The 72,089-nt window shown below is 38.9% G+C and overlaps 4 protein-coding genes and 1 long non-coding RNA gene across 9 annotated transcripts; 2 read left to right on the plus strand and 3 right to left on the minus strand.

Moving 5' to 3' along the window:
* Positions 1 to 4,916: 4,916 nt before the first annotated feature.
* LOC121752839 (phosphatidate cytidylyltransferase 3-like) lies at positions 4,917 to 8,164 on the plus strand. The gene is made up of 12 exons (XM_042147927.1): positions 4,917 to 4,941; positions 5,670 to 5,846; positions 5,916 to 6,172; positions 6,260 to 6,411; positions 6,495 to 6,636; positions 6,703 to 6,859; positions 6,934 to 6,981; positions 7,060 to 7,146; positions 7,466 to 7,594; positions 7,672 to 7,728; positions 7,904 to 7,987; positions 8,075 to 8,164. The coding sequence occupies exons 2-12, from the start codon at positions 5,760 to 5,762 to the stop codon at positions 8,162 to 8,164; spliced, it is 1,290 nt and encodes a 429-aa protein (XP_042003861.1). The 5' UTR covers positions 4,917 to 4,941; positions 5,670 to 5,759.
* Positions 8,165 to 12,357: 4,193 nt separating this feature from the next.
* LOC121751338 (ethylene-responsive transcription factor 3-like) lies at positions 12,358 to 14,001 on the minus strand. 3 transcript variants are annotated; one of them, XR_006040059.1, is made up of 3 exons: positions 13,242 to 14,001; positions 12,660 to 12,722; positions 12,358 to 12,535 (listed from the first exon to the last, which is right to left on the minus strand). XR_006040059.1 is itself a non-coding variant. In XM_042146056.1 (2 exons), exon 1 carries the CDS (start codon positions 13,840 to 13,842, stop codon positions 13,246 to 13,248), a length of 597 nt encoding a protein of 198 aa, XP_042001990.1. In that variant the 5' UTR covers positions 13,843 to 14,001; the 3' UTR covers positions 12,358 to 12,535; positions 13,242 to 13,245. The 3 variants fall into 3 exon arrangements, 1 of the variants encoding a protein (XP_042001990.1); XR_006040058.1 differs by having other exon boundaries at positions 12,660 to 12,835; XM_042146056.1 differs by lacking the exon at positions 12,660 to 12,722.
* A 5,610-nt stretch (positions 14,002 to 19,611) lies between these two features.
* On the plus strand, positions 19,612 to 21,493 carry LOC121752217 (probable purine permease 5). Its single transcript, XM_042147167.1, has 2 exons — positions 19,612 to 19,781; positions 20,364 to 21,493. The coding sequence occupies exons 1-2, from the start codon at positions 19,757 to 19,759 to the stop codon at positions 21,419 to 21,421; spliced, it is 1,083 nt and encodes a 360-aa protein (XP_042003101.1). The 5' UTR covers positions 19,612 to 19,756; the 3' UTR covers positions 21,422 to 21,493.
* A 5,413-nt stretch (positions 21,494 to 26,906) lies between these two features.
* Positions 26,907 to 30,086, minus strand: LOC121750520 (probable LRR receptor-like serine/threonine-protein kinase At2g24230). Its single transcript, XM_042145072.1, has 2 exons — positions 29,949 to 30,086; positions 26,907 to 29,848 (listed from the first exon to the last, which is right to left on the minus strand). Exon 2 carries the CDS (start codon positions 29,753 to 29,755, stop codon positions 27,170 to 27,172), a length of 2,586 nt encoding a protein of 861 aa, XP_042001006.1. The 5' UTR covers positions 29,756 to 29,848; positions 29,949 to 30,086; the 3' UTR covers positions 26,907 to 27,169.
* Positions 30,087 to 43,439: 13,353 nt separating this feature from the next.
* LOC121750204 lies at positions 43,440 to 60,138 on the minus strand. 3 transcript variants are annotated; one of them, XR_006039832.1, is made up of 8 exons: positions 59,754 to 60,138; positions 59,551 to 59,653; positions 59,402 to 59,475; positions 58,999 to 59,148; positions 58,850 to 58,919; positions 58,348 to 58,413; positions 44,955 to 45,232; positions 43,440 to 44,758 (listed from the first exon to the last, which is right to left on the minus strand). It is a non-coding gene; the product is annotated as an uncharacterized LOC121750204 (long non-coding RNA). The 3 variants fall into 3 exon arrangements; XR_006039833.1 differs by lacking the exon at positions 44,955 to 45,232; XR_006039831.1 differs by having other exon boundaries at positions 43,440 to 45,232.
* Between the last annotated feature and the right edge of the window lie 11,951 nt (positions 60,139 to 72,089).

The raw sequence follows: 72,089 nt of genomic DNA on the forward strand, positions 1-72,089 counted from the left end.
CCTTCTCTGAGACATGCCCGAGCCTCCTATGCCATAAATCCAAGTCACAGCTAGTAGCAGCATTTACCTGTGAACTGACTTCAGTCTCACCAAGCAAATAATAGAGGGTGTTGATTCTTGTTGCCTTCAACAATTCCTTGCCTCCTTTGGACACTATCATCTCCCCAGCTTTTGACATGAACACACACCCCTTTGCTTCAAGAACACCAAGGGACACCAGATTTCTTTTAACCTCAGGTATATACCTTACCTGAGTAAGAATCAGAGAGGAGCCATCTTCATTTCGGATCTTGATGTCTCCTATTCCCTTCACTTGGCAGATTTGGTTGTTGCCTAGCAGAACGGTGCCATCACTCTTGGTTAGATTCAAGAACCACGACTTGTGGGGACTCATATGAAAACTGCATCCCGAGTCCATAATCCAAGAGTTGCCAATGTCTTGCTCAACTACATTCATTATCTGAGGCATTTCCAGATCTTCAGCAATATCTGCCTCGTTTGCACCATTCTGCTCCTCAGCAACCTTCTTCTTCCAGGAATGACAATTTTTCTTTAAGTGTCCCGGCTTTTTGCAGTAGAAACATTCCCTAGTTTCCCTTTTCTGAGGATCTTTACTCCCCTGATACTTAGCCTTTGCATTCTTGGTTTTCTGCATGGGCTTCTTGCCTTTGAATCTGACATTCAAGGCTTCTGCTGAATGATCAGTGGTGGATTTGATGGTGGATTTCTGCAATTGTTTGGCTCTCAAAACCGATTGCACTTCATCAAGAGTGATGGTTTTCTCCCGGCCATACAACATCGCATCCTTCAAATGATCAAAAGACTTTGGCAAAGCATTAAGAAGGAGAATAGCTTTATCTTCATCAACTAAACTCACATCAATATTTTCAAGGTCATCAATGGCCTTGTTGAATTCCTCCAGCTGCTCCTCTACGCCCCTTTCTTCAAGAAATCGATAGGAGTATAGTTTCTGCTTCATGAACAGCCGATTTGCCAAAGATTTCGTCATGTACAAGTTCTCCAATTTAGACCACACATCAGCGGCAGTCTTCTCCTTGGCCACCTCGCGCAAAACCTTATCCCCCAAGCAGAGAATAATTGCGCTATGCGCGCGATCAAGCATCTCCTGCCTTTTGATCGCAGCTTTCGGATCCTCTTCCACCACTGCAGCATCTTTATCGATAGGCTTCAGCGCCTCCGCCAGACCCTGCTGCACAAGGACGGCCTTCATCTTGATGCGCCATAACCCGAAGTCGTTGCGCCCGGTGAATTTCTCGGTTTCCAATTTCGTCGTCGCCATCGCTCCGCTTCCCACAGACGGCGCCAGTTGTTACGGTTTGAAGCTCGACAAACACAACAATAACGCGATGGACTAAAACACACCAAGGATTTACGTGGTTCGATCAAAGATGATCTACGTCCACGGACAACAAAATGGATCTTTATTCACTCCACTCTCAAGATTACAATCTCTCAATCTATCTGCTATCTCTTGATTATTCAATGAGCAAAACCGCAAGAAGCTCTTGATGAATACAACAAGAATGAGAAAAATGATTGAGCTAACTAACTTGTATGTGTGTGTGCGTCGACTGCTTTTATATGTGAATGGTTACAACAGAATCATAGAGAGGTTGGATTCTCTAGTAACAAACTCGTGCTGTTACTCCTGATCCTTACTTCAAACGGACTCCTTCCGAGCTGACGTGGATAACCGGACTCCTTCCGAGCTGCCGGACTCCTTCCGAGCTGCCGGACTCCTTCCGAGCTGCCGGACTCCTTCCGAGCTGACTATCCACATTTTTGAGTTGAACTTCACTTCGCATGCAGTCACAACTCCACCTCTTCTCTTATTCTCTTATGCCATCACATTCACACACTACACTTCTAATGGTGGATGATCGGGAGTTTTTCATATAGTAGTAGAATTTTGAAAGAATATTATTTTTGGTGACGGGTTCAGTGGTCAACTAGTTTATAATATAATTTTTTATAGCTTCATGATATTTAATTTAACCAAAAAATAGTTAAATTTATAAATTATGAAGATGCGTTTTCGATAAGAAAGTTCATAATTCATCTTTATCAATTCACATTAAAAATCAGAAATAAGGAAGATGATATCATTATATGGAACTAATCACGGGCTCTACAACTGATATCGCTTTCTTAATTAAATTCCAACTTAAAACTCTATGCATTTATCGTGGGAAATGACAGTTGTAAAGGACAACTAGGCTGATCTGCAATAATAAAGAGTAGGTCCACCAAATAAAAAATGGTGCAATAAATTACAAAGGCACAGATAAATCAATAGTGATAGATTCAGATAGGCATGCACAAACCGAATCGGACCGGCGGTTAACTGCCGGTTCGGAACCGCCGGTTCATAAACCGAACCGGAACTAGCGCGGCGGTTCCAAATCGCCGGACGGTTTGGCGGTTCAAACGGTCCGGTTCAGGTTCAACGAAATGTGGAACCGGAACTGCCGGTTCAACGGTTAAACCGTGGTTCAATTAAAATTAAAAAAAATATATTTAAAAAATAATTTTTACAAATAAATAAATACGAGAAAATCATAATAGCCCATATATATTTGATGGGCTTGTGAATTCTATGAAACCATTCTTGATTATTTCCCTTTTATAGAGACAACCTTGAATGTTTTATGTTTCACTTTCGATGTGAGAAAAAATATGTTGAAGTATTTTCTTTTATAAATGTTTAAATCATTCATTCTTCTTTTTTCAATGTGGGATTGACAAACACGGATTTTGCATGTTTTTAAGAACTAGCTTTGGTTCGTTTTAAATGTTAATCATGCAAATTATGTTCTTAAATTGCATATATTATACATTTGGTATTTTTGATGCGTTTGTTGATAAATGATAGAAAAAAAAAACAAAAAAAAATGTGCAAAAAGGCCAAGGTGCAGCAGCCTCAGTTCAAGCCAATTTTCACAGCGCTTTTGAAGTCCAATCAGTGATTAATTCATACCATTCTCTTCGTCTTCGAAAGAGCTTCGCGAATGACTTTGTTGTTGATATGTATTGGTAGTTCGGGTTGGAGTTTGATGAGCAATGATGAATTTGTGAGTATTGGACTTTTGGAATTGATTATTTTTGGTTGTGTTCGAGTGTGTTTGATTTTTGTGGATGAAAATTGAATATCACTTTGGCTTGATTGTTGATACACATAGTTCATGTTCATAGCATTGTGAGACTATTTTATCTTGTATGAATTGTGTACATTTTTAGAGCTTAAATTGTTTTGATTGATAGAGAAGATAATGGGGGACAGAATATTGATCATGTTAAAGGTAGATAATTTGATTTGAATATTTTATGCCTTGATATAATTAAAGTTTGGGGGATTGCCACATATTATGCATGGTACTTTACTACAATTTTTCTTTATTCTATACTCACATTGTGAAATTGTAGGTACAAAAGGTATCCCAAAGAAAGTCCTGAGAATGGGGGATAATTTATGAGCTTCAAAGAACGTCAAGCTAAAGACGTTAACCAAGAGCTTGTTGGGAGGCAACCAACTTTGGTATCATTTTTTTTTCACTTTTCATTTTTATTTTTTAGTTTAGATTGTTTTTTTTAGTTTACTCACGTCCCTACCGACTTTTCAAACTTATTCTTAACGTAGTTTTGAATAAGTTTGGGGGGATGAAGTAGTGGATCGTGAGTTTAGTTGTTTTTATTTTTTTTAATAAACCCGAGGTGAATCTTGTCATGAGCATAACATAGAAAACTTAGAAATACTCATGTTTAGGGACATAAGACCGAGTTGCCTATGATAAAATGTTCGTTTATGTGTTGGTTGAGTTGACTTGATGCATTGATTTGAAGGTTTAGTGAAAAGATGCATAAATAATGAATTGCTTGTTTGCCTTGAATCATGCTTATACCTTGTGAGACTTGAGCCATAAATTTATTTCTTGTGTGATTTATCTGCATTCATGTATTTGTTTCTAGAACTTGCTCCTAGTCTGCTTAAGTCTACATAGTGTTTAAATGATAAAAGAGGACGTTAGGCCATCCTTCTGTGCTACTTTATATATCCAAATTAATGACCTTATTCAAAATATTTTTCCCTAGCTAGCCACTTTGAGCCTTTAAAGCCCTTTTTCTTTGGAAGCTAAATAAAGAGGGAATAGTAATACACTCTTAGGGAATTTTTGTTTATATTTTGTGAAAAGAGTTGGAGAGATAGGGTAGAAAGAAAGTAGTGTGTTTAAATGTGAAAGTTGCATAGTCTATTGTGGTTTAAATTAGATATATTGTTGTGCATAAAAGAAAAGAGGATGCACAAAAGAAAAAAAATGATGAAAAGAAAAGAAAAGAAAAAGAAATCAAAGGAATTTGGGAAGTGAGAAGAAATTTAGACAAAGTTTAGAATTTAGTGAGATTTGAATTGTTGGTGGGGTGCTAAGTATGATGTAGTTGACAGAGGGAGTATTAGTTTTATTATAAAAATGTGAGTGAAATAAATTAATGGAATATGTGATCTATTTACCATTTATGATAAAAGTAAAATATTACTCTCAACGAAGGATAGACGAAAATGATAAAATTGAATTCTCATTGGAGGACAGATGAAGTAACTTTTTCGTCTGATTAAATTTGTTTGATGAAAAATAAGAATATGAATTTTCGTGTGATTTTGTAGGTTGAAATTTTGGTTACATACTAATATTAATTTAATATTGTAATGAAAATTATAGTATAACTTGTTGCATGGCTAAAAAAATAAAACTCGACGCGTGGCTGACATGTAGCCATCGAAGTAGCACCGATAATTGTTCATCCACACAATTAAACTTCATTTTTGTTAATCAGCGATGCTGTTTTTGCTCTGATTTCTTATTCCTCTCTTCATTCAGAAACCAGATTTTGCTGTCATCAATCACATATGAATTTGTCATACAGGTATGATGAAATGTGTTTATGCATCCCCCCTTTTTTTAAAAAAAAAATTATGTTCTTCTCAATCATTGATCGCTTTCATCAGATATTAACTTGGCATGTTAAAATTACATTAGGATTAAATCATGATGTTCAACTTTCTCTAACAGATAAATTTAATCCTTGAGATGTATTTACTGCTAATTGGAAATTTGAATTAGACGAGAAAAGGATTGTTTCATGTTGAAGTCGAACTAAATAATGATGTAACACCTTTAATTATATGTCTAAACAATTTTATTTGTATCCCTGCTACAACTAGTGCACAATATCTTAATTGCTTGGACAATCATTCAACAAATAGGGCTATACTTGTTGTACATGTATTTTTGTTTGTGATGTTTATCTTCCAATCTAAGAGCCTTGTTAATGTTACCTAGATTCCCCTCTCACTACAACAAACTTATCTTTAAGGGACAAAAAAAATTGAGACACAATTACTAGCATTTGGAAATTTTTAAAAAATAACTATAATTTAGGATGCAAAAGAAAGTGTCTCTAAGTTGAAGGCAAATTATCTTAATCTTTTGCTTTTTTAGGATGTTTTTATTTGTGTCTCCTAAGTTTAGTGGGGACACTAACAATAAGGATACTTTATGAAGCTTTGATGGTATACTTTGACACACAAATTAGCCTTAATTAGCGTTCTTAATAGCATTAAAAAATGTCCTTATCCGATTATTTTGTTGTAGTGTCTCCTCTGCAGGGGCTTTTCATTTACTATATATATGTTACTCATGAGCAAGCCTTGAGGCCGAAGGGGAGTGTAAATTAGTTTCAACATGAGGCAAAGAGAACATAGTCCACCACCTTCTCCTTCCACACCTTCCGCTCGACTTCGTCACCGCAAACATACCAAGTCACAAGAGGTGTTTTGCATATGTTTATTGTTACTCACAAGAAAGTCTTTACTTAGCTAGATTGGTTTTTGGTTGCAGGTATTCCCAGATGTAAGCAAATTGAATGGAGGCAGCAACTTACTTGTCGATGATCAAAATAAATATAGATCCATGTGGGTCCGGACGTTATCATCTTTATGGATGCTCGGGGGAGTTATACTGATTCTATATTTAGGCCATTTGTATATTTGTGCTATGGTGGTCGTTATACAAATATTAATGGCAGCCGAGCTATTCCATTTACGTAGAATAGTTCATGAAAGTAAGCGCCTTCCGGGATTCTGGCTTATCAATTGGTAAAGCATCACAACCGTTCTTTCTACTACATTCCCTTCGGCTTCTTGTGTTTAAAATTCAATCTCTACATTCCCTTCCTTGTGCAGGTATTTTTTCTTTACAGCGATGCTTTATGTGTATGGCAGAATTCTCCGTCCACATCTCGTCAACACTGTTACTTCCGATAAATTCTTCTATAAACTTGTGAACGGCCTTTTCAAGTATCACATGGTTATTTGTTATTTCCTCTACATTGCGGGTGAGTAGTTTTGAATTAATTCACCTACTCTACTCGTCAGTTTGTTTTGCTCGTATCGTTACAATTATTGTGTTCGATTGCAGGAGTGATGTGGTTCATTCTTACACTAAAGAAGAGAATGTACAAGTATCAATTTGGACAGTATGCATGGACACACATGATTCTTATAGTGGTCTTCACACAGTCTTCCTTCACCGTTGCTAATATATTCGAAGGAATTTTCTGGTACCGCAACAATTTACTAACTTGATGTCTCGTGGATACTAGTTTTAACGGTATTAATTTATGCAGGTTTATTCTTCCGGCTTCTCTTATAGCAATCAACGACGTAGCAGCTTACTTTTTCGGCTTCTTCTTTGGGAGGACACCTTTAATCAAGCTATCCCCGAAGAAAACATGGGAGGGCTTCATCGGAGGATCTTTTGCTACCGTACTGTTTGCTTTTATGGTAAACGTACATTCATCAACACACGACAGGATAGATAAAACCATGAAAATATGACTCATATTTTGCATTTGTAGCTTGCAAATATTTTGGGACAGTTCCGGTGGATGACATGCCCAAGAAAGGTAATCCCGTTAAGAGGATCTCTACAACGAAGCGTGTAATTGTGTGATGGATAGTTATTGTGTTGATAGTAAGTGCAGGATCTATCAACAGGTTGGCTTCATTGTGATCCAGGCCCACTTTTCAAACTCGAGTATTATCCGTTTCCTAATAATATTGCCGAATTGGTGAGTTTCTATCTCGGCTACAAATATGTGCATTAGCATACATTGAAATCATCCAGGCACGTTGTGTAGATTCTTTACCATTGAATTTCTAGTGGAAAAAAAATCAACGATATAAACTCGCGTATTGTAGCCTGAATTATTAATTAAGTATGCAACACAAATTCACCTATGTCAAATGTATCCTAGGAAGATATCAGAAATGACATTATCGACCGATGATATTTTTCGGCATAACATTATTCATTGCATCACTGTGTTTAATTCCTATTCAGATATAAATATTTTTATCCATTAAGTAGATTTTCTCATGTTATAACAGTTACCTTGGAAGGGAATGTGGATCTCGCCAGTGCAGTGGCACGCTTTATGGCTAGGTTTATTCGCATCAATTATAGCGCCATTTGGAGGCTTCTTTGCGAGTGGCTTAAAGAGAGCTTTTAAGATCAAGGTGTCTGCTTTTGTTTTTCTTATTTTCTCAACTAAGTTTTTATAGTAGTTACTAATTCGGCATCACAACCTTCCCAGGATTTTGGTGACAGTATACCCGGGCATGGCGGCTTTACAGATCGGATGGATTGCCAGGTTAGATCCCCACACTGCTGTTTTGGCAGGGATGTTTACTTTTTCATGATTTAATATTTTATCCTTTTTGACAGAAATTATCCCAAAATAAAATTCCATTTCAGTTTGTAGGCTTTTGACGTAACGTTTTAAGTTGTTTTTGTTTGCACCAACGACGTTCCATGTATTCGTGCAGATGGTGATGGCCATTTTTGCGTACATATATTTTCAATCATTTGTCCTCGCTCCAGGAAGCTCGGTAGAGATGATATTGGATCAGGTGGGTGAATCATACCTGACAATACTATGCATATTAGTATACTGAAAAACTAGTATGCCACGAATCATGAATTTATTCGATTTGTAGATAGAAAGAAGCTTGAGCCATGAAGAGCAACAAAAGCTATATGCAATGCTTGGTCAAATATTCCAAGACCAGAAATATGGCTATCTTTGAAGAAGGAAGATATAGCTATACCCTCTCAGGTTGTGATTCACTTCCTGTGGTAATGGAGTCGTCGTCGGTGCGATCATTTTTCGGAAAGGAGAAAGGGGGGCCAAACTGTTTGGTACCTTAATTCATTATGTTATGAGTAGGGACAAACTCAAAGCAAATGCAAAAAAATTCATTAGTTTAGCATACTGACCTGTTCTCTAACGCGTTCCTCGTTGTAGTTGTAGTTGTAGTCTTGGTTATGGCAATCAATCGGATTCGGATTCGAATTCTCAACTTGTTTCACAATCTAGTGTGTTAGAATCTGCATCACACCCAACCATTTGTATTTGTGCAGCTGCCATATATTTGTCACAATCAATAACATACAAAGTATGTGAAGGACAACAATATGGATGAGGAAAAGTGGAAACTAAGTGCATAAAAGAGGGTTAATAAAGAGGAAATTGTCATGAAATTCCACTTGGCTGGGTGATAATGTGATAAAATTGAGGGAAAAGAGTCTGTTTTGGTATTCAATACACCACTAAATTGAGAGAAATCATCAAGAACAAAGAGGTGAAGAGGAAGATCAGCCATCCATTAGTCCAAACTCCTTCGTCTCGGAGACGAACTACCACCGACATTCTGAGAACAACATGAACTCTACGATTTTCGTGATTTTTATATGTAATTTATATTAACATGTGTGGCTAGTTCTTCTTCATTGCTCCTACTATTAGCTTTAGCTAGTACGATAAATTGATGTGTTGAAATTATATATATGTAATTCGTTGAAATTATATTTAATCTGAATGGTGTTAGAGCATCCGCAGCGATGGCGGTTGGCGCCACCGCCGTCCGTGCCAGCGGCAAGGCGAAGGACCGCCACCGCTGCAACCGCGCCGCTGGCACGGCGCTGCTCGATGTATCGAGCACGTCCGTGCCAGCGGACGCACACGTGGCGGTCTCCCATTCGCCAACGGCATAGCCGTTGGTTTCAAACATTTTTTTATTTTTTTTTTTAAAAAATCGGATTTTTATTAAAAAAATCGATAAAAAATAAAAAAAAAAAAATTTCACTTCCCCAAAAAATTATATCCGTTTATAACCGTTTTTCCCCACTTTTTTAATTTTTTTTTATTTTTTTACCCCAAAAATACACACTTTCATCTATAAATACCCCCAATTTCACTCCAAAAAATTCACACTTTCACTACACAATTCTCATCATCAATCTCTCATATCCATTTTCATCTTCCTCTCACACCCTACAACACCACTATGTCCGGTAACGACGACAACCCAAGCGGCTCTCACGGTTGGAACCCCGAATGGTTCGGTTCGCAACCGTTTCATAGTCCGGAAACGGAATATTCGGCCCCTCCTCTCACCCAAGATTCGGGCGTTCCGAGTGGCTACCGGCCATACCCAATCGACGATCAAGGTGCCTCCGATGGGCGCTACGGGTGGACACCGGAGCCTAGGCCTCGCGCCCCTTCCCAAATGCCGAATCCTCCATCTCGCGCCGGTGTCCGCACACCGTACTCACCGGCGGAGATGGAAAGATTGTTCAAGGCGTACTTGGAAATCTCCGAAGATGCGGTGGTTGGAACGAACCAATCCGGCGATCACTTTTGGTGGCGCGTCTCTAGCCGGTACAATGCACACCGGCCGCCGGGAACGATCGAGCGCAACGAGAGTATGGTGCGCAACTGCATCGGCCGAGCCAACGAAGAAATTGGCAAGTTCAACGGCTATTTCATCCAGGAGTCCCGGAATGCCGGGAGCGGCCGAAGCGAGGTCGACATCATCACCGCCTCGCTGAGCACCTACCAATCCATGAACGGTAAGTCGTTCAAATATCTTAACGTTTGGCAGGAGACGCGGACGCACCCGAAGTATAAGGGAGGCATAACATCCTCCTCTAGCGGCTCCTCCAAACGCTCACGGTCGGCATCCCTATCCGACGCCGGTGAAGAAGTGGCTAGCCAACTCGCCGAAGCTAACTTGGGTAGCCCCGATGCCCAACCAAGCGGTTCCCGACGCCGACCGCAAGGTAGGAAGAAGGCGGCGGCCGAACGACGTCGCGCCGCGACTCCATCTGCCCCTGCTCCCGAACCCGCACCCTATGTTCCACCTCCACCCCCGAACAACTCGTTGTGGGCCCTTTTGGCCCAACTCAATATGGCCGATAGGTCAACTATGACCCCCACGCAACTTCAAACGCACGAGTCCATGATATTGGGTCTCCAAAAACAATTGGGGTTGGTGCCGCCGGATGCGTAGTCTTCCTCGGGTTATATTAGCCAATAATTATGTAATTTTTAATTTTTAGGAGTTTAATTATGTAATTTTTAATTTTTAGTATTTTAATTATGTAATTTTTAATTTTTAGGATTTTAATTATGTCTTTTTATTTTATTTGTAATTTGTTATTTTTATTGTGGTTTTTTTAATGAATTTTAGTATTATGAAAATGTTTTTGTGTAATTGAATTTTATATTAATTGTGCTCGTCCTTGCGGAAGAGCACAGTTGTGGGTGTTGTGCTCTTGCCAGAGAGCAGGCATGAATAGTACCGCCCGGGCCCACAACCGTGCCGCTGGCAAGAGCACGGTTGTGGATGCTCTTAGGACTTAGGAACAATGTTTGTTTCCCTGTGAATTGTTCAGATACATTAGCAAATTTTCACACGTGTTTGCTTTTTTAATTTATTTTGGTTGTTTTCTTTTCAAATTTCAATTTTTTGTGAATTAAACAATCATACGTTTATCTGTGAATTCGACCCCTAAATACTATATTCTTGCAGTGGTTGTATTAGTAGAGACAATAAAAAAACAACTGGTCTATATTAATTAAGTAAAATATAATGATATAATTTACACATCAATGATATGTGACGAAAATAGGAACCATTTTCCACTAATTTTTCTCTAGATTATCATTATACATATAAATCAATTATATAATGTATAAAAGTAGGAACCGTTTTCTACTAATTTTTCTCTAGATTTTTCTTAAAATCCAAGGCGAGACAACTTGTGATAACTAATTGCAGACAGAGGGAGTGAAAAAAAAAAATTTGAAGTATGAAACAGAGAAAGGTATTGGGGCAAATGTATCTCCATTTTCTTCTTACGATCAACATAAGTTTTTGCTTCCCTCCATTGAGGGCAAAACTACAAAATGCGCGTTCTTCTCTATATGAGAGAGCACTGACACCACATGCGCTCACAACGCCACTTCTTTCAGTTATTCCTTCACCGTCTCCGGCGAGAAGCAAGCAACGCTCCACTTCTACCGGCGAGAAGCAAGCAACGCTCCATTTCTACCGGCGATCGTTTAAATACATTATATATAGTTTACAGCACTTTTATAATGCATACAATAAGGTTTTAAATTGAAGTGATATTCACCCTTTCATTACATAAAAAGCAAGTGGAGTACAAATACTAAGACAACAAATTTACATAGTAAGGTGTCTAATTGATTGTATAACTATTTGATTGAAATTTGAATGAACTTAAATTCAACAATTTCTACCCATGTTGACAGTCGAACATCAACATACCATAAGTTAGACAGATAGCCAAATATTCGATTACTAATCACGAAAACTAAAGAAACAATAACCAGCAACCATAAAGACACAGGACATTACTACTCAAATCATCATCAAATGCCATATATGATTACCTCTAAAATCAATACTAACATACATACACATGGATAGCTAAAACTATAAAAAAAAAAAAAAAAAGTACTACTATATTTCAGAAATCCCTAGACCAATTTGTCAGAAAAGCATGGATAGCTCCAAAAACTGACAAAAATCACACATTCATTCAGCAATTACATGTACACTGACATAACCTGACTCTATATAAACACTACAATATTATTCTTACTCAACCGCTACAAGATAAGTCTAATACTCTGCATTATTATCTTATTTCAAGAGCTTAATGATCATCCTAATTGCACATAACCACAACACAAGTCTCGAGTTCAACTTCAGCTCAGCTCAATAAAAGCAACCTGAGCTCAACCTACTCGTTAATAAAACTCGATTCCACTTCAGCTAAACAAGAGTGAGTGACTGAAGCTCAACATACTCACTTCAGTCCACTCACATTAATTCTTCAAGATTCGTTTCTTCTGTTCTTTGCAGTTCTAAAAAGACAACCAAGAAAGACCAATAGAAACCAATCAGAATGGTAAGCAATTTGTTGTGGAATAGATTCAAAATTGTTATGGAATAGCTTCAAAATTGCTGCGGAATAGCTTCACAATCAGTTACAGTCAAAATTACCAAGTGACCAAACACAAATAAAAAAATCCCTCATCCCCACGCATTCTGGTGAAGCAACCATTTATACCATAGATGGAATACCTGTGTACATAAATTAGTGACATCATATTGATAAACAATCATGGAAAGAAGAATAATGGTGAGTTACATAAAACAAATAATAAGCTAAAGGAAGCAAGGAAGCACATGAAGGCATATAAATAACCTGATAAACTAGCAAGTCTAATAAAACCCCTTTTGTTGTCCATGATCAAGAGAACCAATCAATCTTCGTGCATAATCAAGAGAACCAATCAATCTTCGTGTAAGCCACTAAGAGACAAGATCGTGCGGCAAAGAGAGCTTAAATCCAAAAAACAAGTAGAAAACAATAGCCTGACACTGAAATTTCATCATATGTAGTATAACAAATTAGCAACACAACAAAATAAAACCAGAATGATTATCCATTTATCTTAACCTGAATCTCATATGAACAAACCCACAATAGCATAGCAAAATTGAGTGCTCAGGTTCTTTACTAAGAAAGACATCTTGCTATCACTATCTAATACACAATCAAATTAAGAGTGACATGACAACAAAGCTCACTATCATCTCAATAACACCACAAACACAACAACAAACACCACCTTGTACATTAGAAATCCTTCTATCGATCACATTGGAGTTTATAAATTGTATCAACGAGCATTCTCATCTCTCATTTTTCTGTTTTTTTTCTCTAGTAAAAAAGAAAAAAAATGAAGAAGAAAATATCGGTAATTTAACCAAACGGTTTCAATACCGCGTCAGAGGCGGAGCGCCGTGCAAGCTAGCTCTTCGAAATCAGCATCAATGGCGTCGAGAGGCAGCGGCGGCGGCATGTTAAGATCAAAAGGCAAGGGGTTTTTACTAGAGGAAGACGCGATGTCGTCATCAACCACGGAGGAGGAAGAATCACAATCGCTGCGACAATCATCCGGAGCCACACGCGGATTATAACTCCTCGGCGGTGGGAGGGGTAGCTGACGGGGCCCGCTGAAGGACTCAACGGTGCTGCTCATGCCGCTAGAGGTTGGTCTCTGTCGCGGGGGATTGAAATTAGGATCCAAATTAAGGTTTTGGGGATTGAAATTGGGGGAGAGGGGGAAATTCGTTTTGGCCTTGGAGCCGCGGAGGGAGCGAGCGGCGGCGTCGTAGGCGCGGGCGGCGTCCTCGGCCGAGTCGAAGGTGCCGAGCCACACGCGAGCCTTCTTCAACGGATCCCTGATCTCAGCTGCGAATCGGCCCCATGGCCTCTTCCGCACGCCGCGGAATCTCACATCCTTGTTAGAAACACCAGATCCGTTGAAATCGCCGCCGTGAATCGCCTCCGGCAGCTTCGCTGTCGCTCTGCCGCGCCGCATCGCACAATTCAAAATCTACCCGTTGATTTGAAAGTTAGGGAAAGTAAAAAAAAGAGGAGCGAGTCTGTGTTAGAAAAGAAACATATGTACAAGAGAAACAACGCCGCCACAGATACACACAGACAGAGAGGAGACTCAGATGGATGAGAATTGAGAATAATCTTTTTTTTTTCTTCTCTGCTGCAATGGTTCGGCGAGCGGATCTGTTAGCGCCGAGAATCGGCTAGCCGGTCCGCTCACCACCATTATGGATGCTCCCGTCATTGTGATTTAGAGCATCAGTAGTGGCGCGGAATTCCCGGTAGAATTCCAACAACATCTCCTGCCACTTCATACGGACTTCCCACTGCACTGTCAAGTCATAAGGACTTCCCACTGTACATTGACGGACATCCCCAAGGACTTCCCAAAGGACTTCCCACAATTAAAAAAACCACAAATTCACAAATTAAACAATTTCCGGAATTAAACAATTTACTGAATTAAAACTTCGACACAAATAAGGGAAAAAAAGTCCATTAAATAAAAAGAAAGAAAAGTACATTTCACTAAATTAAAAAAAATATTTCAATAATTAAAAACTACAACAACGACGACCCCTCCGCTGCCATACTTCTTCAATAATATTGTTCTGGAGCCGAACATGGGCTTGTCTTTGGCGCATGTCGGCACATGCACGAACTTGATCGACATCGTCATGTGGTATCCGTGAATGAAATGCAGTTCAACGAGTCGTATATATAGAAATTTAAAAAAAAAATAATGCAATAGACAGGAATTCCGCGCGGACGTCAGTTGGAGTCAACGCAATGGCGGACGTCCTCACGCCCGTCGCGGCGGAATTCCGCGTAACGCCGCTGAACTGCGGTGTCCTCGGCGGAATTCCGTATCCGTGCATACCATGCACAATGGCGGACGTCCGCCGCGGAATTCCGGCACGCCGGTCGGAATTCCGCAGGGACGGGCGCCATTGCTGATGCTCTTAGGGTTCGCATTATCAATTTCAATCGGACTAACTCGTTTAGATGTAGATTAAACTATTCTGATTGTCGGGCAATTCGAGTACTGACTCACTCTAGGTTATGATATTTTCGAGTTACAAATTTTCAACCATGATGCTAAACTTTCGAGTTTCGAGTCAGACTCAATACATTTATACTCCCCCCGTCCCATTAAATATATAACATTTGTTTTTCGCCACGGGATTTGTTGTAGTTTTGTTTTATGATATAATGAAGAGAAAATCAAGGAAACAGATCACCTGCTATGGAGAAATCACAATAGAGGTTGTTGTGCTAAAAACATAGCATTTCATTCTCCCGAAATGGCTCCATTTTGCAAATTTCTCAAATCAATTATAACGTTACTTATATGATTTATTTTGCCGCAATTTTCTCTCTTTCCCGAAATAACTTTCTTTCCATTTTTTCCTCTCATTTTACTGCTATTTTCTCTACTTTACTACGATTTTGTTACACCTAAACTTTTCTACTAAACTTTTCAACACAATGTCAACATAACATCAATTGTTGACACTGTGTTGACATTTTTTATTGCTATTATTTTGTCATCTGTTGATATTTTTTAACGGTGCAGATCATAATTTAGAGTTTGTACAATATTTAGAGTTTGCATTTGATTACATTCTTACCTTATAATTTGTTTATCTTTTTGTGGCTTTTATAAATATATGCATTAATCTCGTCATTGATGAATTTGAGTTCAAACGCTTAATCTAAGCCTAGAATTGGTATAAAAGTTGAGAGTTTAGATGATGCTTAGATGTTTTGGTTCAATATCGAGGGAAACTAAATTCAGAGATGGGAAACATTATTCTAACAAAAGCAAAAAACTAGTCGAACAACATCGTATATATACATTTGTTGCAAGGAAGGTGTGTGTCAAGAAGACAAAAGAGATTTTTTGACGTTGAGAATCGAAAAAAATTGTAATGTAAGATCGGGTTACCTATCTGAATGGTATGTATAAAGTAAATGAGTTTATCGAAGAGCATAATCATCCCCTTCACTTTCCTAAGACTATATATATGTTATCTTATATGCTATCTTCACAAAATATCGCATTACAGAAGTTCAAGCACATGAGAATGACTTAGCAAATGGTGTTTGGCTCAATCAGGAATCGTCTTTTGATTTGATGAGTAGACAGGTTGGAGGAAGAGATGGAATTGGTTACACTATATTTGATGCTAAGAGTCTCGTACTATGAGATAAAGAAGTGTGGTACATGGTGAAGTCTGTTGTCTGATGAGATATTTTCTAGACCAACTATCCAATAATCCATTATTCTATCATGTGAACCAAATGGATATGGAAGAGCACGTAACCAATGTTTTTTTGGGTAGATGCAAGAATGTTGATTGACTATGAGTACTTTGGTGATGTTATGTCATTGGATACAACTTATTGTACAAATCGTGATAATACGCCACTTGATGTGCCCTTGGTTTTCAATCATCATAGAAGAGCTGTGATTTTCGGTGCACCACTTTTGTAAGAAGAAACTACAATGTCATTTAAATGGTTGTTTGAAACTTTTTTAGAGGCAAACAAACACAAAAGACCTCTCACTGTCTTCATCGATCAAGTCAAGTCATGTCAAAAGCTTTGCATGAGGTATTGCTAGAGACATTCATTGGTTATGCACATGGCACTTAATGCAAAATGGAAACAAACACTTGGGAAACCTTATGAAGGAAGGATCGTCTTTCTTGACAGAGTTTAAAAGGTGTATGTATGGCTTTGAGGATGAGGCCAAGTTTGAGGAGGCTTGGAGTAATTCACTGACACAATTTAATCTTCATGACAACACATGGTTGAAATATATGTACAATGTGAAGTTAAAATGGGCACATTGCTTTATAAAAGCATTAACGCTTGTTATGAGAAGCAAAAAATTTAGTAAAAGTATCAATTCTAGTATCAAGAATCGTAGCCCAACTTAAAAATAGCACAATTTTAAATAATTTTGAGTGAGTCGTGGAGGACAAACAGTATAACGAGTTAAAGCGTGATTTTGAGGCACGCCAAAAATTGACCAAGTTGAGGTTAAAGAGTTATCCCATGTTACAGTTAAGTTTTTAACAGAAAGTTCTATTCAGATTGATTGCATGAATCACGTCTAAACGTGAATAGAATATATTGCATGCGTGGATAACAATGTCATGAACATATAATTAAATATGCAAATTTAATATCTGTAATTAATACATTACATGTATAGTAGGAATTTAATTCGATCACCTCTTGACTTTGATCTCAGAATTGATCACCTATTAACTTCGATCTCAATCACGGATCTTCTAATTTATTTCCCCAAACTTGGAATTGGCCTTTGTGTAAGAAAAACTCGTCAAAACCTCATAGACTAGACAAGAATTGAAGACAGAAGAACCCTAATTTTCTAAAATCTCATCCTCTGTATGGGGGAGGGGGTGACTGTCTTCTGGGCTTGTGCTATTTTTAGTTTGTATTTTGGGTCAGATTAAGGATCTATGAAGGATTGAATTTAGACCATAGTTTAAGCTTTCACTAATTAAATTAAAATTAATTTAATCCAAGCCCAAATTTAAATATTATTATCAGACACTATGGAATATTGATTGTCCGTCCAAATCAAAATTACGAGTAATTCTAGACTTCCTCTTTAATGAAATTATTTTCCATGTTAAAGATATAAAAATCCATTATAAAGATAAAATTTATATTACGGGTACATAAAATGCACATTGTTTGACGTTTTGCACATACTTTAGAGTTTGAATTTGATTACATCCCTATTAGTTAAATGTGATTTGTACCATATGGATGTATTAAGATGACAACACTCTTTATTGTGAAACCATAACACCATTTTAGGCCATTGGATCTTAAAATCGTGTGCTTGTCAAGCTGCAAAGTGGCAGGATTTGCTGAATCAATTAAAAACGCGGAGGGGTAAAATAGGAAATCTCTAATTTTACATTACAAGATTGCAGTGTTGTTCATTGAATATTGCATTCTTACCACAACAATATTGCAGTTTACCAAGCCAGCAATATCTAATACATTGGACTACAATATCCAATACGCTAGGCTGCAATCTATAGATTGCAGTGTTGCGTTTATAGTATTACATGCTACGTGTTGTCACAATGTCACTTTAAGAGGTGTTTAAGAGGTACTGTCATTTTAACGCACCCCATATTATATATTTAAAAAATACACTGTATAAATATAATCATGTAAAAATATTTTTAAAATGGTGTAAGTTAACTTTTAATGTTAGATTAAAATTCGGAAAAATATTAATGGAATTTACGTTAAATATACCCTCAAGTGATTCAAAGATATAATGGGAAAGAAAAAACTGAGAAAAATCTAAAATGTGATTTATGAATTTTTAGTTTTGTGGTACTCTCAATATTTTTTGGACTAAAGTCTCTCTTTGATCCTTAACATATAGCGGTTTTTTTATTTTGGTCCAAAACATTATCTTTTGAATTATTCGGTCCCTCACAAATAAAAACGGGTCACATTTGGTCCATTTTGGACGGAACCGTCAAATTTTTGACGGTTTTAATTACCTGGTCACAAATCCATCACTAATTGGGAGAAACTGATCCGTTACTAATCTCCACCACTAAACTTCGGCCCCTTTCTCCCAATTGCAATATTCCCACTAAATTTCAAAGCACAAAATTTCGGGAAATTCGCCCAAATGGAAGGCTAAAAACTTCTTCAAATTCGTTGAATGTATAGATTCCGAGAGATGGCGGAAATAGACGGCACTCCGTCGTCGGAGCAGCCCCTGCTGCCGATTTCCGACATGTTCCAGAAATTCACGCTCGCGTTCAAGACCAAAACCTACGAGCTCTTCACCGAGGAAGACGACTACGCCGCCGTGGACTCCGATTGCGACGTCACCCTCCTCCTCGACTCCGCCGAGGAGTTCATCCCCCACCAGAAAGTCGTCGTCATCAAACCGAACTCGGATAATTCGGATGCGGAATTGATTCGGCCTTTAATTCCCTCTCTCTTCGCCACCCTCTCATCGTTTGAAGCTTCGTATTTGCAATTTCAAGCGGCGCACGTGCCGGATATCGACCAGGCCGCCCTCGAGGAAGCTGATAAGTCCATCGTTTCGATTCTGCAGAAATTGACCGAGCTGCAGAATTTGTACAGGGAATCGAAGAGAAAGGGGCCGGAGTTTAGTGGTAGAGATTAGTGACAGATCAGTTTCTCCCTATTAGTGACGGATTAGTGACCCGGTAATTAAAACCGTCAAAAAATTGACGGTTCCGTCCAAAATAGACCAAATGTGACCCGTTTTTATTTATGAGAGACCGAATAATTCAAAAGATAATGTTTTGGACCAAAATAAAAAAATCGTTATATGTTAAGGACCAAAAAGGAACTTTAGTCTATTTTTTATACCTAAAAAGTACAAATCCAATTATTGAGGGACCTAAATGAAATCAACTCCTGAATAATGGGCGGAGGTTCACAATTATAACCTTATTTTAATAATATTGTGTGTAGTTTGGTTTAATTCAACTAATAGGACAAATGTATTGGGGAATCAGAAATGGTCGTTAAAATGCCCATTCGTTTCTCCAACTTAAAATTAAGTGAATTAATTGAAAGTGACCTATTTTTGAAGTATTTTTTGCTTTTTACATTTTTCTTAACAGTCTAATCAGCACGTGTGTATTCCATGGCCACCCACATTCGTCCTAAAAGTCATGGTAATATTATTCTAAATTAATTACTACTCCATATTTCTTTTGGAATTCTGCTAATGGAAAGAATCGTGAGCACTTTATCAGCACTTATCTAGTGATGAATCTTGTATGTGCAGAAACATTTCATAGTTATTTCCTTCTGAAGAAAGGGGGTTTTGAGATAAAGTGAGTATGCAGCATCAACTACTAATGCCAGGTTAGCTCTAGATTGAGAATTGGGCTTCTCGGATTCAAGTGATATTTCTTGAATTTATTTCTGTTTTTTTTTATATAAAAAGTTATTATGTGAAGAAAGTGGCTGGTGCCCTCTTTCTTGATTTATGCAATTTCATGAATTAGGGGGTTTATTAACTTGTGTTTCATGGTGGGTTAGAGCTCTACTGTTTGAGTGTGCTGAATTTTATGAAAATTGGATTTCAACCTCAAATTAAGATGATTCTTGATTTCAATGGAATTAATTGTTCATTCCTGTCAATGGATTTAATTAATGTGGTGCTGAATTCCGCCTTATCTCATTCTGCATCAATATTCAATTTTTGGTTGATGGTGGTGGATGAAGTGATATGGTTGCTAAATAAATCAATCATCACTTCACTTTGTAGTATAAATCCATAACAAAGTTTTGATTTTTCCATCTTTACTAATCTTGAAGACTAGTTTATACCATTATTACAATTACCCTTGTTAAGGCATATGTGTATGTATATAGATACTCATATCTTAACCAAATCTATTTCATTTCTTTGCTGCAATGCTAATGATGTGTATATGAGTGAAGATATGGAAGATCCGAAGCCGAAAATGTTCCGAGAAAAGCTTGAGGCTTACAAGGCCATGGCTTTGAATACATTCAACACCAAACCTATCTCACATTGGATTCTCTTAGCCCTAAGCAGTGGAGCAATGCTCGTGGCGTTCCCTGCCTCGTCTCTGCTATCGCGTGTTTATTACTCTGATGGCGGGGAGAGCAAGTGGATAATCTCGTGGGTGGCTGTTGCCGGGTGGCCTATCCCTGCACTGGTCTTGATTCCTACTTATTTCGTTCTGGGGGTGTCTCCGACTCCTCTGAATCTGAAGCTCGTCGCGTCCTACATTGTCCTGGGCTTCCTAAGCGCGGCTGACAACCTCATGTACGCGTATGGATACGCTTACTTACCCGCATCAACTGCTTCTCTGTTGGGATCAACGTCCTTGATCTTCTCAACGCTCTTCGGATGCCTATTGGTGAAGAACAAGATCAATGCTTCTATAATAAACGCGATTGTGATCATCACGGCTGCAATGGTGATTATAGCCCTGGACTCGGACTCTGATAGGTATGGGAATGTGACGGACAGGCAGTACGCGATGGGTTTTATCTGGAACGTGCTTGGGTCCATGCTGCACGGGCTCATATTTGCTCTGTCGGAGCTGGTGTTTGTGAGGCTGCTCGGGAGGAGTTCATTCCACGTCGTGCTGGAGCAGCAAGTGATGGTTTCTTTGCTGGGCTTTGCGTTCACGACAGTGGGGCTCGTGATCAACAACGACTTCCAGAACATGGCGTCTGAGGCGAAAAGTTTTAAAGGCGGTAGGAGTGCGTACCTGTCTGTTCTCATCTGGGGTGTGGTTACATTCCAGCTAGGGATTCTTGGAGCCACGGCTGCGCTGTTTCTGGCGTCGACCGTGCTGGCTGGTGTACTCAACTCGATACGAGTGCCCCTTACGAGCATCGCAGCTGTTTTGATACTCCATGATCCAATGAGTGGTTTCAAGATCCTGTCTCTCATAGTCACCTTCTGGGGATTTGCTTCTTACATATATGGGAATTGCACTCCAGAGAAAGACTCATCTTTGTGATATACTACTACAAGTTTTGAGTCTTTATTTCCTATTTGATGATTAAATATATGAATCATACTCTTTTAAACATCTCTCCTATGCCACTATTTTCGATTTTACACGAATTCCTGAATTCGTCATAAATCCTCGGTCCCAAGTATATGTTACATTTTTCTTTTATGTTTTTTCACAAGACTTCACATTCCATTAACCCATTCCACTTACATATTATTATAAAACTAATATATAAAAATGGGTTTCACTTTCCTCAAGTTTTTTTTACCCTCTTTCCTTCATATCTCTTAAAACTCGTGCTGAACTGAAATGAGACTCCTAATGGCGAACAGAGGGAGATACATTTTATTTTCTTCGAGTGTCGCGGCTTTTTACAATAATGGCAGCTTCTAGTTTCCTTTTTATCTTGATCCTTTTGCTTGGCATTCTGCAATGTGTTCATGCTCTCTCTCCCTTAGAGCATAGCATCTTTAAGTTGGTCAAATGATCGGGGAAAAGCATTGAGGACGATTATGGTTTTATCTTCATCTTACAAGTTCACATCAATATTCTCTAAATCATCAATAGCTTATCTAGTTGTTCTCCAATGCCTTCGATCTTCATAGAATTTACTGGAATATAACATTTGCTTCATGTAGAGTCGATCGGCGAGGGACTTTGTCATGTAAAGACTCTCCAATACAAGCCAAACTTTTTGGTTCGATCAAGATTGATCTACATTCTCGGACAAGAACTGAAAGTTTTAGATGAAATCAATCGGCAACACAATCTACAGTACTTGAACTCGAAAAGATGAATGTTCAGAAAAACTCTCAAGACTATCCCCAGCTGGAAGCTTTGATGACCAACTCACTATCTCTCTATCTTTCTCCCCTTCCCTTCTCCCCGTTTGTACTAGGAATATTTTTTTAATTTTTTTTATGGTTAAATGAACAGAAATATGAATATTACTAGGAATTTTTAAGTTTAGTGTTGTCGAGTGTAACTAGCTCTTTTACGGTTTTACCTTTTCCAGAACTGTTGAGTTAGTCACTTAGTCTCTGAAATTCTTTTGATGAATACAATACATTAGGTGAGGTCTAATTTACTATCGTCTAAAGGTCGACATGAAATTTTAGGAGTTGTTGATTTAGAGAAAATGTAGTTTAAAGAATTAAATGGATAGAGAATGAGAGTTGAGTAATTTAATAGAAGAGAATGAGTGAAAATTACTTTATTATTTCCAAAAATGGAAAGACTTCATCTTTTTCGGGACAAACTAAAATGTGTCATCTTAATTGAAATGGAGGGATTACTTTACGGACTTACGGTAAGTTACTTTTGAGTTTTGAAAAGCATTGTGCATATCATATCTAGAATAATAACTGAAGATGAAGTGAGTGATTTACTTATGTAATAATCTATACGTGAGTTGATTTAAAGATTATAAGAATCCAAGTGTAACTGATCGATACAAGGAAAATGCTCAGCAATAGTAGTTTTGTCTTCATATTTTTGGGGTAGCTTATTCACACCTTAGGAATTCTAGATTTAATTGAAATATATGCTCTGATTTTGATACAAGAAAAACATGCCTAATGTGTTGGTTTTGTTATGCAAGTAAGCTTCAATACGAGGAGGTGATTAAAGCGTTTAAGCGTATGATATGCTATGTACTCCTTTTGTCCCTTTAGTATAGGAGTATTTCTTTTCGATACGAAGATTAAGGAATACATAATTAATAAATAAAGCAGAGTGAGAATAAAGCAGGAGAGTTGCGAGAGAATAAGTAATAGAGAAAATAAAACAGGAGATAGTAAAATAAGAGTCTTGGAAGAGGATCTCTACGTAGCCATAGGCCATTTGACCTTGAGGGAAAACACGAGTGATGTGAGGATTTGGCTTTTCTATAAATCAAATATATTTTCTATTTCTAGCTTGTTTTGTAAGTTGATAAACTCATGGGGATCGATGATCCCTCCCTAGTGGGATGGTTCCAAAAGGAATATGATCCAAACACTAATGGAAAAGTAGTATAAGAAAAACTATATTGATATCTTGTGTCTTATACACATATGATGAAATGATACTAATATGGTGACGCTGAAAGGACATGTTCTCATAATAGCAATGAAATATTATAAACATGAATTATTGGCTACTATAGATACAAAATCTCAAATTTGTATTTATAGTCCATAATATATTATAAAAGTGTTTGTGTACTCATGTTAGCAATGAAATATTATAAACATGAATTATTAGTTACTACTGATACAAAATTTCAAATTTATACATAAAAATATTTATAGTCCATGTACTATGTTATAATAGTGTTTGTGGTGGAGTAAATAATGTGTTTTATATACTTTTTTTTTATGGGTGAAGAGATCAAATCTCTTAGGTTCAAATAAATCGTTTCGTTTGAGAAATATAGTAGTATAAATTTACAAAATAGGTTTAACCGGCCATCATTTCATGATCAAATTTGCTGGTTGTTCTTGCTTGAAGCGACTCATTTCAGATTTCTGCACCCAATTATTTTTATTCCTCAATTTTATTTTATTTATATGATGGTCTCTGTATCCCTCACCACAAAAATAATCGATTCATTTTTTTCAAAAGATAGAGAATCCCAACATATATACGTTGTACAATGGGATATAAACTCTAAATATCATACAAACTCTAAACTGTGATCTAAATCGATAAAAATGTGAATAAATAATAAAATAATAGCAATAAAAAATGTCAACGTAGTGTCAACGGTTGATGCTGTGTTGAAACTATGTAGATATTTTTTGTTGCTGTTATTTTGTCATCTATTAACATTTTCTAATAGTCTAGATCATAGTTTGTAGTTTGTACAATATTTAGAGCTTGCATTTTATCACTACCTGTACAACTATATAGTATAAATAATCAAATATAGCAAGACTCGGAGATCATCAAGAGAAGAAGGGGAGTGAATTTGGATCCTCAATCGGTGTCAATTTTTTTTTACAGAATACTCTTAGATGGGGTTGAGATCGGCGAGCGTGTCCTCACGGGTATGTTCTTCTCTTCATGAGGTTGTGAGAGACTAAGGGTTTTCTTTGTCGTGAACTTTTTTGGCTCTGCTGCTGCTTGGGTGTCTTGTTTCTATTCCTCCCATCCCTTTGTTCTTTCGGTGTGTCGAGGGGCCTCCGATCTCAGATGATTTTATTTTGGCTTTAGTTCTTATGGATATGTTTGTTTTGCTGTAGAGCTTTGTTTGTTGTTTTGCTGAACTTTTGCTCACTACCACCCTCACTAGTTTGAGCATTTTACTTCTATATAAAAAAATAATCAAATATCTTCTCCATGTTGAAGTGTAAGTAGTTTTCATGACCAAGACTAGAAAAGACCTTAGACGACAATAATGCTAGGACAATTTATTAAATGATCAGTCTATTACAATAATTCAAGATTGATAGAAACCTAGCAATTTCAGAGTGTGATCACATGTATGACACGTCCATCCTTAAATAGAAAATCTTCTTATTCCCACCTAGAAGCCAACTTCTGTCTCAATAATCACACATTAGGATACAAAGTAGCCCTCATTAAAAAGTAATTGTTCAAAGACAAATTTGGGTAGCTAGCTTATACAATGACATAACAATTATTGGGTAATAAACTACACAAGTATTCTTGTCTCCCAAGCAGAACCCTATGATATAAGTATCAATTGTAGGTTGTCATCATGTGTCATACAAACTAGTCAAATATTCTGTCAATATTTTAAGTATTTTCAATAAAATAAAGTAGATGTTTAGTTATATTGAATTGATGGTTTTATAACTTAAGCAGATCAGCTAAATTTTAGCTGAAGAACACCTCAACATTTGGTTTTAAAGAAATACTAATAAGTACTACTCCCCCGTCCCATTTAAGATGATCTATTTCATTTTTCACATGTATTTTGAAAAAAAACAAAATAAATAATTAAAGTGGAGGAAAAGTAAAGTAAGAGAAAGAATAATGTAGAAGAGTCTCTTCCAAATTATTCTCTCTTAAATTACTGGGACGGATGGAGTACTATAAACATACAAAATAAATATGAACATATATGACATTTCTAATAAATTGCTTATACGCATAATTTGAATTGAATTGGAAGGAATTGTTCAATGACAAATCCTATGTCTGGTAAAATGAAGTAGTAGTAAACTAGTAATTGATATGAAATTGAATTTGAAGAATTTTTACACATACATTGTACACACACTAAACACAAAATACACACTCACACACATTTTACACAAAATACACATACGCATACGCACAAAATACACCCATTGCACACTCTACCAATGTTGTCAAAGCAGTATGGCGGATTATGGCAGTCCGCCCGAAAACCGCCACAGGGATATGGCGTATCGGTATGGCGGGATGTGGCTGTCATTAATTAAATAAATAAAATAATATTTATGTATTTATATATAATTAAAAAATTATAAAGTAATAAAAATATAACATCAAATTCAAAATCTCTTTCCAAAAATAAAAAGCTATATATAAGTCTAATAATTAAAGTCTTAGGTTCAACAAAACATAATGCCATTCTAAGCACTACTCAATAGTCAATCAATCATCAAGCTCAACATAGTCTTCTAGTTCATCCTCATCACTAGAGGTGCCTAAGGTTTACAATTCCGGCGGTTAACCGTGAAACCGAAACTGTCGGTTACGGTTTCGAACCAGATCCATGAGAATTTACCCGATCCGAAACCGTCGATTTTAGAACCGTGATTCGGTTCAGATTAAAAAATTTCCGAACCAAAACCGTGTCGGAACCGCTGGTTCCGGGCGGTTCCAAGACGGAATAGTGAAAAACTGCCAGAAAACCGTGAAAAATTGTAAAAAACCCTCCGATGCCGGAACCGGCGGTTTTGGAACCGTAACCGCGAAACACCCTCGCGGTTCGGATCCGGTTCGGCAATTTCCAAAACCGGAATCGACGGTTCCGAATCGTAACCGCCGGTTCTGAAACCATGGGCACCTCTACTCACACTATCATCGCCATCCATTGCTTCATCACTATAATTAGGGTTTCAATTTCAATTTTTAAGTTTAATCTATTTTCATTTTAATTATAAAATAAAATGGATTAGAATGGTTGAGTGGGCCGGTTCAATTTTTGGGCTTATACGAAAATCCATTAAAAAGTCAAAATTACAGTAAAACACCGCAATGGCGTGGCGCCACGACCGTGGTGGGCAGAAAAATGCCATAAATCGGTGTGGCGATGGCATTTTCATTACTAACCGATATGATATAGCGCCATATCACCGCCATAGCCGCTATTTAACAACTTTGTACTCTACACACGCTATACACACTGCACTCACACTATACACAAAATACAAACATTCCACACACCATACAAACATTCCACACACCATACAAAATACACACGCACACAATATACATACACTACACACATTATACACAATACACTCTCTGTACACAATATACACACACTACAGATACTAAATGTGATACTCATTTTTTTAGGTCCACCAAATCTGTTGGGTACATATATTCGTGTGGTTTCAATTTCAATGCCACAAACAAGTTCCTATCTAACTTCATGTCTAGTTTGAGCAAGAAGAGAAAAGATAGATACTAAAATGAGAAACTTTGATAGGTCAGAAAAGTAAAGCTGCTATACAATCTAACCATGGCAGCATAGAGCTCATGATACTAAAAATAAACAAAACAAGGAATTCAAAAAAACAATAATTTTGCTCAAGTGTGTGTGATTTGTTCAAGATCCTTGAGCAGGCCAACTACCTGTTGCATGGTTGGCCTCTTGGAAGGGATTTTGGCTGTGCAAAGGTATCCGATCTTCAAAGCCTCGATGATCTGTGCATCCGGTGCACTCCCACGGATCCTGGGGTCGATAGCACATGATGTTTGGTTCGTCCTCACAAGTCCCCTTGCCCAACTCGTCAAGTTTGTTTCTTTCTCATCTTCGTACACATCTTCAACTGGCTTCTTCCCCGTGATGAGCTCAAACAGGATCACTCCGAATCCATATATGTCTGACTTGGGTGTTGGAGCCTTTGGCGATGAGCTGCTGCTCTCTGGGTCGAGAAACTCTGGTGGCACGTACCCTGGCGATCCACGAGCAATCTCATCTTCAGCCCCATTGCCAAAAATCTTCGAAATTCCAAAGTCTGACAGCCTGGGCTCTAAGTTGGAGTCCAGATAGACGCTGCTTGCTTTGACGTCTCTGTGGATGATGGGAGGCGAGCAGCCATGGTGGAGGAACGCAAGTGCACGAGCAGTGCCAAGTGCGATCTTGTGTCTGAATCTCCACGTTGTTAGTGATCCTTCAGGGCCAACGTTTTGTATCCCGCTGTTCTCATCTTCCCATGTGTCTGTGCTCCAATCTTCCGTCCTTTGAGTCCCTAGTGGCAGATCGTAGAGCAAGTTCTGCAAGTTCCCATTCTCCATGTAATCGTAGATAGCTATCCTCTGCTCACCAGCCAAGCAATATCCGGTTAATGGAACGAGATTAGGGTGCTTGATTCGACCAAGATACTCGAGCTCTCTTGCAGCTTCATGGTCTGTCATCGTGGACCCATGGACCAAAACCTTAACAGCAACGTGTAATCCCCCTGGCAGCAGTCCACCATACACCGGCCCGAATCTCCCTTCTGCCAGCAAGGTGCCCCGATCAAAATGAGAGGTCGCAGACAGCAAGTCCGCAAATGTAAAGTTCAGCAGCGGCTTCTCAAAAATGACCACGGGCACTGATGTTGCCTGCTTAACATCAGCCACCCAAGTGGTTGAATCCGTCTGGAATGAGAAGGGCCCCGAGACTGCCTGCTCCTCCGTATAAGAATCCTGTTTCACAGCCCACATTCTTGTCTTTCTACGACATCGAAAGGCTAGAACAAGCAACCCCATGAGCAAAAACACCATGGAGACGGCCAGAGCCAGAGCAATCTTTAGCCCTCTATGCTTTGGAGACTTTTTCCTAAAGAAGTCCGGGTTGGCAGCAATGGGGCAGCTATTAGTCGATCCTATGAAAGAAGCTTCAAGGATTTTGGGGGAAAACTGGGACGCACAAAAGCTAAGGTTGTTGTAAGAGAAATTGAAGGTATCCATATGATGGAGCTCATCAATCACCACCAATGGGATGTCTCCTTTTAGATTGTTGTGTGAAAGGTCAAGAAACTTGAGGCTCTTAAACGCGAAACGAGGAATGTGGGAGCTGAGATGGTTATCAGAGAGATCAAGGGTTGCTAAACTAGTTAGGCCTGAGATGTTGCTAGGAATCTCACCAACCAAATTGGTAGCAGACAAATTTAGATACTCTAAATGTGTGAGCATATCAACATTGATCAGAAAGTGGTGTTTGGTGAATCTGTTGTGTGCAAGATTAAGGTGTCTAAGATTGATAAACTGATGCAATCCTGAGAAGAAAAGTTCACCACTCAACTCATTCTCAGACATATCCAAATACAGCAAATTGGACCAATTGAAAGCTGATGTAAGGTTTACCTGAGGAATGTGGCCTTGGAACAGATTCCTGCTCAAATCCACCACCTCCAACACACCTTCAAACACACCTAAAACAGAACCCCTGAAGATATTGCCAGAGAGATTCAGAAAGCTCACGCTTTTCATCCCGGTAAAGTCCGAATCCCGGCCAACAACCTTGTTTTCTGCTAAGCTCAACAGCTTGAGCTGTGGCAATGCAGCAGCAAATCCACTAGGGAGAGAGCCATTGAGCTTGTTTTCAGACAGATCAACAGAAACCAAATTCAAACACTGCAATATTCCTAATGGAACACTGGATTCAAACCCATTGCGGCTGAGATTCAAAGCCTGCAACTTGGTTAATGAGCTGACTGCTTCTGGAATGATCCCACTAAATTTGTTGAATGAAAGGTCCAAACTTTGAAGGTGCCCAAAATTTCCTATGTTGCTAGAAAGACTCCCAGAGATTAAGTTGTATGAAAGATTAAGAAATATGAGAGAACCCAAACTCCAGAAATCAGAAGGCAAGGTAGTAATCTTGTTACTGCTAAGATCCAAAGATTCAAGCTTTGTCAATTTCCCAATAGTTGTATCAGGAATCACACCAGATAAACCCACTCCAGAAGCTTCTAGCTTCACAACATTTTGTCCCTCATCATCACAAACCACACCTCTCCAAGAACAGAATGACCCAGAAAATCCATATTTTTGGGGTGGGTTTAAGCCCATTTTTACAAAGAATTCAAGAAGAAATGACTCGTCTGTGTTGGGTTGTTGGCAAACCAAAGGCCTAAACAGCAGAGCCACCACTAAAATGTAGTAACCCACTATTTCAACACCCATTTTGACACAACAAAACCAAGAAAAATCAAATCTTTCCCCCCGAAACGGCCTACACTTTCAATACAAAGAATCTTGCAGCCATTTCTCTGCAACCTGAAAAAGACCAAGAAATCCACAGTCAAGAAAACAGATAGTAACACTTTGATTTTTTTAAAGAGTGAATGCAAATTGAGTAGTGACTTAATAAGCATACCTGCTTGTCAAGGGGTGGTTTTCTTGCAAGAAAGAGAAGAGCTCCAGCTCCAAATGACTGAAATCTTTTTATGGGTCAGAGTGAAAAAGAAACATATCAAATCCACTCAAATAGCCATTGTTTAATGCAAAAAAAAATGGAGAGTGTGAGTAGGTTTTGGTGTATTATTCTAATGTAAATCTATGTGACCAATTTTATACGACCAAAAATTGATTTATTTTAAAAAAATTGATTTATTTATGTATTTAATTAAAACTGATTATTTTAAAAAAAATAATTTATTTATGTATTTAATTAAAATATATGTATATACATATAGTACATGCAATGAATTACTAATGTGTATGGATGGAGTTGAGGTCATTTTAATGCTTGAAAGGAATAAACACATCTTTTCCGGATTGTCAATCAGAGTTAACGAGATTTTGGGTGATTTCCGCAATTAGTCATGATTTTGCGGCTCCTGTGTTATAAATTTGTACTCTCTTCTGTATTGTTGATTCTGTATTGTAATATCCTTATTAAGATGAAAAAACTGTTAGTGCACTATATTTTTGAAAGTAGATATCACATGATTCACATCATTGATGGATTTATGTTATGATTAAATTTAAAATCATTTTGGTAAGTCGTAATTAAGATCAAAAGTAAGACTTTAAGTATTTTTATCTATAATTTTATGAAACAATGTAACCCCGTTTGATAAGAAGGATGGGATATGAGAACAGGGTCCGGTTAGGTTGAGATTTTTTAGCTTAATTGAGAATTGAGATGCATTTTCAGTTATTCATCCACAACATTTTCAAAATGTCAACTGCAAGTAGATTATGTCAACTCGGGCATATTATCTTCAATAGCCTTCATATCAAATGTCAACAACTTATAATTGACATTATATGTGTATAGTTGACATGAATTGTATATGTAGTTGACATTAGAGCATCTCCAAAGCCGGCGTCAAAATCGCGACGCCGATTTTTCGCCGACGCCGGTTCTGATGCCGAACCATTGGAACCGGCGTCGGCGAAATCGGCGTCAAAATCGGCGTGGCCATGCCGATTCGCGCGATGACGCCGGTTCCGACGCCGATCCTCACGGCGCCATTGTGGGTCCCGGATCGGCGTCAAACCGGCGTCAGATTTTATTTTTTATTTTATTTTTCTTTTGAAAACACTATATATACGCGCTTTGAACGTCATTTTCATTCGCACCACTTGTTTTAACGAGTACTCTCTCTACCTTACTTTCTGTTCAAGATCAATAACGAGCAATGGAGAACAACTACGAAGGTACTCCAGTGACTCCCGGGGGATGGTCTCAGACTCCCCCGCCTCCCGGTGTAGGGTCTCAGACGCCCCCGACTCCCGGTGTAGGGTCTCAGACGCCCCCGACTCCCGGGGTAGGGTCCCATACTTCCCCGGCTCCTGGGGGAGGTGGTTGGCCTCCGATGACCGGGTACTACAACATGTACCCGTGGCAGCAGATGATGCCGGGGTGGGCACCCGGCATGCAGCCCCCTATGCAGATGATGCCGGGGTGGGCACCCGGGATGCAACCACCGGCGCAGCAAATGATTCCACCGGCGCAGCAGATGATTCCCTCGGCGCAGGGGACGCAAGGGGGGGGGACAACGCCTATCGACCGACTTTTGATTTTTCCACCGATTCTTCACACACATCGACCCCAACGGATGCACAGTATACGGAAACTCTCATTCAAAGCCAGGGAGTAGGGCGGGGTAAGAAGAAGGGCAAGGCTAAGAAGGTCGGCGAGTCGTCGCACGGGGCCGGAGGAAGTGGACGGACGCGGAGAACGTTGCGGTTGCCAAGGCGTGGGTGAGTGTCTGCGACAATCCTCTCGTTTCGAATAACCAGAGGATCGTCAACTTGTGGGCCAAGATAGCCGCAGCCTACAGGGCATTTTGCCCTGAAAGGAGACCGTGCACCGGGGAGGAGGTCCGGAAGTGCTGGGACCGAATCAGGTCTGGCGTCTCTCGATTTTCGGGTTTGTACGCCAACGCCCTCCGCATGCAGACCAGTGGCCAAACAGAGGAAGACTGCAGGAGGATTGCGGAGAGAGCCTACCCCGATCCGGAGAAGAAGTACTATGAGTTCACCTACTGGAACTGCTACGTTGTGCTCAACGAGTCGGAGAAATTCCGGGCAGGCGTCGACGCTGGCTGGCCGAAGAGGCAGAAACTGAACTATACCGGAGATTATAGCGGCAGCAGCGGTGGTTCGACAGACCTCCCCGAGACGGCCCAGGAGGTCCCGACTCCTCGTTCGTTCGGTCGCCGACCACGCCCGGTTGGCCAAAAGCGGGCGCAACAGGTTGCGAGGGGGGGCACCCCGAGTTCCCAGGGGGTCCATTCGACATCCCCCCTCGGCAGGTCTACCGAGGAGCTCAAATTCTTCGCGCGCCAACAAACGCGCGCTCAAATGGTGAAGACCTTAGCCGACTTCCAAGCGGCGGTGGACCCCGAGGTGAAGGATTTTCTTCGTGTATTGCTCCAGAGCCAGCGTGAAGAATTGGAGGCGATGAGGAGGGACACCGGCGGGAATAGCTGCGGCGTAGGTGGCGACGGAGGCGGCGGCGACGATGGTGAAGAAGCGCGGGGCGACGACGGAGACGAGGACGGCGGCGAAGAGTTATTTTGTTTTACTTTTTAAATTAATGTACTTTTTAATTTTTGTACTTTTTTTAAAATTATTGTACTTTTTTTTAAAAATTAATGTACTTTTTAAGTTTTAATATTATTATTCGAATTTTCCGTATTTGTCTCGTAAATTAAATTTCGTATGTTGATACGAGTGTAAATTAAATTATATAATTGTTATTAGTGATGTGGATAGGTAGTGTGAAGGCTATGTGAGGGCTATTTGATGTCCAGTTGATGTGGCAAGCAGATGTGGCAGGAGAATTGTAGTGCTGATGATGTGGCAGTGTGAAGGCTATGTGAGGGCTATTTGACGTCCAGTCTTACTGGAGATGCTCTTATATGTGTGTAGTTGACATGAATTGTATATGTAGTTGACATAGATTGTACACATAGTTGACATTATATGTGTGTAGTTGACATGAATTGTACATGTAGTTGACCAAAAAAAATTAAAAAAATAAAAAAAAAATTTAAATTAAAAAAAATATTTATTGAATAAAATGTACCATGAAATTACCATTATGCCCTTTCATAATTAATTAATCTAAAAATATTTTCCATGTGGCAAATTCTGGACCACCCATTTAATAAAAATGAGTGGATGGTAATGCATCTCAATTCTCAATTAGGCTAAAAAAACTCAATTGATCACAACCCTATGAGAAGATATGTAAAACAAGATAAGAAATACGAGTTTCATGTCAAGGTATGCAAAGATAAGTTTTTTTTTCATTGTTGTTTGATAAAAGAAATTATCTAAATTTGTATAGTATAAATAACATGGCTTAGTTTGACAAATTGGTGGATTACATAAACGTGGTTAAAGTTATAATTTTGGTAAAAATTGAGAGAGTCCTTGTTTTATATTGAGCTTTAAGTTAAACTTAACTATAATATCAAACAATTAGAAATGTTCATATATAATTCTCTATATCAGTATTACTAACTTATCAGACATGTCCCGTAATAGTATTATATATACAACTAAGAGCATGCCGCCATGGCCTCTTCAACGGCTGCATCTAATGCTTCTGGCGTCGAACTACCGGACTCAGACGAACTAGAACTATTGGTGTCGTTGCCGAGATTCATTTTGGTTGGATGTTGAGAGAGAATATGTAAAGAGATAGTCGATAAGTTCGTATGTACAAATGAATGAGAAACGAGATTTAAATAGAAAATAAAAAATGTGTGCCATCGTCCGCGTAGCCCACAGTGGGGTGGACGATGGCGCGGCCGATGACCTATCGTCCGCGGCGGCCGCAATGGGGCGGACGATGGCGCGGACGATGGACATCGTCCGCGCTATACTTCGCGCCCTTAGTATAGGGCGCGGCGATCGTCCGCGGCCTATGTCACGCACCCGCAATGAGGCGGACGATGGCGGGCGCGGACGATGCGCGCCATCGGGCGTGCCATCGTCCGCCCCATTGCGGATGGCCTAAATACACTTTCTATTATTTAAATGTAAATATCAATTGTTGCAAAATAAAAAGAGCGCCTTTTCTAGTTGTTTAATTTACTTTCAATGAAGTTCACAATTTGTTCCCACTTGTTTTGAACATAAAAAATTGTTTACTTTCCACTCGAAAAATAGAGTGGAATAAATAGATGATGAAATAAGGTGAGAAACGGTATATATAGATAAAAAAAAGTTATTCAACTTAAATCTAAATTATATAAAAATAACAAATAAATAGGATCCAAACACCACAGTCCCTACAATAGGGCTGCGAAAACTAGCCCCTCTAAAATTTGTGTCGAACCAAATGTTCATATTTTTCAGGGACGGATGGAGTAGTATTTAAATTCTATAAAAAAAATTTACATTAGGAAATTTAAATATGTCATTTTTTATTGAACGAATTTAATTTTATAAATTATAATTATATAATTTTAATCTCTTTAGTTTAATTTACATATAACAAAGAATCTTAAACAAATATGAAATTAGATAATAATTAAAGAAAAAAGAAAAAAAAATTAAGTTCTGGTATTAGTATGCGTACGGACTATGGAGGGAGAAATGAAATAAAATAAAAACTTGGAATTTGACGCAGAAATTGAGTATAATGAAGACTTAACAGAGTTGAAATATAAAATGAGATCTGAGTTGCATAATATATGATCTTATATGAATAATGTAAAACCTATTAAAGAAAAATATTACTCCACTACTATTACAGTTTGAATGAATAATTAACATTGTTCGAGGAAAACTTTATGTCAACCAGTACGACATTTTCCGAATACTAGAAAGTGCTTTCTGTCTTGGAAAAGTTTCTTTGCTACTTAAATGTGTTTTGCAATACTTTAAAAATAGGAAAATATAATTCGACTAATAAACTACACAATTACATTTACATTTTTTCCTTCTTTTTTCTTACTTTACTAATTATACATTAAAATTCGTGTAAATTTCAAATGGTTTATTTCTATAAAACGGAGGGAGTAAGTATTTTTTTTCTACTGAGTTTAAAAAGCTTCATAGTCAGCCGCATAATTATTGATAAATTTTTATTAAGAGTTAATTAGAATTTTAATGAAGTTAATAATAGTCCATTCTAGAACTCATAATTATTTATAATTCAAATTGACTATCACTAATTAAAATGAATTAAGTTGCTTCCGGCTGTCAATGTGCGACCGTACTTTAAATCCTACACTTCATTTTGGTTAAGATATCATAGAAACACTTCATTTTGGTTAAGATATCATAGAAACATAATAAAATGCAAACTCAAAATATTATTCCCTTCGTCCATGAAAAATATGACACTTTGTAAATGGTAGAATTTATAAAGTAAGAGAAAAAAGAAAAAAAGTAAGAGAGAAGTAGTGTTAGTAGAGTGTGGGGTCCATATTATTAGTAAGAGAAAAAGGAAAAAAGTAAAAGAGAAGTAGTGTTAGTGGAATATGAGGTTCATATTATTTGAATGTGCCCTATTTTTCGTGGACAACAAAAAATGACAAATGTGCCATATTTTTCGTGGACGGAGGGAGTATACAAATTCCAAATTATGATCTAGACTCTTAAAAATGTAAACATATGACAGAATAACGGCAATAGACAACGGTTGACACCGTATTGACATTGTGTTAACATCAAAATTTTGAAATTTTACACTCTGTTGACATTGTGTTGACACTGAGTTGAAAAGTTTGGAGTTTGTACAATATATAGAATTTGCATTTTATCACTACTCAGATCTTATGTCTCTAAAGTATACTCCCTCCGTCCCACAAGAATATGTACTTTCTAATTTTGGAAATTCTTTTATCTTTAATGAGGTTAGACCCATTCTCCAATAACAATACATTTTTTACTTTTTCTCTCTACCTCTCTATTACTTTATCCATTTTGTAATAAAATCGTGTCGAATACAAAGTGTATATTATTCGGGGACGACTCAAAGTAAATCAAACATAATAGTAGTATAAAACAAATCGAAAATAAAATAAAATGCGAAAGCACGGGGACTAAAATTATCCATTTAATTTAGTATAAAAAAGAATTCACAAAATTTGTGTATGCAATGCATGGGGACCAATCAAACCAGCAAAGCATCGTCTACTTTAACGTCCACGTTCGGAACATCGTCTTCCTTAAGTTTCATTCCAACTTGATCTCATTATTACATTTCACTATTCTTATTCCATCACGCCAACAACTATTTACGACTTTTAATTCACTCCATGTTAGGTTTTATGCCATATATTTTATTTTATTCAAGTGCCACTTTTTACTCATAATAAATATCTTTTTTAATTTGGTATTCTTAGAATGACAGCGTAGTTCAATCTGCAAAATACTTTTCCTCTAATAAGTAGGCCGAGTTAGTACATATACGTGAGTTGATATGTGTTGAATTATAATCGAGGAATTTTTTAGTGTTTTTTAATACTGCAAATTGCAAAATTATGTTATTGTTAATTAGAAATGATATATTTTCATGTATTCATATAAAATTTTACTCCATCCGCCCCTTAAAAATAAGAATTATTTTTATTTTAGTTCGGTCCCTTTAAAATTATGAACTTTTCTATTTTAGAAACTCTTTAATCATGTGTGACTTTTTCTCCACTAATAATAATTTAATCATTTTTCTTATAATCTCGCTATTATTTTATCAATTGTACATTCAAAATCGTTTCCTTCAAAAGTTCTTATTTCAGGGGACGAGGGGAGTATTACTTATTGATTGCAACAAATCAAATTTTGTACTTCCTTCGTCCCATAAAAGATGCAAAACTTGGTGATGGTACGAGATTATAGGAGATGTTTTGTTTTTAGTGGAGAAAGAAAATAAACTTTTTATATATTGATGTGAGAAAGAAACTTTTTCTAAAAAGAAATGAATGTGACATTTTTTATGGACAAACTTAAAAGGAAAATATGACATTTGCTTTGGGATAGATGGAGTAGTATATATAACTTTTAGGTTTGGAATAACTAGGACAACTAAAATTATTTTTTGATGTTTATATATTGTTTTGACTTGGTTATTGATAAACATATGCTTGTAAGACCTAAATTTGACTTGTTTTGATATCATGACATGTGAATTATGTTCATTATTGCATATATTTCTACCTTTTAATATTTTGACGCGTTGTTAAGTTTTATAGGACATATGGCTAAGGTTATGAATTCCAATCAGAGATAAATGGATACCCTTATCTTCAACTTCAAAAGAGCTTTGCGTGGGTATCTCGCACTCTTCAATCAGAATTATGTAGAAAGTTATGGTTGATTTACAAAGACTGTGCGCAGCAACGCAATGTCAGCGGGCCGTGGCGAGAACTGCGCATTTTCGCAATTTTTGACCTATTTTCTTCCTTTTGAAGTCTTATATTTTCCTTAACAAATACTCACTCCGTCCCAATAAATACGAAACATTTGGTTTCTGGCACGAGATTTTATGCAGTGTTGTTTTGTGAGTTAATGAAAAGAGAGTAAAGTAGGAGAGATGAAAAAGTAGAGAGGAAGTGGTTTCCATTTTAGGAAACGTTTCATTTTTAATGGGACAATCCAAAAAGGAAAACGTTTCATTTCTAATGGGACAGATGGAGTATATACCTTATGTGATTCAATTCCCACCTTATCTCTACCTTCTTCAAGCTTATAAATATCCCATGATCTAAATCATACTCTATTAGTCCCTTGTTAAGAGATTCATATTCCCTTTTGGGATGTCTCAAGTTAAGTGAGCCATTTCCATTTTTCACACTCTCTCTTTTACTTTTTGTTTCCTTTCTACTTTTTCATTTATCTTACTATATCCTCTTCACTTAACTAATAAAACTCTATTTTCTTAAAACAAGTGTTGAAAAGTAATACTCCACCTCACTTAGTGAGGGATGGAGGGAGTATCGTTCATCTCTGAACCTCCAAGGCATCTCCTACTTTACACATAAATTCTTCCATCCTTCACAAGGAGCAAAGAATTCAAGAGAAATCAAGCAAAACAATATTAGTTCTTTTGGGTTTATCTATTTTTTGTTAGATTGAACATGTGTTATTTTGTGATTGTTTGTTTGGTTTAACTGCCTATGAATAGCTAAATTCATAGTGTTATAGAGAATGAAAATAATTGACTTGATGTAGCTCTTTTTATGGTTTAATGTCATAAATTGTTTTACTTTAGTTATTTCTTAGATTATACTTCCTTCATCCCAGCGAAGATGAACCACTTTTTCTTTTGGTTTGTCCCAAACAAGATGACTCATTACTAAAAATAGAAATATATTTATCTTTACTTTATTCCTTCTTCTCACTTTACTCTCTACTCAACACACATAATTACTATGCATAAAATCTCATGACGCCCAAGGAAGGGGTTATCTTCCTTGGGACGAGGGATATATAGTTAATTGACTGTTATATTGATTACTTTGAATATATAATTGATTCACTGTTACTTTGATTATTGTGAAACATTGATTGGTGAACGCTTTGATTGACATATATATTAACTGTCAATATGATATATGTCACATAATTGTTAATACACGATTTGAATAATTAACAAGATTAGTCAATAAAGTTATTAACTTGATATTGTACTCAAGGATTATAAATCCTAGTAAAACTTGAGTCAGAAAATAAAACTAAATAATTAGAATAACTAATAAGTTATAAAATAAATACTCTAGGTTTCCCTTGTTTATATGATTTTTCATTACTTATTTACTTTTTTTTTGTTTTTAATATTAATTTCAATTTTAAGTTAATAACTAAAATCCAAATAGTATACGATTCTGAGTATATGGTAGAAAGTCTGTAAATTTATTCCCCGTGTTTGATATTCGGTACTGACCTTTAGCTAGACCAGATCTACCATGTATGCTTGTATGTATTTTTAGAGCTAATAAAAAGTACATCAAGTTTTTGGCGTCGTTGTTGAGAAATACTTTTACATATAGATTGATATCATAAAAAGGAAGATAAAAATAGTTTGGATTTTTACTGCTTTTTTTAGTTAAAAAAAGTTTATTTTGTTTGGTGATTATGATGGGAGAGCATGCACTATGTTCATCAAGAGATAGAATTTCAATTCATCAATATCTCATGATCAAAAATACTAATGGGTCTATTTATATCAGGCCCAAAACAATACATAAAATCAATAAGTTGGAAAAATAGTCTAAAATCCGAATTTTACAATTCCAGCGAGTCGCTGGGTGAGCACCCAGTAGATCGCTTATCTGACTGACGTCGCCGTTAATTACAATTAATTTGTTGCAAATTGACCTTAATACACTTATTGACTTTTTTGTTGATCATATTGACATTTCGGAGTTGATGGTCTAGGCCCTTGTTTTGAATATCTAAGGGCTATTATTTAATTGTAGTTAGCAATTAAGTATTGAGTTAGCAATATAACATTCTCATATATATAGGGGAGTATTAAGATCCTATTGCCCCCTTAGTGTTAAGTTCCAACTTAATATCAACCATTGGATTAAGATGTTGGACAGTTATGATGAGGCTTTAATATAGGGAACCGTTTTACATTATTAGTTGTAGTCTGTACATTAGAGAGTTATAAATGTAAAAATACAATGAATCACACACGTAATTAAGCGGGATTTTGAGTGACCTTCCAAATACTCACTCTCTCTCTTTCTCTCTCACTCCAACCGCATCTTTCTTCAACCCAAAATCCTCAATCGTCTCCCCTCATTCCCAACCATTCCTAAACCCTAGCTTCGATGTCCGCCATCAAATCCACGTTTCGCCGCCGTTTCGGAGTTGAAGCCTAAATCCCTTCGCGCAACGGTCTTTTTCCATTCGACAAGAAGGTAGGTTTTAAAAGTTCCAATTTTTCGTGAATAGACACTTTGAATCGATGAATGTCACCATCGTTCGGTTGAATTTTCACAATTTTTCACAAACGTTCAGTTCATATATCCGTAAATCCTGAAATCGGGCTCATTTTTGTTAGGGTTTTGTCCATTGTTGAATTTTGTAGTTAATTACCGGAATACAATTGTGTAATTGTCGATTTTGTAAATTAAATCTTATTATGTTTTAATTGTTGGTTTGTCTGACAGAACATCAATGACGAAAAGAGGCAGCACCCTTCAAAAGCCAACCTACCCAGACGGAAGGTGAGCAATCTATTGTATTCATCGAGAAGTTGGTCATTATTGTAGTTTGTGGTGTATATGATGATTTTGTTCTAATCTGAAACGATTGGTTCCCCTAAATTTGTGCATTATTTGTTTGTTGTGGTACATTATTGACCAATTTCTTGCATTTGCCATTTGTATTCATCGAGAAATTGTTCATTATTGTAACTATGGAGTATATGATGATGTTGTTTTAATCTAAATCGATTGGTTCCCTTGAATTTGTGCATTATTTGCTTGATGTTGTACATTATTGACCAATCTCTTACATTTGCCATTTGTATTCATCGAGAACTTGTACATTATAGTAGGAAGTGGTGTATACGCAGTGGTGTATAAGTTTTTGGTTTAAGCTACATCTGTTAGTTCCCCTGAATTTGTACATTATTTGTTTGTTGTTGTACATTATTAAGCAATCTTTTGAATTTGACATTTGTATAAATGGAATAGTTGTACATTACTGTAAGCAGTGTTGTCCATTATGTGTTTGTGATATGCTGTATCAATTGATTTCAAAGAAATCTTGGAATTAAGTGGATGTTTTATTGATCTGTGCATTATTTACTTATTTTTGTACATTATTGATCTGGGACGAGAAAATAAAAATTGCAGACGTATTCAATGTAGAAGACGATGATAATTCTGGTAGAGAGTGATTAACATTAGCGTGTAATAGGGATGTAATCTTCCAACGTATTTTAGCTGATGATTGAGGGAGGAAATCATGGAAACTACCATAACTGAATCTTAATCTTATACCAAAACTGACATTTTCCTATTAATTTAATAATTTTAATAATCAAAATCAGCTTGATTTTTGGCCATCGGATTTTCAAATCGTGGGGCTAGGATTGAAAAGGCAGAATGAACCATATTTACAAAAAGAATATGATTACATCCTTATATATATATAGGGATGTATTCAAGTTCAACATGTAAATATGTCCAAACATTCAACTGAATCTCAGCCCCACGATTTTGTCATCTAACGTTCAGATTAATGCCACTTGTCATTTAATAATGTAGATTTTCATTCTAATAATGTACACCGACTAATAATGTAACATTATAGTCTAAAAATGTAGATTTTCATTCTAATAATGTACACCAATGTAGCTCGGCTATTTTGATCACAACCATCCAATCCAAGGATCCAAAGGTTGTGATCTGTTTGAAGCTTAACACCGAAGAGATGTGAGGACCCTAATACACCCATATATATATGTATGTATATATAGGGGTGCACTATGGTCCATAAGTGAAATCCTGTCAAAAATCAAAGCAAATCTCAGCCCTTGGATCCTTAGATTTGATGACTGTGATAATAATATTCGAGCTACATTATTACACTAAAAGCGTTACATTATTAGCCGAGCTACATTATTAGACTAAAACGTGTTACATTATTAGCCGAGCTACATTATTAGACTACACAATCTACATTATTAGATGACGCGTGACATTAATCTAACGGTTACATCACAAGATCCAATGACTGTGATTTTCTTTGTTTTTTGACATAATTTCGGTTATGGATATGAACACTCCTCTCTCTCTCTCTATATATATATATATATCTATAGGGTTTTGATCTATGCAAAACTATATTTAAATACAGAAACGCAGAACAATATCATACGTAGGGCACTTTTAGGTCATAGTTAGTAAATTTTTAGGTCATGCTAACAAAGCATGACCTAAAATAATCTTAGCATGACATTAAACCCAAATATTATAATATGACCTAACATTGCTTAATTATGACCTTTCGTGTTTTTGGTTAATTATTGACCATTAGATCATCTAATCTTAGGGCCAAGATTTGGGCTGCATTTCTGGATTTAAATGCATTTTTATTTTGATCATCTCCCTATATAGATCAAAACCCTATATATATATATATATATATATATATATATATATATATATATGTATAGAGGTATGATAAAATACAAACTCTCTATAATACAAACTATACAAACTGAGGTCAACAGAGTTTACAAATTATGTCAACGGGGTGATGTCAACAGGGGCTGATGTCAACGGAGTGTACAAATTCTGTCAACGGGGGCTGATGTCAACAGGGTGTACAAATTATGTCAATGTTGGTGTACAAATTCTGATTGTTCGATGTCAATGGAGTGTACAGATTTGTAGGAAATGTTGACATTAGAAAAATCTCTTATATTAGCGGTTGATTAATTGTATTAAGTGAGTAGGATTAAAGTTTGTATAGTTTGTATTATAGAGGGTTTGTAGTTTATCACACCCTTTTATGTATATATCCATATATATACGGGGTCTTGTTAGATTGAGATTTTTGGGCTTAATTGAGAACTGAGATGCATTTTCAGCCACTCATTCACAATTTTCGTGCAATGTCAACTACTAAGACATTATGTCAACTAGGGGGCATAGTTGTCATTTTCGCGCGATGTCAACTACGGAGACATTATGTCAACTACGAAGACATTATGTCAACTACGGTGTAAACAGCAAACGTTATTTATGTCAACTACGATGTCAACAGCAAACGTTATTTATGTCAACTACGATGTCAACAGCAAACGTTATTTATGCCAACTATTATGTCAACAGCAACATTTTACAAATAATTAATGTCAACAACAAATATTTTCATGTCAACAACCTATATTATGTATGTCAACAACAACGTTTTACACCTAATTGATGTCAACAACAATGTTTTACATATAATTTATGTCAACAACATTTTTCATAAAATTTATATCAACGACCTATATAATTAATGTCAACAACAAACGTTATTATGTCAACGAGCTATATAATTCTTGTCAAGAATAAACATTTTCATGTCAGCGACCTATATAATTAATGTCAACAACAACATTTTACGTATAAATTATGTCAATAACAACATTTTACATATAATTGACATTGTATATATGTAGCTGACATGGATTGTATAAGTAATTGACATGATTGTACATATAGTTGACATTACATGTGTGTATAAAATTTATATGTAGTTGACATGGATTATATATATAGTTGACATTGTTTTCGTACTCAACAACAAATATTTTCATGTCAACAACTTATATAATTTATGTCAACAACAATATTTTAGGTAATATCACAAACACCTTATCTACACAACTCGCAAATTCCAGCAACACAATCGAATTAAAAACTGCATCCATATATTTCACAAATCAATCTTGATTGTTGGACGTCAAATAAATCGCCTTCTCAAATTAATCTACATATTTCAAAAATTTATCTACAAGTTCAAAGCGGGACCCACAAACATAAAACCGAGAAGAAATAGGAGAGATTTTGATTTGAATCAAAGACACAATCGTGTGAATGCTGAGGAATCGTTGAAATCCGAGAGAAATCTCACAGAAATCGCCCAAATCGCCAAACACAAGAGGGTGAAGGAAAGTGAAGAATCAAGGGGCTACTATGAGTTAGATCAACATAGGCTTTAGATTGGGACGGAAGTAATGCCACGACGCTGAATTTGCCATGAAGAGACTGGAGGCGTGAGCAGACGGCACGAGATCCGCCGTCGGAAGATGACCAACGGCGATAGCGCCACGATGGAGCAAGCATAACGGTGGATCACGATCTCACGGCATACAGTGACAGCAACGGCGTGAGAAAGGCATTGGCGGAGCAGCAATGTCAGTTCAACGGCAATGATTGACGGATCGAACAACGACGGGGCGGCGCTGAAGCCTTCGTGATTCAGGCAGTGACTGCGGCGAATTTGCAGCGGCGATGAGAGAAGAAGATAGGCGGAGAGCTGAGCCTTCGAGCTCGCCGACAGTGATGATGGAGTTCAGATCGGAGGGCAGAGAGAGCGAGATTGGGCACATGCGAGTGTCCAATTTATTTCGAGAAGAAGAGAGGGAGAGAAGTTAGTTAATGCTCAAATATTAGGGAAAGGGATGAAGAAGATTAATTAAAACATGAAATTACCATTCTGCCATTTCTTAATTAATTAATCTAAAAATATTTTTTTATGTGGCAAATTCTGGACCACTCTTTAAATAAAAATGAGTGGTTGACAATGCATCTCAATTCTTAATTAGGCTAAAAAATCTCAATTGATCACAACTATATATATATATATATATATCATAAATGATAATGTAAGGAATGTGCATAATTAATTTGAGAATTAATTATAATACTATGGTAATTTTTAATGAATTTATTAAAGATATTAACATTGGCAGTGAATAGTGTTAAGAAAGGAAAGATTGTAATTAAGATCAATTACCTAAATCACGTAATTGACAAAATAAGTTTCATAGAATAGGATTATTCTTTTCCCTTGTGCAAGACTTACCATGTATATTGTGTTCTACTCCCTATTTAAAGGGAACTATATTCAATGGAATTATCATCCTTTTCTACAAACTATTTTCTATGTCTTCTTGTGTACCGCTTAACATGGTACCAGAGCAGGACTCAGAAACATATCATCATCGTCCCTAACCTCTCTCGATCCTATAGCCAAAATCTGCAAAAAACCACCCAATAAACCATGTCAGAAGACGATAGTACATTGGTCTCATCCCAGTCGGATGAGATCGCTCGGCAAATCGCTGAAATCATGAGCAAAAGTTTTGCCATGATGATGCCACCAACAACAGTCAAACCAGAAGATACAAATAACCCACCAGAACCACCAATAACCTACAAAATCGATACTCAACCTCTGCACATCGGATGAAACAAATTGAATGGGGAGAATTACTCCACACGGGTCGTACTGATGCAAAAGGCGATAAGTGGTAGGGGGATGGTTTCTCACATAATTGGAGTGCCTCCTTCCCCGCCACGGACAGATCTAGCCTTCCCGCAATGGCAGCAAGCCAACCATTGCGTGTTTACATGGCTCATATAGAACATCGAACCACGGTTGGCCAAACATATCTGGGATGCGTTGGCCGTCATGTACGGGAGCGGAGGAGACAAACTCCAAGTATACGACCTACACATGAGAGCAAGTATGGTGAAACAAGGTAACCAATCGTTGGAGGAAACTTGGAGTACCCTACAAGATTTGTGGTTATCAATAGATCAAAAACAAACAACTCCGATGAAGTACCACGAAGATATCTAGATACACGATCAATTCATCCAAGAACTGAGACTTTATCAATTTTTAATTGCAATTGATAGTAAGTATGAACTACCAAGAGGGAGATAGTGAGGATGGAGCACGTCCCTCTGTGGATCAAGCCTATAACCTGGTCCAGTATGAGGAAACACGATCTCAAGTGTTACAACACGACAACTCTAACAATTGAGTTACTTTAGACGGTGTAGGCGCTGGACTCGCCATTCGAGGAAGGCATAATCAGCCCAGCGACTGGGTGCTTAACGGCTCGCGGGGCAGCGGTCGCGGCGGCGGAGGCAACAGTGGCGGAATGACAACGAGGACAAATCCAAACTAGTGTGCTTGTACTACAAGAGAAAAAACCACACCAAAGAGTCATGTTTTGAGCTAGTCGGCTACCCCGATTGGGGGATAGAAAAACACGGAAAAATGCCGAATGCACCGCCGCCTACTCGCACCACACCATGGAACCGCGGCGGCCACGTTGCTGCTGCCGTGGGAGAACAGGATCATGCCGGAGATGGAGGACGATTCGCAACCATCAAGGGCAACCGAGAGGTTGCTCAAACTCGGGGCGGTGATGGAGGAGGCGCGCACGGAGGTTTTAAGCAGACGAATCAGACCGGAGGCGGAATTGACCAAGAATGAGGAAACGACGCAACAAGGTAAGTTAGGGCTGAACGTGGTACGTGGAAATAAATGGACGTGGTACTGAACGCGATGGGCTTTACTACGTAGAGGAGATAGCTCAAAAAGGGACTGCCATGCTAACTCACGGGACTGCAGATCGGAAAGCTTGGCTTTGGCATCGACGTTTGGGACATCCCTCTATCGGTTACTTAAAATTATTATTTCCTGATTTTATTCCTAAGCATGACATGTATTGCGAGACTTGTATTTTAGCCAAAAGCCATCGAACTTCTTATCCTTTAAATAATACTCATGTTGATTCTACTTTTTCCTTAATACATTCGGAAGTATGGGGACCCGCACCAGTTACTGGGGGCAAGGCCTTAGATACTACTTAGTATTTGTAGATGATTGTACCCGTATGACATGGGTGTATTTTATGAAACACAAATCCGAAGTCTTTGCACATTTGTCCCATTTTTTCAATCTTATTCAAACCCAGTTTCAGCAAACTATTAAAATCCTGAGATCAGATAATTGGGGGAGGGGAGTTTGTTAATACCAACATGAAACAATTTTTTCAAGAAAAAGGCCTAATACACCAAACCTCTTGTGCCCATACTCCTGAACAAAACAGTGTTGCCGAAAGAAAAAACCGCTCTCTCCTAGACATGACTCGCTCTATGCTCATAGAATCAAAAACTCCAAAATACTTTTTGGCCAGAGGAAGTTGTTCTGTTTTCATCATCGTGTTTACTATTCTAAGTAGTTAATTTTCATTCCAGTCTGCAATTCACTTGATCCAGTAGTTAAAATTCCCTTGAGCAAGTAGTTAGTTTACTTTGTGTCTAGCGTAAAATCAGTAGTTAAAAACTCCCAAAAGCAAAGCGTGGTAGCAGCCAACCCCTATTCACTACTCACACACTTGATACACTAGCTTCTCTGTGGGATCGACCCCAAACTTGCCACTTTACTGTTAAAGTAGTGCAAAATTGGGAGTTTATAAATTACTTTGGTGGTGAGCGAGAGCGAGATCGTCTTGATCAAGTGGCAACAACATTTGCTAATTGGTCCATCCGGTTCAGTTATCTCTTCCATATAACTTAATCCAATCTCAATCATTCGCAAAAGCCCGCCAAAATGGCACCGTTGCCGGGGAACCATGGTGTTATTTTATGTTTTTGTGTAGCGCATAGGTGTAAATAGTCTTGTTTTCTTTCCTTTTCTCATTTTGTTTTTCTTTCTGTTCATGAGAAGGTACCAACGCGGTGGACACTGGAATCATCGGCATCACTTAGGAATTGGCTCTCTGCACGCTCACGATGAAAAGGAGCCCACCCATGCCATCGCCATCACTCCTGGGATGCAGACCATCGCAATTAAGTCAGGAGTACTGGTCGTTTTATCCCATTTCTATGGCCTCTCGAAGGAGTGTCCTTACGCCTTCCTGGAGGAATTCTGCAGATACTGCGACATCCAACCTGTACCGGTTGGATCTACATCTGAAGACTATAGGCTGAAGGCTATCCCCTTCGTCTTGAAGGGTGATGCTGGAGTATGGCTGTCGAGACTGTCAGAAGGGTCCATCAGAACATGGGCCGAGTTCCGCATGATATTTCTAGATCGTTTCTTCCCCGCATCAAAGACAAGTGCCCTCAAGAGGGAAATTACAGAAGCTAGACAGGAGTACGATGAGCCCCTCGATCTTCTATGATGGATTGACAGTTGACAGCAAGAACGACCTCAACCTCGCAGCCCAAGGGGATTTCTCAAAGACCCCATTCAGCCAAGCCAAAAACATCCTGGAGAGTCTTATTGAAGCCAAGAGGTTGTACGAGACATCCCGTGGCCAGTACAAGAGAGGTGCGGTGCACTCAGCAGAGGCGCGCAGCGTGAGAAATTGGAGGCTCGATTTGAACTGATGGAGAAGAAGCTGTTAGAGGCAGTAGAGAAATCCAGAGCACCTCCACCGCCTGCGCCGAAGGAGCAGCAGTATGTGCTGCCGCCGCCACCGCCAGAAGAGCATCACTATTACTATTGTGAGTTTCCCCCTGAGGTGGAGCCGCAACCCCAAGTGAATGCCGTAGGCCACTGGAATGCAAATGGCAATTGGATCCAGGAAAAACAGAGAGACGCTCCATGGAGGGACCACCCTAACATTAGGTGGACCGATCAGAGTCAAAGCCAACTACCTCAACCCTCGACACAGCAGCCGCAACCCTTTGAAGGGCAGCCCAACTGGCTAACCTGAAACCAAGATAGATCAAATAGCGGAGGGATCAGAATGCAGGGAGGCCAGGCAGGTTGGTCAAGTGGACCTTAAGGAAAACTGGTCCAGTGGAGGACAGCCCAACTGGTCAAGCAGGCAGAATCAAGGAAACTGGGGGTACAGACAACAAGGCCCTCAGTCAAGCAACCAGGGAAGGTAGCCGAATAACCAAATGGTCAGCTATGTTCCACCGCACCAACAGGGAAATCAGCACCCTGGAAATCAACAGCACAGCCTGCCGCAATACCAGCAAGAGCATTATGGGCCATCTGACTACCCACAGCCCAACCATGGTGGGGGACCGCCGAATCAAAGATACAACCGACACCCCAACGATGGCCAAGGAGATATGATAGTACCGCACCATCCTAATGATGCGATGCGGGAAATCCAAGAGGCTCAGAAGGAGCAACGGGAGGCTTTGGAAATACTGACGAAGCAACTTTCTCAAGCCACTGTGCAACCACCCGGTCGTGAAAACATCAGCGAAGTGTCCCTAAGATCAGGAAGAGTCTACCAAATCCCTACACCACCTGAGAAATCTCCAGCATCTATGTCTGGACTGATCCATGAAGAAGAAGGAGAATCTAGTGGAGCAGAGCAAGCAAGAGGGAGTGAAAAGGGCAAGGCAAAAGCGGGAGGTGAATCCTCAGAGGAAGGTCAGAGAGAGGAAGCTGAGAAAGTTAAGCCATATCCGTATCGTGGAATGGTGACAAGAAAGAGGGACGCCACGATCGACGTAGTGAGTATGTTCAAGGATGTGGAGGTAAAGGTGCCGCTCTTGACGGTGTTAAAAATGCCCTTGATTAGTAAATTCATCATATACTCCTCGGCGGGAAAAGTCAACGAGGAAGGGAGACTAATTACAGAAGAGAATGTTTCCGCCGTGATTCAGAGAAGCGACCTCCCCTCCAAAAAGACTGATCCTAGAATGTTTACTCTCCCGATCTCAATCGGAGATATTCAAGTAGAGCACGCGATGTGCGATCTCGGGGCGTCGATCATTGTTTTTCCATACTCCATCTATAAGAAGCTGGGAGCTGCCAAGCTCGTCGACACTGACATCATGATCCAATTGGCCGACAGATCGTGTATTCACTCGGAGGGAATTCTGGAAGATGTAGTCGTAAAGGTGAATAACTTTCTGTACCCATCTGACTTTTTCGTAATAAAAATGATGGAGCCTGCAGCAAGGGAGTCGAGTGGAGTCCTACTGGGACGGCCATTCCTGTCTACGGCCAGCACCATTATAGACGTCCGTAATGGGACGATAAGCCTGGACTTCAACGGAGAGCAGTTCACGCTCAATATCGATGAAGCCATGAAGAGGCTAGCCGACAGCGAGAACATATACTAAGTAGATGTGACGGAGCCCTTAGTACAGGAGTACTTGGAGAAAGAGTTCTTAAAAAGACAGCTCACTGATTCCCCTGACGATGAAGAAATCGAGAAAGAAGTTGCAGAGTGGTATGAGACCATGAATGTCGGAGAAATGGATGACCAAGCCATCAGGAAAGCGATAATGGATTTTTGTGAGTACCCGAGACTAGCTGGGTCAAGTGGGAAAGCTCGAGTATCCAGCCTAGAGAAGCGGCTTGATCAAGGCAAGCCAATGAAAGGAGAAACGGCAGAAAACCCTCTGCCTACTGAAGAGCCAAATCCAACAAAAGAATTGAAGCCACTTCCGGCACATCTAAAGTACGCCTACCTGGGAGAGGAAGAACGAAGCCTGTCATCATCAACAGTCAGTTGACCCAGGGGTAGGAAGATAGATTGTTGGAAGTATAAAGAAAGAATCAGAAGGCTATCGGCTGGAAATTGGCAGACATGGTGGGCATCAGCCCGGACTTATGTATGCATCACATCCGACTGGAAGAAGGAGCCGAACCACACCGCGACCAACAACGTAAGCTCAACCCCAACATGAGGGAAGAGATGCTCAAGGAAATTGTCAAGTTGGTTTCGATCGGGATTATCTACTCCATTCCAGACAGTAACTGGATCAGCCCAGTGCACATGGTGCCCAAGAAAGGAGGGATTCAAGTAGTGAAAAACGAGAAAAACGAATTGATCCCGACAAGACCAGTTACTGGGTGGAGAATGTGCATAGATTACAGGAAGCTGAACCAAGCTACGAAGAAGGATCACTTTCCTCTGCCATTCATTGATCAGGGAAGCAGTACTTCAGCTTCCTGGATGGTTATAGTGGTTACTTCCAGATCGCTGTGCATCCAGATGACCAAGAGAAAACAACATTCACTTGCCCCTTTGGCACTTATGCTTACAGGAGGATGCCTCTGTAATGCCCCGGGCACTTTCCAGAGATGCATGATGAGCATTTTCTCTGACCTGTTGGAAGACTGCATTGAGATCTTCATGGATGACTTTACCGTCTATGGGGACGATTTCGATCAAGGGCTACATAGCCTGAACATGGTATTGGAAAGATGCCGCCAGAAGGTCTTGGTTTTGAATTTTGAGAAATGTCATTTTATGGTTACTAAAGGAATAGTCCTGGGCCATGTAGTGTCGAGCAGGGGAATAGAGGTTGACCCAGCAAAGGTAGCGGTCATTGCAAAATTGTCGTACCCCACCAACCAGAAGGAGATCAGAGCTTTTTTAGGCCACGCTGGGTTTTATAGAAGGTTTATCAAAGATTTCGCGAAGATAGCCCAGCCCTTGACGAGGCTTCTTCAGAATGACGTGGAGTTCGAATTCTCAGATGCCTGCAAGGTCGCGTTCCAAATTATGAAGGACCGACTGACAAGCTCTCCTATAATACGCGCCCCCGACTGGACTCACCCCTTTGAGGTGATGTACGATGCCAATGACTATGTTGTAGGGGCAGTATTGGGTCAAAATATTTAAGGAAAGAGTTACGTCATCTTCTATGCTTCCAAAACTCTAAATCAAGCACAGAGGAATTATGACGTGACCGAAAAGGAGATGCTATCAGTGATTTTCGCATTTGAGAAATTCAGGCCGTACCTGCTTGGGTCCAAAGTGATAGTCTATACTGACCATGTGTCGATCAAGTACCTGTTGGCTAAGAAAGAATCGAATCCGCGACTGATTATATGGGTCCTCCTCTTACAAGAATTCGACTGGGAGGCAGTCGACAAGAAAGGCTGCGAGAACAGGGTGGCGGATCATTTGAGCCGAATCTTACAAGAAGATAATAGCGAAGCTATCTCTGATGCCTGCCCTGAGGAGCATCTCTATCTGGTCAAGTCAACATCTGGGCTTTAGTGGGTCAACCGGGCAGAAGAGGTTGATCAAGTCAGCCAAGGAATGGAGGCATTTGTGGTGGACAACATTCCACTGCTCATGCCTAACTCTCGCCAGTGAGTAGATAAAGGGAGTAATCGGGTACTCATGGGTAGTCTGCTTGATCAAGCTATAATTTCTTATTCTATAAAACTGATCAAGTGACGTCCTAGGAGAACCCGATCAAGTCCTTAGTAGTTAGTGTAAATAGTTTTTCAATTGTTAAGTTTTTAAATCTTAGGTAATTAAAAGACGGAAGTGAGGAAGGAAACTGATCAAGTGCAACTATTTGAGTTTTCATCAGGAATTAACTGTCCACTTGATCAGTGTAATTTGAATTTAATTGGTGGTACAGTGTTTACATGGATCAGGTCAGGTGATGATAGGACGTGCGCAGTCATTGCAAAGGTGTCCGGAAGAGCTAACTGCTGCATTGGATAAAATAGTACCGGAGAGATGGAAGTAGCGTATCGGAGAAGCTTTGCCACCTGGCACTTTGAGAAGGTGAAGAGTCGCAGGGATCGCAATAGCCATGATCTCAATAGCCAGGATATCAGTATAAAAGGCAGCCTTCAGATCCGAATACCACTTTTATCCACACCGCCTATAGTACTTTCCCTTTGCTCTCCCATACCGCTCAGAGATTCAAACCTTTGCCCAAGTTATTATCATCTTCACCAAAACCCACCACCATTCCAGTAAAAATGTTAATTGAGCAACTGTCCACTTCATCCTCATCCTCCGACGCCGGCACCGATAGTGGTGACCGGAGAACCTCTTCCCCAGCCCATACAGAAAACCCTAGCCCATCTTCTCAAGCCCCACAAACTAGCGTCGCCGCTCCACTGCCTGAAGTGGATGAAGAGGCCATACGGCGCCTAGATAGAATCCTCCGGAGTTTGCCCTCCGAGATGGATACCGCGATGGTGTACGCCACCATAAAAGCCCGACTTGGAATTTCCCAGTCGAGGAACCTCGCTACAACCTCCGCACCCCAAAATCCTCCCCAAGACCCTTACCCTTCCTCCCAACCTGCCGCTACTCCGGCCGCTGAAGTAGAATCTGTGCCGCCACCACATGCAGAGGGCACAACTGCCCCCAACGCCCCATCACCATTGAGTGATGGGGGTTCTACCTCCCCCCTCCAAGGGCTGTCACAAACGATAGAGGTTGTGACCATAGACGACGACTCCGCGCAGGCCATTCAGCCGCCTCCCAGCAACATCCTACTGCAGCCGAGGGAGGCTGACTGGGTTTTCCACCAAGCGGTGGAGAATGAGCCAGAGGAGAGGGAAGAGCAGCCGCTGCGCCGCCGGACGCGCCGGAGGAACATAGAAAGGATGGTAGAGGAGATGGAGGCCAGGGTGGCCGATAAGCCAGGAAGAGAGGAGGAGCCGGAGCAGAGGCCCCGCGTAATGCAGCAACTGATGAATGAGCCGGAGGAAGCGAACCAAGGGGCCGGGGAGGCCGAAGAAGAGAGAGGAGCCGGTGAGGCCGGTGGGGAGAGGGAGGCTGTTGAGGACAGCCATGATAGGGCAGAGATGGAAAGGAAAAGGAAGGGGAAGAGTGTTCTTCCTCCCTCGAAGAGGATGCGCCCCGCAACCCGGGGCATTGTTATTCCTGATACAGATCGACCTGCTCCTCCACAAGAAGGAGATGAGGGCAGTGAATCCGAGGCCAGAGAGCTTCGATGGGCCCGAACATCACGCAGGCAACAAGGAAGGCCTGCAACACCCCCACCTTCGATTACTCCAACACCACTGTGGTGCTGACCACGGACCTCCTCCAGCGGATGCTGAAATTTGATAACCGCAAGTGGAACGAGGAGATCCACCGGAGGGTAACCCCCCAGAAGCGGCTAAAGGGCGGCAAGAAACTCCACCAGCCAGCCTTGGAGACTATCCGGGTCGAGGCAAAATTTACCCAGTAAATCACTGGGATGTGTTTTGACTGGCTGCTGAAGATTGAGGAGACCTTCGTGCCGGAGGCCCTGGCCAAGGAACTTTTCACGTCCTTCCGGTTCACCGGAAGCACAGATTTGGAGGCCAGGAGCGTCTCCTTCAGGGTGTTCGGCCGTGCCCAGAATATGAGCCTGAACGAGTTCTCCATAAGAATGGGAATCCACACACACAAAGGCACAGGTCGCCAATGGGGAGTGGCCCAGCCGCGATATCAGTCTCCCTCATAGAAAACCTGATTTCGATCAGCAGGCCGTCTGGAAGGCCCTATGCAACGGACGTGCCCCTACCTTTACAGCCTCTGAATCCAGAGGTCATAACATTTCTAATACTGCCCTCCGCCTAGCTCAGATCTACCTAGCCTGTAATCTCCTTGGACAAGCCAATACGTTGTCAATTATTACCATGTCCGAACTCTACTCTATGTGGAGTATGAGAGAGCAGAGGAAGGTCCATCTGGGATTCTGGTTGGCCTACTCCATAAATCAAATTGCTACCCGCATTGCCCGCCATCTAAACGTCTGCCACCTTCTCGGGACCTATTTGATGAGGAACTAGATTATGCAGTGTGACGGACGTCCTATCCTTTGCCCAGTCCCGAATTATTTGACCGTGATTTATTTGTTAGAACTCAGATACTGGAGAAGACGCAAGGAGGGGATTTTCAATTTTATGCAGCCGGTCGGCGGGAGCAACAGAGAAGCCAACCCAGAAGGAGAACGAGGCCTGAGCAACCCTCAGCAACCCCTGCTGAAGAAGAAGAGGAAAGTATACAGTGGGTGCCCACTCCGAGGATGGAGCGTGAGGAGGCTGCACGTGCTGACGACGCATGGAAGCTCCGAGTGGAGCAAACATTGACGCAACTGGTGGAAAATTCGAATTCCCAACTGGTCCTGCTGGCCAGGTTGCTGGGAACCACCCACAATCAAGCCCCTGCCAGCCAACCACCATCTCCCTCTACAAGCTCTCCTCCATCTCGGCGCCCATCGTCCTCCAGGCCACCCTTAGCATCCCTCGGTCAACCTCCCAGGAAGCATTAAGTACAACCCCCCCAATCTCAGTTCATTTCAAGTTTAAACAATTTTATTTTTATTTTTTTTGGTTTGTATAACTTATATTCTGCTCCACCTCACACTTAGACCTGTGTTGGGTCTAAGTGTGAGAAGTTATGCATGTTTGTTTTTGTTATGTTTATTTGCCTGTCTTATCTGTTTTGGTTGTTGCTTTTCTATGTTTATTGGCATGTTTGATTGTTGGCACTGTCTCACACTTAGCCCAGTGTCTGGTCTAAGTGTGAGAAGTTTTCCTTTTTTTTTGTTTTTGTTGTGCCGTTGCCTGTGCCTAACCCTTTTTTCCACTGCATCCAGTCCCTCGAGGACGAGTTCATATGCAGTGGGAGGGGGAGGGTTAGTTCCAGAAAATAAAAATCATTCATGTCAAGATTTGAAAAAAATACAAATACCAGTTAGTAATTAGGGCAGTATGCATGAAATTGGATAAGTGGAAGACTTGATTACTTTAGGAAGAGTTAGAAAAAGGACCCAGTATGCTTACATGAAAGAATATCTTGTCTTCCGATTGTTAGTAAAAAATTGAGATACAAACTTGCCGGGCGAAAATTACACGGAAAATAAAACGATGAAGATTACACTGAAACAACTGAAAATTACATGGAAAAAGCTGTGGAAAGCGGTAAGCCGAGTCGAGGAGTCCTCTTTCCGCAAGACGAGATACGCCCCGGTAGTGCTCTTGGTTTGGCGTGTCGTCCCCAAAGATAAAACGGCTTCGTCTCTGAAGTAGCAGCACCGCTAGCAGCAGAGCTCCGGCGAACGGGAGTAAGGCGGGGGCAGAGCTTCGACGGGGAAGATTATGCAGAGAGGGAGAGAGCGTGTATACAAGAATGCTTGTGTATGTTCTGTGTGGAATGCAATGGATGCATGCCTATTTATAGGCCAAGTCCACCCGTAGGGGCATTGATGGAGTCAACAACCATTATGTGTGTCATGATGGCTTGACTGTAACCGCCGGGGGTTATTAACTGGTGCACTAGCCATTAGGAGCTGAAGAGACACGACGCACCTGGACATGCTACACGACGGGATCACCATGGACCGTCGGGGACCTTTTGTCTCCCGTTATGCGTCGGGGTCCAGCGGGGACCTTTTTTCTCCCATTATGCGTCGGGGTCCAGCGGGAACATGATGTGGACCAGACCCGTCGGGGATAGTGTGGAGTTTGGGGTGGTCTAAAAAGAATAAGAGGGCTTGAACCACGCTCAACGACCAGCTCCAAAGAACAGCCCAAAGACCAATTGCCAAGATCCAAGATCCAAGGCACCCAACACCCGACACCTGGCGTCGGGCGCACGGGGCACAAGTCACGGGTCACGGTGCGCGGTGCGCGACTCGCTGGCAGGCAGCGGCGGCGCGCGTGTGCGCGCGTGTGGGCTCTGTCACCCGTCCTTTTCCACGATAATTAATACACATAATAATTCATCTTATTAAATACTTCATCAAAGAAGTTTATCATCCCTAGTGTGGGATAATTAACACTTAGTTAATTAATCCCTTATTTTTTCTCATAGCTCATTTTTAGCTTTATTGTGACCAACTTTAATATATTATTTCTTACTCACCGGGAATCGGATTTGAGAAAATAAATATACTACGGTTATCTACTCGGAACGTAGATCGTGGCTATTGCATTTAATTTCACAAAATTAAATGTCTTGTAACATTTATTATTAGTCAAAGTCGTTTGACCAAGTACGATTCCAACAAGGCATGAACGACGGCGGCTGATTCGCGGGGATCTACTACTTGGTGGTCGAGGCCCATCGCCACCACTACCGTCAGCGGCCATGGCACGGACGAAGGCGAGGAGATATGAAGGAGAGAGGGTTGCTCGAGATCAAGAGTAAATAGAGAGATTCAGCGCAGAAGTAGTAAGCTATGGCGGAGACCTCATTGGGAGAGAAAGGAGGAAAGAAAGGGGAAGGAGGTAAGAGAAAGGAGTAGGAGGGGAAACCTGCTGAAACAATACATAAACCCATAAATATTTTAAGATTAATTAACTAAGCCCAATAGTGAAAAATAGCATTATCCAAGCTACAACATAAAGGATTAACCCAGATAATAAATCTTTTCTATGAAAATTCAGTCTATAAAACGGACCCTAAGAGGAAATGGTGGGTTTTGTGCATTTCAATGAATCATTTTATATTATTTCATTCAATTAAAGATAAATTGCCAAGTGGCATTACTTATATCTTTAAATGAATTCTAGAATGATCTACATATTTTAAATCATGTGGGAAATTGAAATCATCTCCAAATGAAAAATAATTGGACACCTCCTTTATTAGAAAAAAAATGGAAAATTCTAAGTATAAAGACACTTTTGCCCTTCTATCGATTCTTCATACAAACATCGATTAATTTCTAATTTCTTACACATTATTACCCACATTACACAAATAATACCTATATATAAAGATACCACACCTCTCATAATTATTATTGTTATTATTATTATTTTCAATTTTCGATATTGAATTGTTCGCCGTTAGCCTAGATTCTTCGGTTTACTAATCGGAATAGCAATTTCCGTCTTGGGCCATTTCTAGGGTGTTACAGGTATACCCAAGTTTGTTTGTATTCTGTTACTTCCCCCTCCTCGGCTCGCTAGTCTAGGCTAGTTGGTTGTATCCCTCGGGCATACCCGAGTCATGCTTGTATGTTTCTTTCTTTTATAACATTCGTTGATTCATAAAAAAAGGTGGTATTTGGTTTAGTAGATAAAATAATAGCCAGATAACATCTAGGATTAAGTTGTAAGATTATTTAGTATGAGGAGTTGGCTATGATCGACTAATTATCACATGACTATGCATCTAGGATTAAGAATGATGAGATTCAATCTCATTAATTAAGCATAATACAAATTTAATCATGGGATATAATCTTGCAAACCGAACATCCCCGTGATATATTATGAAGGAAGAATAAGAAGATGTCAAACGACGTCGGTTTGAGATTCCTTTTAAAAACCTTGATGCGTGAAGAACATTTTTACCCCTTATCAAAGTAAAAATAATCTCATTTGTTCCTTATTAAAAAAAATCTCATTAGTTCCTTATTAGTTCACTTCTATTAATTTTTTCACTTTTGAAATTGTATCTTTAATTCGCTATTGATTAGTTAAATTTTGATCCCAGAGTTAGTTAAATAATCAAGATTAATTCATTTTAATAAATACCTCCTTGTCCTCAAAAATAGTTTTTTTTATCGTTTCGGTTTATCCCACAAAATTGGTGCACTTCTACTTTGAAAATTGTCCATAACACATTATACTACTCCCTCCATTCGCAAAATGTTGTCTACATTTGACTGGGCGCGGTATATAAGAAATATGAAGAAAAATGAGTGAAAAAAGTTAGTGGAATATGGGTTCAACATTTATATATATTAGTTTTAATAGAATGCAAGTGTAATAAGTTAGTGGAAAATGAATTCCATTTATCAAAAAAAAAAAAAAAAAAAGTGGACAACATGTCGCGGACGGACTGAAATGGTAAAAGAGAACAACATTTAACGGATGGAGGAAGTATTAATGATATGAATCTCACTATTGAGAAGATGTATTTGTTATTTACCTCTTTAAAAATTTAAATATATCTCCATTTTATCTATTAAATAATAACAAAAAAAACTGATATGTTAACTTAATCTTCATTTTTATCCCTTGAAATTGTATTAATGTGATCTCAATTTTAATCTGAATTTTAATTTAGCAATACGACTCCACAAGATTACAAGATGAATTCAATTAATAATGGAAAAGGCAACGGTTTAGTTTGTTACCATATGCATTTAACTGTGAGGAGTAGGCAGAAGATAGTTTTGGCACCACGAAAACTCCAAAAAAACCTGACACCAACATAAAAAAAATCCTATTGTCACAAAATATATGCAACTAGTATTTATTTGATGTGAAATGAAAAAAATAAGGGAAATTGGTCTCTAAACCATAAACTTTGCACAAAATTTGGTATTTTCCACAAACTTATGAGGCTTTTTTTTCATACTTGACACAATTAAATCAACGTGGTTTTCAACTTGAATTTTTATCTTATATGTTATGAACTTAAAAAGTGATTTAAAATATCATAAACGTATAACAGTTGACTACGTAAAATAAGATTTTAACGAATATATCTTATTTGGGTGAGTTTGGGAAATACCAAACAAAATGCAAAGTTTGTGATATTATAAACCAATTTCAAAGTTCATAGGAAATACTAAATTTTAGGCAAAGTTCATGGTTTTAGAGACCAATATCCCAAAAAATAAATAAATAAGCAACCTAATTTAGTCATTTTCCAGATGGTCATGTAGCCTCCACATCTTGCTAAAACAAACAGCACAACTGCCAACTGCAACAAGACAGTAGTTGACATTTTGCCCAACTCATAAACGAAAATACTATAGTCAAGAAAAATGAATTTCTTGTACCTTGATTGTGGTAGCTGGATCTCCACAAAAGAGGCTTCTCAATTTGGAAAGGAAGCCATTTATATAGGGCAAAACCAACTTTATTAGCCAAACACCTTCTTCCTCTCCAACAACATACTCTTCATCTTTGCTATCCACATCAATTTTTCCCTAATAATTTCCACCACTAGTTTTTTACTGATACGGTATGGTAAAAAAAAATGGCGTAGTTGAGTCGTTTCTTTTTTGCACTCGGTTTGAGAAAATGATAGTAATAAATAGTCAAAGTTGAGAGAGAGTAAGAATAGTTCTCTCTCTTACGTTACATTCTCTCGATTTTAACTATTTATTAGTATTATTTTATCAAAACGGGTGAAAAAAAACGATTCAACTAATTTAGGACAGAGGGAGTATTATGTTTTACCTGCTTTTGAGGGATCTGCAACAAAAGTTAGAGCAAGATAGAGCAGAGCAAGGTAGGAAAGAAGAGAGATACAGCTGTGAAAAAAACCATACTAGAATTAATTGAGGCAAATGTGTGTTGGATAAATTTCATTTGTATTTATGTGATACCTAATATTGAGGTGTTTGGTGTATGAAGTGGAAATGATGGCAAATGCTCCAACACCAAATACAAAGGCTGATCTTGCTGTATCTCTCCACATTATCAAATCAGCTGAAAAAATGAAGAAAGGCAATCAGAATTGACAAGCAATGTTAATGCATTTGGATTTATAACTCTTTATTATTATTATTATTTTGGATTTGTAACTCACCCAAACTCTGAAGCCTGGTTGAAGCTCCATCCTCCTGATTTGGTATCTCCTCTTCCACAACCTTCTTCAGCTCTTGCAAACTGATTTCGAGGCTTTTCGTTTCGGTCTCGACTTCGATTTCCTTTTCTACTTCCTCTTCCTTTTCCTCTTTTGAGGTCATGATCTGCTTCGATTGCGATAGGCTCATCTGCTTCGAATGTAGATTCAATAACCCAGAAATCGTGCTGATCGATCTTAGCAGAATCGGATTTAATTTTCCTCAGCTTGACGGAATTAATCTATCTCTAATTGTCTTGATGCCTGGATCAGATCTCTGCGTTGCGATCTTGATCTTGCTCTTGGCAATGAGAATCTTACTAGTATCATTTTTTAGCATGATTTTGGTGTCCCCTGCTTTTCTGGCTCTGCCTGCCATCTTTGCTACTCAATAAGTAGCTGCTTCTTCTCAAAGTCATGTAGCATTAGGCCATCCACAATGTTGTTCCTATACCGTTCCTATACCGTTCCTTAAACCACTATTTGAGGGCCCCACTGTACTTTTTTACTCCATTCCTTAACTAAGGAACGGAACCTGCAACCCTTCGTTCCTTAACCGTTCCTTAACCGTTCCTTAAATAACTATTCATTCAATTTTATTTTTTTTATTTCCAACCCAATTCAATTTAAATAAACACACTTTAATAAAAAACAAACACACTTTATTAAAAAACACACAACATTAAAAAAAAATTCAACTTAAACTTAAAAAAATAAAAAAAAGCACACAATTAAAATCCTAAAAACATAAAAAACACAAAATAAAAAACACACAATTAAACGTGGGAAAATAAAAAAACTACTCCGCCGGCGAATCATCCTCCGGAGGCGGTCGAGGTTGAGGGGGAGTCGGAAGGCCAAGTTGTGATGCCATATACACAATTCTGTTCCACCAGGCCGTGAATTGGGCGTACGAGAAGCGGGAAGTGTCCGCTATTGTGGCGGTCATGTACGCCACCATAAGTGTGTCCGAGCCTCCCCGCGAGCCCGATCCCGAGGCTGACTGGCTTGATTCGCCTCGGCCCTTCCTCGCTCTAGCCGTCTTCGCCGCCTTCGTCCCTTGCGGCCGACGGCGCCCACGGCTGGATCCCCCGTATTCGTCGAGCATTGGATCCCCCGTACCCCCAAACACCTGCGGTGTACCCTCGCTGGCCTCACCGGTGTCACCAGACGAGTAGCGGCCGCTCGCCGTGTGCTTCGTGCGCTTTGAGGTTGAGCCCGAGCTCGAGCGGACACCGCCGGCCCACCTTTCCTCGTCCTTGACGAGCTGCCAAATATCAACATATTTGAATTGTAGGCCGGTGTCCTGGTAGAAGACGCGCAAAGCCGCCCTCAGAATGTCGGCGCCCGAAGCTCCGCTTTGGTAGTTCGCCGCCTCGGCTTCCTCCCTGGGTGGGTTCTACGGGGATATCCTCCCTAATCTGGGACAAACCCTGAGAAAGCCGCGAGCCGGGTGGTCGAGCGTAGGCATCCACATCGAAAGTGGGTGGTTGCTACCCACCCGGCGTCGCCGACCCCTGGGTGCCCGGCGTCGACGACCCGGAACCACCTAGTGTGTTGTACATGGTCTCCCAATCGCCGAACGCGTTGAGATCCCACCCACCGGAGCCGCCACCGCCGTAATTCCCGTCGCCGGACATTTTGTGAAGGAGATTGAAATAGAAAATTGGAGAGGAATTGATGTTGGTTTAGGAAGAGTAGATGTGTAGTTGTGTGTGAAATGTAATAAATTAGGTGTATTTATAGAATAAGAAAATAAAAATAAAAATAAAAATAAATTAAAAAAAAGTTAAAAAAACGGTAATATGACCGTTTAAAAAAAAATTTATAAAAATATATTTTTTTTAAAAAAATTAATTATTGCGTCATTGCTGACGTGTCCCACTCGCGGGCCGGCGAGTGGGAAGCACGCACGAAGCGGGGAGCGCCACGTCGCCCGAGCGCGTGGCGGCACAAGCCGTGCCGCGTTCCGTGCCGTTGGCACGCGGAACGGAATGGGAGCGGAACGGTGCGCCGCAACGCGTTCCGCGGCGAAACCGTTCCAGCGGAACGGCACGCGAAACGCCGGCGGCACGCGTTGCGGGTGCCCTTAGGATTCCTTTACAAACTGCTGCCTCTCTTTTGCTTTCCACTTTTCTTTTATGGCCTTTTATTTTTTGGATATTGCTTGCAGAGGCAAATACGTTTGATATTCTAATTGTCACATTACCGAATGCTGTCTCCGTATGCACTATTTCCTTTTTCATCGAAATGATTGGATTGGATAAGGTGGTAGGTGAAGAATGATTGGGTTGCAACGAAATTGGGGACCACCACCTTTAAAAATTACTTTCTTGTGCCTTCTTTAATTGATTTCATTTCACCCACAAATTTTAAGAAATGCAATAGAAATTAATACATAATTTCGTAAAATATGAATCATATTTTTATATATTACTCTAATAATAAAATGTGCGTAAAATATGAGGTTCGTTAACAGCACAAATTTTAAGAAATGTGAAGAAAAGAGAGTGAAAAAAGTTAGCGAAACATGGGCTCTACATTTTTATACTCCGTCTCATTCAAGATCTCCACATTCTTGAGTGACACGAAATTAAGAGGAATTGTTAGGTGGAGTAAGTAGAGAGAAAAAAAATTGTTGAATATTTTTAATAAGGAGTGAGGATAGAAGAATTTATTTCCAAATATAAAAAGTGGATATCTTGAGTGGGAAAAACTAAAAAAGAAATGCTGACATCTTAAATGAGACGGAAAGAGTATTAGAATGTGAGTGTAATGAGCTAGTAGAAATTGAGCTCCATTTATCAAAAGTAGAAAGAAAATAAAAAGTAACATGGACAATATTTCGCGGACAGATATAAATAGCAAAAGCGGACAACATTTACATACGGAAGAAATAAAAAGTAAAGGTGTCAATTAATTGAGAATTGATTAAAAAGGAAATTGGTGTCAATTAATTTGGGAGGGGAGATTAATTTACTTTTGGCATGAAACCACCCACATGCACATGCCTAATTTTTCAATGTTTACTTGATTTTACATAATGTGTCTACTTATAGCCTACGAATTCTAAAGAATAAATTAGCCTTCTTGCAATGTGGTGGTGGGCTCCGCAAACTGTTAAAATTTGACTTAGAGATTCGAAACCAATTTGGAACTACCTAGTCTCGAAATTGGTCAATCTAAGGCCATCCGCAATGGGCGGACGATGGCACGCCTGATGGCGCGCATCGCCCGCGCCATTCATCGTCCGCCCCACTGTGGGTGTGTGGCATAGGCCGCGGACGATAGTCGCGGCCTATGCTTCGGGCGCGACTTAAACTGCGGACGATGGCCATCGTCCGCGACATCGTCCGCCCCATTGTAAAGGCCGCGGACGATGGCACGCGGTTTCGTTTTTTTATATAAATCTCGTTTCTCATTCAGTCGTGCATACGAACATATCGACTATCTCTCAACATATTCTCTCTCAACATCCAACGAAAATGAATCCCGGCGAAGACACCAATAGTTCTAGTTCGTCTGATTCCGGTCGTTCGATTGACGAAGCATTAGATGCAGCCGTTGAAGAGGCCATGGCGGCATGCTATTCGCAAATGCAGCGCGAGAAGGCGGCGGCGGCTGAGCAAGTCCATCGTCCTATTCGACATAGGACGTATGTCCGACGCAACCACGAGGAAGCTCACAGGCGTCTGGTTGAAGACTATTTTGCCGATCAACCATGTTGGGGCCCGACTGTGTTCCACCGCCGGTTTTGAATGTCGAGGTACCTTTTTCTCAGCATCACCGATTGGAATGACGACGACCGTGCATCTAGCTCTGCCGGTACATCGACCGAGACACCCGATAGAGGGTTACCGTTAGGTTTCGATGAGGTTTTATCTAGGCCGGCCTCAATGCGCAACCAACAGGAGCATGCGCAGCTCATAAGCGACATGATTGAAGAAGTGTGGGCTCGTAACCGCCGTCGCTGAGTTTGCATTTTTTATTATTTCGCATTGTAATGTATTTATTTTTATTAAATGAATGAAGTTTTTAAAATTCGTATTTTAAATGTATTTTAGTTTTTTTTTTAATTCGTATGTATTTTGTAAATATTACAAAATTGATGATGTGGCGCGTCATAGGGCGCACCTTAGGGCGCCCCACTGCTGATGGTCTAAATCCACTATACAATTCATATTCATTATTTTAGTTAACATTTACTCAACCATGTTTTCTTTCTTCTTCTTTTACTTGGGAGTTTTGAAAAAAAAAAGTTTATGGGATTCAAACTCTAATTATAGCTTTCTATAAAATGTACGTTGTTTCAATAAATCAAAGGGAGATAATAACAGATCTGTGATAGTGATATGTTCCCGATGATAATCGCAGTTAGTTCACCTAACTTAAGATTAGTTAAACTGATAAGATCTCTATTGGATATTTGAATTATGTAAAACAAAACTATATTGTCGTATTTTATTTCTTCCTTTCATCCCAAAGTTCTTGAATCGCAATACTTGAGTCAGTTCCCTTTGTTAACAAAAATAATACATTTAAACCATGTTTGGTTCGAAAAAGTAATCTGATTCTTTAAATTTTAAATTCTTATGTTTGTTTCGTTTTTAATCAAATTGGGAAAGTAATCAGAATCTCGAGAACAAGGAAAGTTAGTACAACTTTTCAGGATTCTGAATCCTAGCTTTTCTTAGGTATTCGTTAGTACAACTTTCCAGATTCTTAATCCTAACTTTTCTTAGGTATTCTTTTTCCCAATTTTTAGATTCTTACATTTTTAATGCAATATAAGTATAATTTTATTATTATTATTATTATTGTTAGTTACAATGTATTAAAATTATATAATCATAAATAATAATTAATTTCGGTATAATAAATAACTATAATTAAAATTATCATAAATATAACTATATTATTATAATATTATGTTATTATCTTAATAATAATTAATAATTTAATAAATAATTAAAATATGGCAATTATATAATATAAATTATATAATCATAAATAATAATTAAATTTTATAAATTAATAATTAATCAATAAAGTTGTAGTGCAAATTATAAAACTTATTCAATTATAAAATTCGTAAATGTTAAATTATAATTATAATAATAATATTTGATAATGATTATAATACTCCATGTAACTATAATTACAATTATATTATTATATATTATGATGGATAATCCATATTTTAACTAATAATATAATTATTATCATTTGTAATTAATAATTTTTTAAAATTTTATATTATTATTCCTTTTTATAATTAAAAAATAATAAGTAGGAGTATATTTTTAGTTTGGTGTTTAATCAAATAAAAAACGTAAAATCTTTATATTTTCCAAACACAGGAAAGTAAAGTTACAAGTAATCATATTTTCAGGATTTATTTTCCTAGAAATCATTTTCCTTGCTAACTTTACTTTCGTATCAACCAAACATGGTCTTAATCTCTTCTACTTTGTTCTTTCTCTATTTAATTTAAACATCATTTTCTTAAATATTATGTATAAAACAATTCAAATAACGTGAAACGGGAGGAATAATATATTAATATACAATTATATGTAACGCCAACTTCATAATTAATCATTTGAAAATCAAATGCATGCTTAACAAGTGCCTTATTTTCAAGTCTTTTATACTCTCTCCGTCCCATTAAATATGCAACATTTGAAAATTGACACCAAATATGTAGTGTTGTTTTGTGTGTTAACGAAGAGAAAGTAAAGTAGGAGAGATGAAAAGGTAGAGATAGAATTGTTTCTATTTAAAGAAACGTTTCATTTTTAATGGAATAATCTATAAAGGAAAACTTTTCATATTTAATAAGACGGAGGAAATATATGAAAGACTAAACTGTATAAAGCGCCCTTATACTACATGATTTACTCTAACCAAATTACTCATCCACTTTTCAAGAAGATTTATTAAAATTTTCAAGCCAATTTGATGTGGAGTAGTTTCCATTTAATAGTGACTGCCACTTAACATTCATAGTTGACAAACTTTACAGTAATGGTAACAATCAACCACAAATGATATTACCTGATACGCTCGTATCGGAGAATAATGGCGAGAAATCGCCGGATAAAAGAGGTCCGTTCGCGGAAGGAATTCCGTCGAGCAACCGATAAATAAAGACTGAGAAAAGTAAAATGCAGAAAAGTAAAATACGATAAAAGATAATTGTATTCTTCAATGATTCCTTCAAAAGATAACAAAGACTCATATTTATAATACTCCCTAATAACCTAACTTAGTGATCAAGAAATATGAAAGATATGGAAATTAATAATATATGAATAATAGAGATACGGTGATATTCTGTAGATATACTCGTATCAACTCCCCGCGGTTAAAATTCACCTTATCCTCAAGGTGGAAACCATGAAGCCACGATGAGAGTTAAAAGCCGAAGCTCTGGTGAGGTATCTCCTCCCGGATCAAACGCACACCGAACATTAGAGCATCTCCCTTCATCACCTCCATCAAAAATCATCAAAGGATGACCATTGTGGTTGCCAAAATTCATCGTTAAAATGGGAAGCTTGTCCACGCGTCCCAGAATGCTCAAACACGACGTGTCCTTGCGCGGAGGAATCCACTGTGTATCACCGTCAAGAGATGTTGGTCGATGATTCATTATTGCAACATCACCATCAATTGGATTCGCGTCATCATTAAAACCTATATCATCCAAATTGTGAAATTTCTCTGTAACTTTACTCTTGCCGAGAGAAGAACTAAAGGAGTCGCGTTTCACACCCTCTGAAATCCCTAATTTTATAGAACCAGGGAAAACAACAAGTACCAAATGAGGGACCGATGTTGGAATGGTATTGGAGTCGCCCGACTGAGAGATCACGGCTAGTGGGGATGGGTCATCGTCTAATAATTCGGCCTCATCTCCACTGATATCGGGGCTGCACGGAGGAGCTGGCGGGGGCAGATTCATGGACGAGACAACAGTTGTAGCGGCCAGTGGGGCGGCTGTGCGGAGATGGCTCGTCGGCCTCATTGCGGCGTGTGGATCGCCCAGGCAGCGTTTGTTTGCATCCATCCGAGACGCCAATTGCTCGATAGTTGCGGTCAAGTGCTCAAGCTGTGAAACCAAGGCAGCCAACTGTAGGTTCGGTTCCAAATTCGGCGTCACCGGAACTTGTGGCATGCTGAGATGCTCCAAACCCGGATATGGCGGTGGTTCCGGCAAATCGAAGCCCGTATAGGGCGGCTGTGCAGGCAGCTGTCAACAGCCCATTGCTGATACGCTTCTAGTTGGCAGTAAGGATTCACGGTCTGCTCGTCAATATTAGGATTCGAATGTTGAGGTTGTTGATACCATTCGGAATGACCGGCGCTGAGAGCGTCGTGAGCAAACTGATTCTGGACTGGTGGGGGCTGGTACTCAAATTGGCGGCTGTGATACTCTGATGTTTGATAGGGCGTCGGCAAGTCCCAGCAGGTAGATGGCCAGCCGGTTGGGGATTCTTGAACATATGATCTGTACTCTTGCTGCAAGTGATACCAAGGCGGGTCCCAACAGGAAGGGGGTCGTGGCTGCGACGGTTGTATGTGGTGGTCGAATTGATGGCCCTGGTGGTAGGGATCGGGTTGTAATTGATCCGTCGCGCTAAACGACGGCACATCGTATTGCAATCCTTGGTCGAGCGATTGCAACTCCCAGAATTGTCGTTGCTGGTACATGTTGACGGATAGAGGCGTGGCAGTGGTAGAGACGGTGGTAATGCGGAGGATGAGAACCAATGAAAGCACCGATGATACAAGTAAACTCGTATCGGAGAATAATGGCGAGAAATCGCCGGATAAAAGAGGTCCGTTCGCGGAAGGAATTCCGTCGAGCAACCGATAAACAAAGACTGAGAAAAGTAAAATGCAGAAAAGTAAAACACGATAAAAGATAATTGTATTCTTCAATGGTTCCTTCAAAAGATAACAAAGACTCATATTTATAATACTCCCTAATAACCTAACTTAGTGATTAAGAAATAGGAAAGATATGGAAATTAATAATATATAGAATAATAGAGATGTGGTGATATTCTGTAGATATACTCGTATCATTACCCCATTGTTTTAATTAGTTGGTGTGTCACACATCACACATTCCCATAAAAGAACTAGTAGTTGACCAAAGATAATATTATTTGGTTAATGTGATTTTAGCCTTAACAGCTCGTAATCTAGTAGAAAAGGTTGTGTGGCTTATTCAGCTTACTACATGGATAATTGAGTATCTAAACCTAAATTGAACAAAAATATATTAACGTAGTTTCTCAATAGGTACACAAATTGCCATTAGAAAGATGAACTGAATTCGCTATTGAACTAAAATCTGATGCAACGCCAATGTCTATGGCTTCGTATCGAATGACTCTTATTGAATTGAAAGAGTTAAGAGACTCAACTACAAGAGTTGCTCAGCCGGGGATTCATACGACCTTGCATATCACAATGGAAGCACTAGTGCTATTTGTGAATAAGAGTGATGGATCGATGAGGCTATGCATACACTATATAAAGGCTTATTCTACACTATACAAGTTAGGACTTGGTCACTTCGAGAAATATCAAAATAGAGCCATCAAAGTTGGAAAATTTTGGGGAGATCAAGATATAAGCAAAGGTTCTACCTTCTAGATTATATTTAACTTTTATTAGATTGAACATGATTTTTATTGTAGTTTTTGTTATCTATGGATATATAGATCTTTAAAACCCATTATGAAGTTTATTTTTTCAAATGACCAATTGGTCACTGATAACATGAACTTTGGTCGAATTTTGAATTTTACCACTAACTTAAAACTTAAAACTTGATCGTAGATATTAACTTTGGTCAAATTCTTGAATTTCCCACAGAACTAAAAACTTGGTTGTAGATATGAAGAATTTTGTTGTCGTTGCCAATTTTTCATGATCCCTAACATCGAAACTAATCGTGGCTAAATTAAAGCTGAATGGACACTTTAAATATTGAGAGATTGGTCGCTAACATTACAAACTTTGATTGTGTTAGTATGCCTTGAATCTGTATAGTTTACCGCTAGCCAAACGGATGGAGGCGCCCCCGGCCCACGCTATGATATGTTTCTGTTTTAGGCCCTAATTGTTATATTGGGTCTAGCCCGTCGTCTGTGTGCCTATTTATATAGAAGTAGGACACATAACTCTATAATCTGAAAACAATCTCAATACAATTTGTTCTCCGTTTTCTGCCCGTGGACATAGCCAACACAACGTTGGTGAACCACATAAATTGTGTGTCTCTTTACGTTTCAGTTTGTCTTGATTACACAATTGCTCTATTTTGTTACAACAGATTGAGTTTTAGATTTTTCCATTAACTTAGAACTTAGTCATAAATATCATGAACAAATCTTGCCGATTTCTCACGACTCACAAAATCGAAATCGACGTCACTAAATTAAAACTTAAGTGTCAATTAAATATAATCAAAGTTTGTGATATTAGCAATCAATTGCTCAATATTTAAATCGTCAATTTAGCTTTAATTTAGCCATGCTAATCTTGATTTTGAGGATCGTGGGAAATCGGCAAACAACAACAAAGATCGTGATACTTACGACAAAATTTTAAATTCGTGGATAAAACCAAAATTCAGTCAAAGTTCATGATAACTCTATGTAAAGGAAATTATACATAAGACATAAATAATTCTTGCTTATATTATTTTAAGATTTTCGAAAATATCTGTGGAGAGAAAATTGAAATCTCCTCTTCCCTTCTAGTGGGAATCTATCTTCTTTCTAGTCTAGTATTTTCCTGTTTGATAAGTTTGTTAGAGTTTGTATACTAGAAATCTCCTTTCGAGTGATTAAATACTGTACAAATTCTTATTTTATTTTTCAAGAAATGAAACAGATTATTTTTGTCATAATGTTATTATGTTTTACATTTAATGGATGTTAATTGCATGTTTAAATATATAAGTAGCCTAACAAAGTCTAAGTGTTTGTTTTAGTAGACCGGTTGTGGGCGTCGTCCATTTTAAGGTAACACGGTCAGTTCTGAACAAAGAAAAATATGAATTTCACAACCCGGATAGGCCTAAACTACCTATCGTGAAATGTTGCAATGTCAGTCCGCATATTTCTAAGCCTTACTGAAATAAGAAGACATTGGTCTGGTATAGCACTGAATTGGATCTAACAGCGAGACAAGTCTTTATGCTATCTACTGAAAGACGAGGTCTTGATAATTATTTATTTCTTAATCAATGTACGTTAGCATTGAGCATACGGTATTGATTATGCACTACTTTGACTTACCAAATGGTGCGGGTTTTTCCCAACCCAATAATCCTGGTATATTGGGTAGTGGTGATTAATATCTAGCGGTGCTAGGATTGCTATTATATTGAATCATGTGCGAGGTGGGTCTCGTTTGATAACGTCCTCAAGAGGAGCTCGAAACAAGGCTTTATTATTCGGAACCTAGCTAGTTGGAGTTTGATTACTCTATGAATAATAAATAAGCGTTTCTTGCTAAGTACACTCTTGGAATTAATAAGATATTAATTAATTAAGTTCATAGCAGACACTAATTAATTAATGGACGTTTCTATATTAAGCGCGGGAAATAAACGACAAACAATGGAAACTCGGATTACTTATAATTTCGGATTTAGATGGGTAGTGCAATATTACTTCTATATTGGCTGCTCGTAATATTCCAATATAAGCTTGTATTAAATTGTGGGTTCAATTTAATTAGTAAAAAGCTAATTGGGGGAGGCCATATCCAAAACCTTCCATAGATCCCTAACTGAGCCCAATATGTGACTTAATATAAATATGAGAATAAAGTAGACAGAAAATACACTTAATTTTATTCATGATTTCCGTCCTCATCTCCTACACTGTGAGGGACGATTTTTTTTCCTTCAGCTCTCCTCCGTGAGATAGAATTTCTGTCTTCTTTATTTAAGTCCTAGTATTCTGGTGAGATCAGTCCACACTGATATCAGCATACAGTCCGAGAACCAGTCATAAGATCCGTGGTTTAGTACTCAAAATCTTCACGTGGAGAAGGCGCAAGCTATCTTCGATTCTTTGGAGAATCCTCAAGGTAAAATGGCTAATCCGTCGAAAAACATGTTTTAGGTTTCAATTACACTTAAAGCATGATTTAATTCAAGTTATGAGCATGATACATGAAATAATTGCACGAATAGATTTTGTCTAAATAATCTGCTAAATAGATCAGAATTATTATGTAATTGATTTATGTGCGCTTCCCCTGCCAACCCCTTCAAAGTTTTGCCTACACAAAGATCAAACTTTGAGTTTGGGAAACAATTAGAAGATTTATGGTTGAGTACAAAGATCATTGTGTGCAAAAGTCGCAAGCAATCTTCGATTATTTGGAAAATCAATTTGGTAACTTCTAAACCATAAAATTCTTTATTTAGGATAATTTTTTCTTTATGCACGAATTATTTGTGTTCTAGCATGCAATTATCTGATTAGTATGTGAGTGTAGTTAATCCCATAATTGTTTAAATGTATTAATATATGATTTATTTGTATATGCAAATCTTCCGCCTGTGATACATGTTAACATAATATTCGCGACATCATCTTCGTGCCAAACTCGTGTCGGGCACCGTATAATGGCCCATCGCGCTTGGAGGACACCAAAAGCTCGCTCAACATCCTTTCTAGTAGCCTCTTGTTTTCGCGCAAAATATTGTTTCTTCGGTCCAACCGGTTGGCGAATTGTCTTGACGAATACGGGCCACCGAGGGTATATCCCATCTGCCAAATAGTATCCCCTGTTGTACAGTGCTCCGTTGGCTACGAAGCTGATTTCTGGACATTCCCCCTAGCACTCATCATTGAAGAGAGGCGATGACTGAAGAACATTGATGTCGTTGTTCGAACCTGCAACACCAAAATACGCATGATAGATCCGCAAACGGTAGTCAGCAACGGCTTCTAAAATCATTGATGGACCTTTGCTTTTGAAACCAGTAGTGAACTGACCTTTCCACGCCACCGGGCAGTTTCTCCACTCCCAATGCATGCAATCGATGCTTCCTAACATACCTGGGAAACCGTAAACCGAACCGCGCATATCTAGCAGTCTCTGGCACTCATCAGGAGTGGGCTTTCGTAGGAACTCCAGACCAGATATTTCTCGGATCCCCTTACAAAACTGTCTGAGCATCGTTAGGCTAGTCGTCTCACCCATCTGTAGGTATTTGTCGAACATATCAGCCGGTCCGACATAGGCAAGCTGCCTAAT

The sequence above is a fragment of the Salvia splendens genome, chromosome 10, assembly GCF_004379255.2.
Source record: "Salvia splendens isolate huo1 chromosome 10, SspV2, whole genome shotgun sequence".
In the NCBI taxonomy this organism is placed as follows: Eukaryota; Viridiplantae; Streptophyta; class Magnoliopsida; order Lamiales; family Lamiaceae; genus Salvia; species Salvia splendens.

What these genes read in the sequence shown, in the direction of transcription:
- LOC121750520 (XM_042145072.1), bottom strand. Translation starts at nt 29,755, where the DNA reads ATGGGTGTTGAAATAGTGGGTTACTACATTTTAGTGGTGGCTCTGCTG.
- LOC121752217 (XM_042147167.1), top strand. Translation starts at nt 19,757, where the DNA reads ATGCAGCATCAACTACTAATGCCAG. An exon ending in GCATCAACTACTAATGCCAG is followed by an intron (nt 19,782 to 20,363) that starts GTTAGCTCTAGA and finishes ATATGAGTGAAG; the next exon opens with ATATGGAAGATCCGAAGCCG.
- LOC121751338 (XM_042146056.1), bottom strand. Translation starts at nt 13,842, where the DNA reads ATGCGGCGCGGCAGAGCGACAGCGAAGCTGCCGGAGGCGATTCACGGC.
- LOC121752839 (XM_042147927.1), top strand. Translation starts at nt 5,760, where the DNA reads ATGAGGCAAAGAGAACATAGTCCACCACCTTCTCCTTCCACACCTTCC. An exon ending in GGATTCTGGCTTATCAATTG is followed by an intron (nt 6,173 to 6,259) that starts GTAAAGCATCAC and finishes TTCCTTGTGCAG; the next exon opens with GTATTTTTTCTTTACAGCGA. An exon ending in ATATTCGAAGGAATTTTCTG is followed by an intron (nt 6,637 to 6,702) that starts GTACCGCAACAA and finishes TAATTTATGCAG; the next exon opens with GTTTATTCTTCCGGCTTCTC.